The sequence below is a fragment of the Acomys russatus genome, chromosome 7 (assembly GCF_903995435.1).
Source record: "Acomys russatus chromosome 7, mAcoRus1.1, whole genome shotgun sequence".
NCBI lineage: Eukaryota > Metazoa > Chordata > Mammalia > Rodentia > Muridae > Acomys > Acomys russatus.
Window position 1 is genome coordinate 54704072 of NC_067143.1, and position 72089 is coordinate 54776160.

Sequence of the window (72089 nt, forward strand, 5' to 3'; positions counted from 1 at the left end):
TTTTTATCGTTCCCTGATATAATAATCCTGACTGCAGTTTCTTCTCTTTCCACTCCCCACCCCAGTTTCTTCCTACTTCCCATCTCCCCTAGATCTTTCTTTTCCTATGTTCTTTCAGTAAAGAGCAGGCCTTCCAGGGATGTCAACTGAACATAGCATAACAAGATAAGAGGAGGCCCAAACCCTCAAATCAGGGCTGAATGAGGCAACACAGTAAGAGAAAAACAGTCCTAATAGCAAGCCAAAGAGTTAGAGATACTGTACTTCCACTGTTATGAGTCCCACAAAAACACCAAGCTACACAACCAGAACAAATATGCAGAAGGCCTAGGTCAGACCCGTGCACGCTCCATGGTTGTGGTTGCCACTAAGTTCCTGTGAGCCCCTAGGAGCTCTGCTAGTTGATTCTGTGAGTATATCCTCCTGATTGATTCTGTGAGTATATCCACCTGATTGATTCTGTGAGTATACCCTCCTGATTGCCTCAACCCTTCTGGCTCTCACAACTATTCCCCCGCTTCTTCTGCATGGCTTCCTGGGCTTCGAGGGGACTTGAAATTATAGGCCAATAATTCTGTAAGGCCTGAGGAGAGGAGAGCAGATATGTTTTGGAAAGAAATTTTGGGTCAAGATAGGTTCAAAACTGAAGAAACATGAAACCTAAAGACGAACACAGTGACTACTCACCAAAGTATTGGAAACCAGGAAACCGCAACATTCTGAATCGTTCAATATAACATGTTTTCATGAACCCCTCCAAATCAGCAACCTGCCACCTAAGTGATGTTCTCACACATTCAGTGTATTTTATCCTGTCTTCACACTCTCAAAAGTAAAGATAGTTTATTGGATCCTTTACCTCTTACCACCAAGCAATTGCTACAGCACTTGCCAGCCTCCCTTGTAATATAGCAGAATATCAGCTATGAGGAGGGCCCTGGAGCAGGACAGAGACTGAGTCAGTGTGCACTATGAAGCCAATTACAAGAGGAATATGTGGAGTCTCTATCAAGCCTTAACATAATACCTACTAGTACATAGACAAAAAATCAGGGACATTAATGTCACTGACTTGGAAATGGTTAGTGAGTGACCACCGTTAGAGTACAAAGCAAGTGACACTAAATTCTGTACGAACTGAACAAGATATTTTTATAATCCCATCTTGTTTTCAGAATGGAACCTGACCCAGGGGCAGACCTCAGCTCATGCTTGAAAACTGCCACAACACACTTGAGACAGTCTGAGGAAGCTCTGCTCATATGAGTCCCACTTTGCAGTTCTACCTTCTGCCACTCCACTCTTTTCTATCACATTTAACGGCCTGCTCACTCTACTGTGGAGGCAGAGGGTTTTCCCTACTTCTATTATTCACCTTTCCATGTCAGTTCAAATGTCAACATCTACGAAATACACTCCCTCTTTTTTTTTTTCAGGAGCCCAGTTAGAGCTTGGAAAATTCCAAATGTTCACAAATGTACTGTTTCCCTCCTTCCCAACCTCAGCCAGTATCATTAACACTTTGTTTGCCATTACATTTCCTTGCTTATTCTCCCCTGTACATCAATGGACCATGATATTCTTGAAGGACAAAGTGAGTTACTTTTTACTTCTGAAACCTTAAAAACATACACAAATAAAACCTTTTATTTAAGCCTAACTGTTTAATACATGGGTCAGGACCCCATGTGAGTTGACATAATCAAATGTTGGAGATGTGGAGAAATTGACAACAGTAATTACATTTCTGAATGGCCAGTGAACAAAAGCAGCATTCAAAATGAAATAAATGCATGCTATCACACTGCTAATCTCAATGAATACAGTCTTGAACAATTTGGCTCAGTTTTGAGCCTACTGTATGTTTTGGGTTGTATATACCAATATAAAGTTAGTGTATCTTATATTGTATAATACTGGAATTTGAAATACTTCTATCTGAGTTACTGATTTCAGCTTAATGAAAAGTATATAATGAACACTGTCTTGGAGTGTGGATGAAGTCTTCACCAGTGTCTGAAATGACCCTAAGTATACTTCTGCTATTTTATCCTATGTATTTGTAAAGCAATGTTTTCAGCAGTGGCCATTATGAAATAGAAATGTAGCTTAGCTATGAAAATTTAAAGCAGTTTGTAGTCTGCAGTCTGAAATGCTTATTTGGGATTTAATTGTTTATCTGAAAATTTTCATTAGTATTCACATTTGTTTTCATGTTTAATAAGTGGTAAAATTTTATGTTTATGTTTAACACAGAATGTCTTAACATAAAATTTCCATGATTTATTATCAGTAAATTTTGGTTCAATATTATACATGCATGCACAAAACTGTAAAATTTTCTCAGGTGAAAATTATCAGAATAAAATAATTCCAAAACATCTTGTTATAATGAATAAATGAACAGCTCAGTTACTTGAATGGAAACTCTTTATTGGCATTTACAACATATTGTGACATGTATAACAATCCTAGAAATACTGTATAATTATTCACATTTAATCAAAGAAAGGACACAGAATAAACATAAAAACTTGTTTCTCAGCTTACCCAGGACTCTGTATGTACTTTAAACAATTTACCATTAAATTATATTACATGTTTTTTATGTTTAGACATTTTGGATATGTACTAAAATTAAGGTCTATAAAGCAAAAGCAATATGGGAACCATTTTTCTCTTCTGGAATTGAAAACAGGGCCAGAAAACATTGGCTTTAAGAAACTATGTGTGACATAAATGAGGTAACAAATGAACACAACAAAATTTCATATCAGAGAATTTAGCTCAGTAGTAGAGGGCTTGCATAGCATGTTAGAAGCCTTTGATATGATCCCTAGTACCATAGAAAACAATTATAGGAATAATGTCACCAGTCTTACACTTATCATTGTTGGTACCCATCACCAAGCCATGTGCATGACTTACACTTATCATGGTTGGTACCCATCACCAAGCCATGTGCATGACTTACACTTATCATGGTTGGTACCCATCACCAAGCCATGTGCATGACTTACACTTATCATGGTTGGTACCCATCACCAAGCCATGTGCATGACTTGATCCACCAAGTTTGTTGTTTTTGTCTCCTAAGCACTTCACAAGTTCCAATGTCATCAGTTCTGGTCTTTTCCTTTCAGCACTCTGAACATGGCCACCCTGATGGGCTTGGACTTGACACTATAGATGATGGGGTTGAGCACAGGAGGCACCACAAGGTACACATATGCAACAAGGGCATGAACGATGTGGGGCAGGTGCTTACCAAAACGGTGGATCATGGACACACCTATGACTGGAATGTAGAAGACCAGGACAGCTAAGATATGAGAAACACATGTATTGAGGGTCCGGACACGCTCTCTGGGAGAGGCTAGCCCCATCACTGTGTGAAGAATCAAGGAATAGGACATGACAATAAGTAAGGAGTCTATGCCCACTGTGGACAGAACCACATAGAGTCCATACAGAATATTGACAGTGATGTCAGCACATGCCAGCTTCATGACATCAGCATGGAAGCAGAAAGAGTGTGACAGGAGGATCTTGCCAGGACAATAGTTCAGCCGCTTCAGCAAGAAGGGTACTGGAAATAGTGACAGAGTGGCTCTAGCTACAATGGCCACCCCAATCCGGATGATGACATTATTAGTGAGGACAGATGCGTAGCGCAGTGGGTTGGAGATAGCCACAAAGCGGTCAAATGACATGGCCAAGAGCACTGAGGACTCCAACACAGAGAAAGAATGTAGGAAGAACATTTGTATTAGGCAGGTGTGGAAGCTGATCAAACGATAGTCAAACCAGAGCACAGCCAGGGTGGATGGCAGTGTGGACAAGGTAAGGCCTACATCACTCAGGGCCAGCATGGACAGGAAGTAGTACATGGGCTGGTGTAGGCTATGGGTCCTCCTCACAGCCAGGATGATGAGGCAGTTTCCAGTGAGTGCCACAGAGTACATAGAAAAGAAGGGGATGGAGATCCAGCCATGGACAGCCTCTAGCCCTGGGATGCCAGTCATGAGGAAAGACTGTGGCTGGAAGAAGGAGATGTTGAAGAAGGATGAGGAAGGTAGCATCTTTTGAAATAGCCAAGGGCTCTAGGAAGATGTGATCTCTTCGCTATCTGAAGAAACCTAAGTAAAAGAGATGAAGTTGGTAAAAAACAAACAAACAAACAAACAAACAAACAAACAAACAAAAAACAAAACCCAACAACATCTGTTGATATGGGTCCAAGCATGAGGAAGACAGACATGAAGCCTATTTAGAAATATAATGTCTAAAAGAAAAAAAATCCTTTTTAAGGCTTGATTTCTTTTTTAAAAAATTAATTTACACCTCACTTGTAACCTCCTCACTCTTATCTTCCTGTTCCCACCCTCCATCCCTCTTCTGCCCTGTTCCCCTCCCCAAGACCTCTGACTGGTGGGGTCCTCCTCCCTCATTGTCTGACAACAGCCTATCAGATCTCATCTGGATAGCCTGCATCTCCTTCCTCTGTGTTTCCACAGGGCCTCTCAACTGAAGAACAGATAAAGAAACTAAGGTATAATTTACACAATGGAATAAGTACTCAGCTATCAAAAACAAGGAACTCTTGGAATGTGTAGGCAAATGGAGGGGACTAGAAACAGTCATCCTCAGTGAGGTAACCCAGACACAGAAAGACATGCATGGTATATATTCACTTATAAGTGGATATTAGCTCAACATAGATGTCATCTGAGTGACTCTACCCAGTGGGGGATTGGGACAGATACTGAGACTCAAAGATGACTCTTGATTAAGACCTGTGAGTTGTATGGAAGAGATGGGGATGGAAGGAGAGGTGTGTGTGTGTGTGTGTGTGTGTGTGTGTGTGTGTGTGTGTGTGTGTGTGTGTGTGTGTGTGTGAAGCTTCCCAAGGAGGCTATCAAGGGTGGTGGATCTGGACCCAGGGGGTCCTGCACAAACTGATGCACCAACCAAGGACACTGCAAGCTGAGAACCTAGACCCCCTGTTCAGATGTAGCCGATGGGCAGCTCATTCTCCACATGGAGAAGAGGAGGGGAGAGCAGGGGACTGCCTCTGATATGAACTCTGGTTCCAATGATTTGAAATAAAAACTTTTAAAGAAGGAAAATAGGACTGGTAAGATGTCCCAGTGAGTAAGGGTGCTTGTTGAACTTAGCTTGTCCCCAGATCCAAATTGCTGGAAGTAGAGACCCAAATTGCCAACCTGGCTTCTGATCTACACATCTTCTCTGTGGTATACATCCCTCACACTAAGTAAATTAATAAATGCCAAATGCAAAGAAACTATAAATTCAACCAAGCCAGGAAAAAGTAATGGTTAAATATGAGAACCAGTAGTTTCTTCACAATTGAACCCTTCAATGAAGACTTTAAGTATCAGAATGCTAAGATGTTTGCTGTTAACGTCTCTCTTAGAAACGGCTGCCTACGTTTGACAGAAGCAATGGCAATATTTAATGCATGCTACACATTTTAAAAATAGTTTATTTTACTTGTTTTTAGGGTTTTTAAAAAAGATTCATTTACTTATTATTATGTGCATGTACACCTGCAAGACAGAAGAGGGCACCAAACCTCATTATAGATGGTTTTGAGCCATCATATGGTTGCCGGGAATTCAACTCAGGAGCTCTGTAAGAGCAGTCAGTGCTCTTAACCTCTGAGCCATATATTTATCCGACAAAATATGCTACACATTTTATTGCATGTAGAATATTGTTCAAGTAGAAAAGGGAGGAAAAAATGGCAATAAAGATAGTTATTGTTACTTCTAATATGAGCTAAAATTATAGGATAAATATTTTTAGATTAGTCTAGGCTGGTAGATTTTTGTAGGTAAGAAAGAAAAGATATCTAAAACAAAACAATTTATTCCAAGCAGTGTCTTTGTGAAGCTGAGCCAGGAATAACAGAACAAATTCGTGGACAGAAAGCAAAGCCAAACAAAACGGACACAGCGGTGAGGTGTACCCGGGCAGCTAGAACTGGTCTCCGAACACCACGGTGACCTGGAAGGAGTCATATGTACTTTGAAAACTGTCTGGTTTTGGAATTTATGGCTAAAATGAAACAAATGATTCTGGACATTGTTCAATACTAGACACCATGGAACTAGTAAAAAGAGTTGAGGTCATTTCATAAGGACAAAAGCAAGTCAGCCATTTGCCATCGAGGGTGAATAGCCATCGGGGAGACTGAGAGCTGTAATGTATTGAATCACAATAAATATGTCCTTTCTAGGCTCCTTTACTAGTGATGCTGTTGCTTACTCTGTGATTTGCTGTGTCATAAAACAAAAGCAATGATTCCTCCTTCAAGATCTTTCATGACAATAGAACTAGAGAGCTGGGCTTTTTTTTTTCTCTTTTGTACAAAGAGTGAAATGATGGGAAACCATCAAAACCCAATAAAATAAGAGAAAATAATTTTTTTTTTTGCAAAACTTAGTTACTGATTTAGAGAAAAAAGAGCAAGAAGTCAGGCTTGCTAAGACACCAGCAGACACAGAAAAACTCCAATTAAGGATGAACAAAGTGACAGCTAAAATTTCTCCCACAAATAAATTATAAGAAAGCAGAAAAAGAGCAAATGACATCTATTTCTTTTAACTCTCTTTTCAAAGCCTATAGAATTTTAAAGGAACATGTTTTATATAATCATCTAAATAGAATATGTGTCTGTGTTAAGATTTTTGTCTTGAGGAAACCAAATGAGACATATAAGCAAAGAATGTATTTTTTAAAGCAGATTTTGGGGGATGTAAACCAATGTCGTTACATATTTATGCGGATACTCTACCTTAGTGTGATTATAACAGTGCAACTATGCTTTAATGCATGTAGATAATTTAAAATATAAATTGATTCCAAAATCACTGGAGGCCGAGGAGTGGCCACGGGCTGGTAACTATGCAACTGGAGGCAGCCTTGAAGATCTCTATGGTATCTTTCCTCAGCTTTGAGTTATTTATGAACTTTCATTATACACATTAGAAAAACAGATACTTCTCTGTAATTATAAATAAAAATATTTAAATGTGGAGATTTATGTAAAATATTCATCTTACTTTTTCCAAAATTTCACTTAATTGGTGGTACACGATTACGTCATCACAATGACAGAAGAGCCGGATGGAACAAAAGGATCATGAAAAGCTATCGCTTATGGTAAAAATAGATGAAAGTAAGAAACTGACACAGGTGGTTTCATTTTTTGAAACAGTTCGCTAGATTGAAGAAGTTAGTGTTGATTGAAAGAAAGGCAAGAAGATTGACAATAGAGTGCGTGCATCGGAGCAATTGCAGTCTCTGTCTCAGGTACGCCCTACTTGGGTGAGAGAGTCCTAGCAGTTAGCTTGACTCCGCACCAACCGCTATGCGTGCCAGGGGCTGCCCCAGCTGGAAGAGTGTAAGCAGGAATGTCTATGGAAAAATGCCAGTGCTGACAAGGGCAGTCTAGAGGATGGACGAGTGCTCAGATGGGAAGAGAACCAGGTACATGTCTCATTAACTCCCTCTCTTCAGATAATCCTAGATGTACAGTGTGAGTTTCAAGTTCACATCTGAACTATGAACTCCAGAACTTTGGCTAATCAGTCTTCCAGTTTCTACTGTTTCTAGTTCTAGGCAACTTCTCTTTCCTTAGTACCAACCCCACCCCAACTCATACCACCATCTGAGGTTGAGATGCAGCAGCCACCGATGTGGGCAGTGAAGAGCGAGCCTGGGTACTCACCCTCGCTGTTATTTCAGGATGTTCTGTCCATAATGGGAGAACTGAGATTTACTTCTGGGCACAGGGACTTGTGGCAGCAACATCTGTCTCCAGGGAAGATGAGAGTCACATAGGTGTTGTCCCACTCAGGTCCCTGGGGAGTGGGAAAGTTTGCTTTGAAATCCAGACAAAAGGAACCGAGGATCACAGACTTCATAGTGGACTCATCAAATTCGAGTTGTCTTCAGAGACTAGTAGCATCCATGGCCCATCTGAATTTGAAATTCTTCTAATAAAATTCCTGAAGCATCCTTTGGGGCGGTGCACAGGGTGAGTCCTGCAGGATTTCCATTCTTCGCATAGAGTAGGGATAAGAGCAATGAGTTTGGAGCCCAGTGGTGGCCAGCCCCAGTATAAGGGTTTGGGAGAGTGTTAGAGGACGCAGGCATGGACAGATTTCTAAACAGCCTAGACTGTGCTGAGTTCTCACTTCTCATTCTGACCCTCCTGTTTTAGCACTGACCTAAACAATCCAACAAGTGCAGTAATGATAAAATCTGTACAAGCAAAAATAATGGCTTACAAGCCAGACTTGGATTCAAGTGCTTCTCTCTATTTCTTACCACATATGAGCTCCCTCCCTAGTCTGTCTCAGTCGTCAGAGAACTCCACATCAGAATTACCCCAAGGCCTTTGGTAAATCCCATGGGTGCTATGAACTATGTCATGTTAGGAATATCAGACTCATTCAGTCCTTAAAACTTTAATCCTCACAAACAATAACAAAGCAAGTTAAAAGATTGGGTAAGAGCCTTGACTAAACCTTTCCCAGAAGATATCTACAAATGCACAGTGAGTACATAACAAGATGCCTAGTATCATTAATCATCAGGAAAATGAACCCACAGTGAGATGACACTTCACATTTGTTAGTTATTATAAAAATAATAAAAAGATAAGCTAAGGGCATGGAAAATGTCAATGAAGATTCAGGGAGAAAGGGATTGTTGTATATATTGGTGCAAGTGTAAGATGATGCTATCATTCCAGAAAATGGCATGGAGATTTCTCCAAAAATTAAAAAATGCAATTGTTGTATGATCCTCCAATTCCAACAATGGGCATAGAGCTAAAGGAAATGAATTCAGTTATTGAAGAGTTCCCTGTATGGTCATGTTCTTCATGTGACTATTAACAAGAGCCATGACATTATATGTGTTCACCAACAGATAAATGTATTACAAAAATGTAACACACACACACTCTCTCTCTCTCTCTCTCTCTCTCTCTCTCTCTCTCTCTCTCTCTCTCTCTGTCTGTCTCTCATATCTGTCTCTCTGTATCTCTTTGGAATATTATTCATTCTTAAAGTGAGAAAATATATCCGTAGGCAATATGAGTAAGCACAGAATATAATGCTAATAGAAATACACAAAACATAGAAAAACACACTGCATGATCTGATTTATATGTGTAATATAAAACTGTGAAACTCACAGAGGTGGTTGAATCGGCAACCAAATAGCAAGTTCACTCCTCTAAGACACTGAGGGTGGAGAGGGGAGAGTTGTGGAAAGGGTACAAAATTCAGGTTATGTAGGCTCAGTAAACTGTATAAATCCCATCGTACAATATGGTGAGCATAGTTAATTATAGTGTATTGCACACTTGAAATTGTTGGAGAACAGAACTTAGGGTTCTTCATCACAAAACAGAAACTATGTGAGATGGTGGGTGTGTTGGTGTTGATTGGCTTCCGCCAGCTGTTTTACAATGGATACCTATGTCACAACATGGCGTTCTCTCCATAAATACTCTTTTATCTGCCTTATCTCTTGATTTATTTTTAAGCTACTTAAAATCTCTTTGATTTTCTTTCTTATTCCAGCCACTGCTCTGGGCATCAGTTCGGAGCAGGCTCTGGTCACCTTAACTCATTCTTACTACCGTCCTATCCCCTGTCTCCTGTGCTCCCACCTGGCTTCTCCTGTGACGATACAGCAGGAGTGGCCTATGTGGCCCACGGAGATTCACTGGATGCTCAGGCATAGGGGTACTTACCGACCCTCAGAGCCAATGTTTAGTGGGATCCAGGAGGCAAAACTATTCCCTTTCACTCACAAAGAGGTATATTCTGTGACAAGTTTTAGAGAGTCCCGTAAGACCCTGTAATTCCTGTCTAAGGAGTGAAACCTCCATACTATATTTTATTTAGTTCTTTCTTTTCTATGCTACAGTCTTGCTGTGGTTCATCCTTAGTCACTGGAATGGATTGATGCCTGTAATGTGTCAGCTTTGGGCTCTGGGAAATGAATGGCCCGTGCTCTGGCAATGAGGCCTTTCTCAGTGTTAGAATTATATCATTATTTCACACCTCTATAGTACCCCTCTGCTTTTCTCCATTTTTTACCCTGTAACTTTAATCTGGCCTCAGCTTAAATATCACCTTATTATCTGTTCAATAATGTCTCTCCACCCTCCAAAGTGCTTCCTCTTTCCTTGGTGCGGTTGCTGAACTTTTGAAAGTCTGTTACGGACTATTAGATTATGGTCTCAGTGTTCATAGCTTTCATTTTGTACCTATATTTACATGGTTCATTTGGTTCATTTTCACATTTCTTGTTTCAGGTCATGGGGTGCTGTATAAATGATTTCTGAATATTTATCTTTGAATGACATTAAAAATGTATACAAAGCGCATTATATATGCTTTAAATGTAATGAAACACATTCTTATGTATAATTAGTACACACTATTTTTTAAAAAATAAAAAAATGGGATATGAATACTGGGTATGAACTATGCATAAGCTGCAGGAATTATTGTCAGAAAGAATTCCAAATATGTGTCAGGAACCTGGTAAAATTTGGCTGTAAATATACAAGAAGTGTAAATCTTTTCTCCAGTAATAATAAAAGCAGCCTAGTGATCTCCGTTTTCAGTAATAAACACATTATGTCCTCTCATTTCTAATCAAGCCCATCCAGCATATATAATACAGCTCAGGAGATGGGAATTACATAATGTCATGGAGAGGGACGAGCTTCTCTGTTCTAAGGCAAACTTGTGCTATGGCTCTCAAGGGGGACTGGCTACCTAAATGAGTACCCTGCACTATCAGGCCAACATAAACATGGCTGGGAACAGGGCAGTGCTTTTATGGTTATCTGTCCCTGGAGACTCTGTTTGCTGGGAAAGATACTGTCACTATAGTCTCTGTTTGCTTGAGAGTCCCAGCTTCAGCGGCCTCTCACAGAAGAAACAGCCTGGAGCCACATGCCAGCTGATTAGGCTTCCGAAACACAGAAGCCCTTCCAGGTAATGGGAACAGAAAGACACACACTCTCCCAGGACCCTGATTTGTGTGGCTAAGCTGTCGCAGTGGCCATTCCCCTCCTTTTAATTTGCCATCTTCTGAAATGCAACCGCATTTTCCTGGGACAGCTTTAAAAGTTGGCCTGCTATGCCATCTGCAGTGACTGCATCAACCACTTCAAGGCAGTCTCTGTATCACTGAACCCCCCCCTCCCCACCTCCCCCACTGTGCTCTCTTCCATTTCCCATCCTCTAGCCTAGTGCTTGTGTGGTAAGGAGGAGGGAACTGGGAAAAGAGGGAAGAAAGGAGAAATGAGATCCATCAGAGAGATGGAAAATTTGCAAGTCCATTAAATTATTTTATTTTATAATTTGTTCATACACATGTTTTTTGCCTGTGCCCTGAATACATGATGGTTTCCTGTAGAGGCCAGGAAAGAGTATTGGATTCTCTGGAAATGGAACTACAGACAGTTTTGAGTTGTTGTGTAGGTGCCGATAATTGGACCTGGTTCCTCTGGAAGAACAGCCAGCGCTCTTAACTGCTGGGCCACCTCTCATACCCTCAGTAAGTCCATTTTTTAAGATCTAAGCTTTCAGGCTAATGTCACCTAAGTGTGGGACAATCAGAGGCAGAGACAGGAGGTTGGCTAGGTACATATTCCTTTAACTTGCTGCTGCTTCCGTGTGCATCCTTATTCTTATTCCTTTACCTCATTGCTATGAAACAAATTTTTTACCTGCTCCCATTGGGATGTGACAAGGGTTTGCTGGGAGCATACTGAATACTGAATAGGGTGTTAAGTCTTGATTGAGGGTTATCACACATAATTGTCACAAAAGCTCCCCAAGATGAGTGTGATCATTAACTCTGGAAAAAAAGAAAGGAGCCAATGCAAAAAGTGATTTGACTAGAGGAGTCGCACAGCAGCAGCTGTCCTTCCTCTCGGGCCCGGCTTCCATTTAGAGAGCCTTTGAATGTTTCCTGTGGCGGAAAATTCTGTCTCTGGGAGCAGTTTTGAATTTTTGGAAAGAGCCATAATTGGTAGGAGAAGAGTGTAGGAGATTAGGTTGAGAAAATGCCATGTTTGGGCAAAGAACAGGTGCCTCTCATGTAGGTCAGAGTGCAACTTCCATGCAGTGTCCTGTGGTGGTATTGTGGGACCTCAGGAATTCTTTAAGTCTTGTTAATACTTGAAAGGCAGAAGGAATGTAGAAATTATTCTGTTCAATCACAATCATTCAATGAAGCGAATACATAAATTAGGGAAGATCATTCATTGTCAGAATGGAAAACATAGATCAGAGTCCCCAAATTCCAACCCATGGCTCTCTAGTACCTTTGCACGGGGCTCAGTACAGGCTATGCTTGTGTCTTTCACCATATTCCTTTTGGCCATCAGAACGTAATATGAGTAGAAGAATATAAAGTTCTTTCTGTTCTCTGTCTCTGTCTCTGTCTTTCTCTGTCTCTGTCTCTCTCTGTCTCTGTCTCCGTTTCTCTATGTCTCTATCTCTCTGTCTCTGTCTCTCTGTCTCTATCTCCCTCCCCCTGTCTCTCACTAATACAATGTCTCATATAATCCATGGCTTCACATTCACTATGTAATTGAGGATGACCTTGGTCTCTGGGTGCTTCATCCTGCACCTTCAAAGTGCTGGGATTACACAGCCATTCCCCCTTGTCCAGTTCTTCAAAAGCCCATGACTAGCACCATCCTAATGGACATTTACAAGCATCACAGTGGTACATTCTTTTTTTTTTTTTTTTTTTTTTTTTTTTGGTTTTTCGAGACAGGGTTTCTCTGTGTAGCCTTGGCCATCCTAGACTCACTTTGTAGACCAGGCTGGCCTCGAACTCACAGCGATCCGCCTGCCTCTGCCTCCCGAGCGCTGGGATTAAAGGCGTGCACCACCACGCCCGGGACAGTGGTACATTTTATGTTAAATGCTCTAGCCACAAAAGGAAAAGAACAAGAGGATCAGGGAGAAAACTCTTGGGGGTGATGGATACATTTGTTGTGATGACAATGTCTAGAGTGTGAACTGACATCAAGATGCACACATTATTGTATCTCTTTGTGTTTTAACCATACATAAATGAATTAGATAATAAAAAGGTGTCTTATATCATCGGCAGATATGCTTGTCACCTCTGGAAAACAGATGAGGGAAGGGAACCTCACTGAGAATGAGCTAACCCAGTAACCTCAGGTTAGATTGGCATCACATTCTGTTAAGCTCTTTCCTTCCAGAAGAAGAATGGAACCCCTGAGAACCAATGGGCCCATACTGTGTCTGATCCACACTGAGGTCTGGAAGGCAGCTGCTGCCCTACTTACATGCTTCTGATAGAAAAGCAGAGGTCTGAGAGGGGAAATGGCTCAGCTAAAACACTTCCAGAAGAAGTCATCTCTCTGGACCCTTCATCACATACATAGGTTAATCCATGCCTGCCTTTTCAGTTCTCAAGTGCAGTGCAGGGAAGTGTAGATGAGGAGACAGGAACTTCAGAAGGCTCTGACGTCAAGTCCACAGGATTCCACCTTATTTATTTATTTACTGTGTGACTTGGGGAAGTTTGTATACTAAGTCCTTATCTTATACTTGGAAAAATGGTCCTCTTAATTGTTCTTAGAGTATATAACTAAGGTATTATCCTAACAAAGGATCATAGTAAGTCCCCAGTAAGTGCTACTTTTAAATACAGTATAAAACCCCAACTCACAGATTCCTTAAACTTTTACCTTCTTTTTTTACTTAGTCCTAGGTGTCCCACATCACACCTTGATCCATTTCTTATTCACCTGTACATGTGACAGACACTTTCATTCATTCAATTTCCCATTTCTACTAGGCACTTTTTGGTGACTTTCTATGTTAGAGATTTCTTCAAAAGACACACTGAAAACACCAGGGTCAGCCTTCAATAAAATAAGAGTTATTGGGCAAGTATCTTTTTAAAAAAATTTTAATTTTTACATTTTTATTTTTTACATATACATTTATATTATTACACATATATACAATAAACTATGTACAGCAAGAAGAAGCAAGAAACAGTCACAAATTATATAAATGTTCCTTCATACTGTTTTTGGCTTTCTTTTTTTTTTTCTTTTTTTAAATTTCTTTTTCTTTTTCTTTTTTCTTTTTTTTTTGTTTTTGGCATTCTATTTGACAGCCTTGAAGAGAGCATCTTTCCTATCTGGGTGCACCTAAAATTCTGAATGTAAATCAATATCAATCATATCTCATCTTTATCAACTTAAAACATCTATGTAGACTTAAACACATCTTAACCTAAAACAACTCTTTTGACAACAGGCTAGGGTAACCCCTGGCAACATCCAGCCTACCTCAAAGAAAATGATGAGCATCAGTAAACCTCCATATGGAGATGGCTTCAAATGTGAAAAATCTTAGTTTTAGATAATGATTAGGAATATCAGTGAAGAGGTTCTAACTTGATTTTTTCCTTTATTTATTTATTAATTTATTCTTGTTACATCTCAATGGTTATCCCATCCCTTGTATCCCCCCATTCTTCCTTCCCTCCCATTTTTCCCTTACTCCCCTCCCCTATGACTGTGCCTGAGGGGCACTTCCTTCCCCTTTATATGCTCATAGGGTATCAAATCTCTTCTTGGTTACCTGCTGTCCTTCCTCTGAGTGCCACCAGGTCTCCTTCTCCAGGGGACATGGTCAAATATGAGGCACCAGAGTATGTGTGAAAGTCATACCCCACTCTCCACTCAACTGTGGAGAATGTTCTGACCATTGGCTAGATCTGGGTAGGGGTTTGAAGTGTCCTTGGCTGGTGCCATAGGTTGAGTAGGACCCCTGGGCCCAAATCTGCCTATCATAATGTTCTACTTGTAGGTTTCTAGGACCCTCTGGATCCTTCTAATTTGCTATTCTCCGATGCTTCTCTCATCTAGAGTCCCAATAGGATGTCCTCCCATCTGTCCCAGTTTCCTGGTAAGTGAAGGCTTTCATGGGACATGCCCCTTGGGCTAGTATGCAGATATAAGTGAGTATATACCATTTGAGTCTTTCTGCTTCTGGGTTAACTCACTCATTATGATCATTTCTAGCTCAATCCATTTGGACAAGCATCTTAATCTATCCCTTGGCTAGGTAAATCCTCAAGGTATATTTTAAAGGGGAGTCAAATTCCCCATATCCATAGTCGTGACCTTGATGATAACTACATGGAGTGTTCTGCCTCCGCTGCCACTCTCTTTGCTCTTTCTTCTTGCTTCCTATATCCACACCCGACTCTACTTCTTTTGAATCTGTTTTTCAGGTTGCTCTTTGAAGACCCAGCTTAAGATACCAAGTATTTCTTATGTAAGACACTGCCTTATGTTTATGTGATTCTCATAAGCTTGTAGGTTGTGCTGAAGACCAACAGCTAATGACTATCTGAGCGTACCTGTAGGCACACAAAGCTAACTTTACCAACTTGTGCTAACTGAGGAGAACATAGCAAAAAGGATCCAGTGCTTCAAAGGGAGACAGGAAATTGCATTTATAGTGTGTGGGTGGCTCTTATCTGTTATTCACATGATGGTTTTAAAGGCAGAGGTTGTTCAGGGGTCACATCCTTAGAATATGTGCGTCCACACATTAGAGAGCAGTCTGGTAAGTCATGGCCTGAAGATACTTGTTTTAAAAAAATTGGGATGCCTATTAAAATTGGCCTGCTACAGTTATTTTCAGCATACTTCCATATACTGCTTATGTATACTTAGAGTATAGTTTATATGACAACACTTTCCATAGTTTTGCTTTCAGTTTTTGGCTTTCCCTTTACATTGAGGGGAACACTTTCTCTATCATCTTTTCATCTCTCTTTTAGGTAAGAGTCTCTAGTTGGGGACTGGAGAGAGCTCAGCAGTCAAGAGCATTGGCTACTTTTCCAGAGGCCTGGGGTTCAATAACTGACACACACATGTATCCTATCTGTAACTCCTGCTTCAGGGAATCAGGTGTTTTGGAGGGCACTGCATGTATGTGGTTCCTAGACATATATGAAGGCAAACTATCTATACATATAAAATAAAAAAATGAAAAAAAAAAAAAAAAAACACCCTCAGAGATGATAATGGATGAATAGACAAAAAGAAAGACTGATAGACATAGGAATAATGGAAATGGAATTTATATTAGAGAATTGGCTTGCGTGATTATGGGGCCTGTCAATCCAAAAATCTGCAGGGTGGGCTTTAGACTAGACGTCCAAGGAAGATTTGGCATCACAGTTCAGGTCCTAAACTGCATATGCTACAGAATTCCTTTTTGCCCAGGGGAGGTTAGTCTTTGTTCTGTTCAGCCCTCATCTGATTAAGCCTTCTCCATATTTCAGAGGACAGTCTGTACCCCCTGCCATTCCACTGATTTAAATGTTAATATCACTAAAAAACACATTACCATAGATATATCTGGAGAAATGTATGCGCAACTATCTGGAGGCCACGTCTCCGGCGAGCTTATGTAAAATATGAGTCATAGCAATGTCAAATGACTCTCCTTCATGCACACGATTATTTTATTACTCCAATCAGAAAGATCTTGTTAAACTAATGCATGATATTCATCAAAAGAACAACGTTTGCTAGTTATTTTTTGTTTCTGCTTTTGCCTTTGGAAATAAAGCCTATTATAAAACTACAGGTAGAAAAAGCACCAGGAAAGCGTATAACTTACCTGAGGTGTACAATGAGAGAAAGGTCCTGCTGTCCCTGATGTTGCCTCAGCCTTAGTCAACTGGCCAGTTACAATCCTTCTAAGATTGTACAACCATTGTCCTTCAAGAGAGCTCTGAAAGGCTGTAACACGGGCCTCTGATAACTACAGCACACCACTGGACTGTGAGTATTTTGGTGGTTCAGATCCAATATCATCCTTTTGGAGCTATTTAAAAGACTTATTTTCTTTAACCTAATATATCGAAACTTAATTTTTTTCTACCACATTAATCATATATAATTGACAACAAAATATTATACAGCATTTTAAATTATTTTTTTAATTGGGGCAGATACATATTGCATAAATTTCATCATTTTAAAGCATTAAGTATACATTGAATGCATTGTTATTCTGTAGCTATCACTACTCTTTTTTGGAATCTTTTTGTCATTCATTCAATACAAAGGGAATATTCTACATGAGATAAGCTTAGTCAACATCTTTACAGTTGTGAATCCATAACTGGCAGGCCCTCTGCACTGATGATAAAGAAGGCTGCGGGATCTCTTATATCTCCCAGTGTTACTTTATAGGACTCTATCAACAACAACAACAACAACAACAACAAAACAGCAAAAATAACACTGAACATTTTAAGATAAATTATTATGTTGTTTGATAGTCAACACTCAGACAATATCATACATTATACATTCAAAAGATTTGACAGATACAGGACACAATGCAAAGAAGATACAATCAAGGATTTGTAAGAGACTAAAAATTGAAACCTCTTCCTTTCATGTGGGAAGAAGCAGGTCAAGAAGAACAGTTTGTTGCCTTCAACTAGGACAGGTTAATCACTTAGCACAAACACAAAGACATCCATGTTAGCACACAGCAGGGAGGAAACACGGTTTCTAACAGGCAGAGGAAATGGATGGCAGATGTTAAACAGGAAGTAATATAACATGGTAGTAAAGCAAATGCATTCAATTATCAAATTTAATTTAAAATCTTGGCACAGCACATTCAAGAAAGTTTCTTTGCTCATTAAAGCCTCTGTTACATATTGTAGTGGGCAAAAGTGGTACCTTCCCTGGAAAAAGAATGAGATCACAGAAAGGCTGCCTGAAACATGTTATGTATACACGATACATTCATAAGCATTACTACTTAGGGCATAGATATGCTCCGGAGCTATGAATAATAAATAAACTTGAAGTGAATGAGAAAACCCTTGCCTACCATAGCTTTAAATTCTACATTTCAGAAGTTAAACCTAACAGCTAAACAATAGCTTCATGACAAAGTAAAGGGGAATAAAACAAAATGTTTAGTAATTTGAACATAGTTTATCCAAGACACAAATCTAGTAAGTTAGTTTAAATCACAAATCACAGTTTTGAAAAATTTAATATTATCAACATGTCTCATTTTATAGCTGAACCTTTAAACCACACAATATTCATTGATGTAGATTATTTCACATTATAGCCACAATGAAGAGAAACCATAATTTAGTTCACTATCCCATTCAGGGAAAAGCACTAATGTGCTTCTGGATAACTGGAATTAAGCAGGTGTGATGAAATGACTACATTAAGCTATGTGGGGCAAGGGCGATATAATGGCAAAGGTCACGTGTTTCCTCCAGCTTCAATGTCCTTGTCACAGCTGATCTTGAACATAGCCAACACCCGTGTTCTGATCTGTTTGGTCTTAGCACCATAGATGATGGGATTGATCACAGGAGGCAGCAAAAGGTAGACATCCCCCATTAGAACATGCACAATGGGGTCTAGGCTATTTCCAAAACGGTGCACCACGGACAGGCCAATAAGTGGTACATAGAAAGCCAGGACCACACCAATGTGTGACACGCAGGTCCCAAATGCCTTGGCTCTCTCTGACTTGGAAGGCAGTTGCAGAACTGTTCGTATAATCAGAAAATAGGACAAGGAGATGAACATGACGTCCACACCCATGACCAGCAGGATGGCAGTTAGACCATAGACTACATTGGGCAACGTGTCCGTGTAGGCCAATTTCATCACATCCTGGTGGACACAATACGAGTGGGAGAGCACATTGGAGTGACAGAAGGCCAGCCGCTTGATCAGCAGTGGGAGCGGGAAAAAGAATAGGGATCCCCGGACCAAAGCCACCATGCCAATTTGGACTGTTACTGTATTGTTGAGCACAGCAGCATGACGCAGTGGGTGGCAGATAGCCACGTAACGGTCAAAAGCCATGGCCAGCAGGATGGTAGATTCAATTGCTGAGAGAGCATGAATGAAGAACATCTGGGCAAGACAGGCATCAAAAGTAATCTCCCGGGAGTCAAACCAAAAGAGGGCGAGGATCTTGGGCATGGTGGACGTGGACAAAGCCAGATCAATAGCTGCCAGCATGCAGAGGAAAAGGTACATGGGTGCGTGCAGGCTCCGCTCCGTCCTCACGATGAAGACCACAATGCAGTTTCCAAGCAATGCTACAGCGTACATGGAAAGCAGGGGGAAGCCAAACCAAAAGTGAGCTTCCTCGAGTCCTGGAATCCCAATAAGCACGAAGGTGGCATGCGTGAAGTTGCAGGAGCTCATCGCTGACACCAAGTGGGGAGGACCGGAGAGGGTGAGGCCACACTGACAGCCTGCAAGGATATGGAGAGGAATCAGAGAGTCCCCCGGAACTTGGCGGCATGACCTCTCTCTCTCTTCTCACTCTACCTCCAACCACACCCAAGCTCCTTCCTAAATTTCAAGACTTTCTTTTCCACTGGAAGAAATGTGAATGCTCAAAATTCCTTCATTACTATTATGATAGTACATTTAAAAATGGAAAATAAGGCCTTGGGAAAAAAACACATATCTCCAAAATGTGGTTTCCTTCAGCTTTCCTCAGACTCCCTTTTTGTCCCTATCCTATTGTTTGGATACTAGGTACTCCTCTTCTCATAAACCTACCCTGTCAACTCTCTTTTCAGATAATGATGCCTTCCTTCCCTCTTTCTCCCTGGCTCTTCTCCTCTGTTGCCTTCCCTCCTTCACTCTCACCCTTCTTTATTTCCTTTCTTCCTTCACATTTTCCTCTCTCCCCTTTCTCTTTTTATATTTATTAATTCAAATTTCAGAAATATTTACTTGTGTGACCTATTAAGCAAATGCTATTTGTGAGATGCAGATTTGCGGACCACTCCTTTTGACCTTACATGGCTTGCCTCCCGTAGGAGATGGATAAGGAACAAACACATTACAGTACTGTGATGAAAGCCAGCAAAGGGATTCAGGCACTGCAGGGAATGACAAAGACAGAGGAGCCTTCCTAGAAAAGATGGTCTTTACATTTCAGTCTTGAAACATGAGCAGTCTCAGGCAGACAGAAGACAAAATAAAGGCTCTTCAAAGGTAGGGGGGAATAGAAAATATTTTTCACATATTCAGGATTCTGGGTCCTGGTTCTAAAGTATGCAAAGAGAGAGGGAGAAACACACTAGCAACTTAAAAAGGAGGAGCAAAATAACTGAAATGAAAGCAAAAGCTAATGTAAGACTCAAAGACAATCTTATAAGACAAAAACCCAAAACAAACACAAACAAATACCCTCACAAAACTCATCTGGACTCATAAACTCATAAAACCAAAAGTGCTAGCTCTCTCTAAAATCATCTTTTGCAGATGGAGATGCTGAGAAGATTCATCACCTCCGACAGATACTAGCTACCAGAGATGTCCCATATGACAGTATATGGCAGCTTTTCCCATTGTTCCTGGCCAGCAGCCATCTTTATGCCTGGAAGTCCCCTCCAAGGTTATTTCTCTTGTCCCAAAGAGAGCTTTGGGGGATGGTGTGTATGTGTGTGTGTGTGTGTGTGTGTGTGTGTGTGTGTGTGTGTGTGTGTGTAAAAACCCTAATTTGGTGGAGGTACTACTGATTTTTACTATGGTATTCTGAGAGTTTTCCTTGGAACCTGTGCTAGTAAATCATTCATACCAAGGATTTATTTCTTTTTATTTTCTGTAGCCTAATGTTGCTTTGTTTAAACTCCACATCCTACCAAAGCACCTGAGCTCTCACATCAAACTCTTTCTCGGTCAAGCTCTCTAATGTCCTGTTTTCAGAGCTGGTTAACTTCAGGAGTGACTGGCTTGGCTGTGAGCATTAAGGGGCTTTGATGCCTAGAAGCAAATGGTGCAGGTGTCTTTGTTGACAGTATCCAGGGTATCCAGATTAATTTGTTTATCTCTCCCAGGATTATTTTCCCCTTTCTAACCACGGTCTTTAATAACACTTGCTGATGCCCTTCAACTTCACCTTAATGGAGAGAGTTGAGAGAACAAAAAAGTGGAAAATTTTAAACTAGATTCATGAGCAAGGATTCAGTTTAAGGATTCAAAGGTTATAAAACCCATATCACTGAACTTGATTTTCTCTATCTTCAGGGTCTGTGCAGGTCACAGAACAGCTTCTCCTCACTGATAGACATTGAATTCCAAACCTTGCCACCTGCTTCTGTCAGTGAGATGCAAGATAGCTTCTGCTCATCCATCTTTGTGTCTATTATAAACAGCTTGTGGGAGAGAATGCAAATGTCCCAGCAAAGGATTCTGTGTGTTGTGGGGCAGAGCTAAGCATCCTTCCCTGGAGAAAGATTATATTATTTGACCACTGAATCTAAGAGAAATGGGGACAAACATGAGCAGAAGGCAGACTGGATGTGTACCAAGAGGGCTTTTGTGTCACGGACATATTTGAGGGTCTCGTTCACCGTCAGACACTTTCCTAATGCACCACCCTGCCGAACGCCTGTCCAGCCTTGGTGGTCCTTAAAGCATAGAAACAGTTTCTGTTCTGCTTTGTGTTGTTTTAAAGGAGCTAAAACTAATTTTTTAAAGGTTACATGACCTTAAAAAGTCTACAAAACACTAATATAAGCAGTAAAATAGCAAGGCTGTGTCATATGGTAGCAGTCTACAGAGCTCAACATGTCCCCAATGATAATAATGAGTTATCAGAAAATGGTCTTCCAAAAACCCTTTTATTCACAATAGCATCAAGGGTAATGCATTTAACCAAAACAGCAAGAAAACACATACATTATGATCCACAAACCATTCCTGAGAGAAATTAAGTACAATATTTAACAAATGGAATGATGCACAGTGCTTGTGGATAAAAACACAAAACAGGGTTAAGATCACAGTTTTTCTCTATTTACTGTAATTGCTATTGAAGTTTCTTTAGACTGTTTAAACATTAGTTTTTTGAAGTTTAGCGTGCAAAGTCAAAGGTTTTACTATGACATTTTTATAGAAATGTGTTATTGTACACTGTTTTTATTCAGCTACTTACCATGCTTGTCCTCTTTATACCCTCCCAAATTTCCTCCTGATTCATGTCATATAAACTGCATAACCCCTTTTCTATCTTTCATATTTTAAAGCCTCCTTCCTTTGATGGTCCCTATTTTACTTTCAACACACACACACACACACACACACACACACACACACACACACACACACACACACACATTTAGAATCTGCCAAAAGTAATATTTGTCATTCTGAATCTAGTATACTTTGCTTAATGTAATGCTCTCTAGTTCTATTCATTTTCCTGTAATTTATCTCATTCTTTATAGTTGAACACAATTCTGTTACGTACCACCTGTTTTTCCAGAGAACATCAGCTAAGGCTCTGGGGCTTGTCTTATAATGAAGCTTGTGGGGTCTTCAAGGTCCCTCAGTGTGGCAGGATCCTTGGGCTCCAGACTTTTGGTAAGAGAGCACTCACCTGAGGATGGTGCAGTTACAGTCAAGGAGAGCAGCTGGATCCGGCTTTCACTTTCTGGAGCAGGTCTCTTTATGATGCTACTCAGTAGGCTCAGGGAACAGGCTGTGGGAATACCAGCTGGTGCTCTAGGGATCTGGCAGACAGAGGAGTCAAATGCTCATGTTCACACGTGTGCTGCTCTCCCAGGCTCTCTGCTTTTCCTGTCTAGGGAAACAATCTCAAAGGGCCAAGGTCTCTGTCACCATCCGCCAATGACACATGTGAGCCCCCTGATGACAAACATGTGTACCCACTGCTCTTCTGAGATGATCTAATTTCCACAGGCAGCCACAAGGTTAGTGTTGCCTCTTTATTTGATCTTCTAGGCACGGCAGACAAAGTGTGTGAATAGTCACTATCATTGAACTCTTGGAGTTCACGTCAGCCTTAAAACCCAAGTAGGCACACTAAAATGTAGCCCCTTAACTCAAACTAGGTTCATCCATGTCTCCATAACTCTCCTCCATTTCTCTTGCTGTTTAAGCATAGCCCCTGACATGATGAAGTCATTTATTATGCCTGTGACATAAGTAAAAACGGCCTTTTGGTCTATATCATACAGTGATACTGTTAGATAGAGAATCTCGTGAATTATTTACCCACTCACATTCAACAAGTGTTTGCCAAGAGTCTGTAATTTCATAAGCAAATTAGAGAGGGTTAGGAAGTAAATTTTTAATGACGTAGGCAGAAACTAAATCAAATCAACATATAAACTAAATAGGATGCTAGATAGCCATAAGGAGAAAACAACGAAAAGAATAAGGAACATATTACTATCAGGCGGAGGGATCTGAAACCTCAAGTGAGGCTTCCCTGTGGAGATGCTTGGAGAGAGAAGTGAGGGATACGCCCATAGAAATTTCTGGAGAAGATTGTTTCAGGAAGAAGAGCCAGAGATGGCAAATAAGTTTCTCAAGGAACAAGTGAGTCCAGGGCTCAGGAGCAAGGCAGGCAGTGTACTTGACTGGAGAGAAGAGGAGGAGAGAATGTAGAATAAAGGAAGATTCTGCAAACTGCCCAGATAGGAACTTACAGCACTTATAGCTAAAGCACAATATTCTCCAAGTAGTGATATTCCTAAGCTCTCTGATATATTTCTTTCCTCCAGTGACATGTGCCTTCCTTCATACCCAGCAAGGTATGCCTTTATCTTTTCTTGATATTTATTTTGCCTTGTCTCCTATTCTTTCTATGATTGCCTCACAGATCAGCCTTATCTTGCTATTGACATTCTAAGAACAGAAGTATATTTGTCTTGTTAATTAGGTATCAAGACTTATTGTATACCTATATTCAGGAATGTGTTCATTCACCTACTGCATAAAATTATGCTCTCTCTGTACTGATTTTATGTAGGCATCATATTGAGCCTAGGGGATAAAGAAATGAATGTAGTCAAGTCATTACCCCAAAGTGCCAAAATAACACCTACACACTCTTGATATGGTATAGAATAACAGCAAATATCAATGATTTTAATGAAAACTTGAATAGGAACATTATTTTAATCATAGGTGGGGCCAAGAAAGAGTTTTTCTTAATTATTCAATTTAATGTTTACTGGTATTTGGGTATTTGTCTGTATATTTGTGTGCCTTGTGTCTGCAGACCCCAGAAAAGGGCATCAGGTCCCCCTGGAACTAGAGTTACAGATGGTTGTAAGCTGTCATGTGTGTGCTGGGAATTAAGCCTTAGTCCTTTGCAAGAGCATCCAGTGTTCTTACCTGTTGAGCCATCTCTCCATCTCCCTCTCCAGGAAGCAGATTTAAAAAAAATAATTTTAATTTTGTTCATATTAGTTACAAAGTTACAGAGCAAAGAAAACGTCAAGAATCTTAATAGACCTAATCAACTTGCAGCTTGATTAAAGAGTTTTCTTTTGTTTGTTTGTTTGTTTGACATGAAGTGAACTTTATTTTTTAATTATAAAACTAAGAAAATGTTAAAACATATAGAATGCATAGATACATCAGAAACTGCCACAATCAAACCAAGCCAAACCTCCCACAATTCCATTGGCATTTTTATTTTGTTTCTTCAGTAAGAGGCACTATGGAATAATATCAGTGTATATGTACAAAAGAAAACAAAAAGGGGGAAAAAAAGACCACTAAAGTTGGAATAGAGCTGTAAACCACAGGAAGATGTGTTATATGGCAAGTGAATATACTTTAAACCCAGTCAGGAAAATACTGTTATACCAAAGTATAACAGGGCCAGGCTTCATGGCACAGGTCTACAAGCTCAGCTTCTTGTGTGGCCCAGGCAGAAAGAACTCAAGATCAAAGCCTGCCTGGCTTACAGGAAGAAGATTTTTAAGCAGAGATAAATCAAAGCAGATTTATCTGAGTAGTGTTGCTGAAGCAACACAAAAAGAAAAGAGAAACTAAGAAGGCAGACAGATGTGAGTTAAAGATAAATCATGGACTCAAGACTTCCTTTTGTTGGACACAGGAGGAGAATGGACTTCATAACTACATATGTGTATTAAAATTCATTTCTAGACGTTGATGGAAGGATGCATACCAGGAAGGTAAGAGTAGATGTGTTTATAAATTTGATCTTAAGTTGTATACTTTTTCCTTATCTCCCATAGTTAATTCTTCAACCCATCTTGTCTAATTTTCCTTCTAAACATAATATCCATGTGACTGCTATTACTCTGGTTTATAGGAAACTCTCTGACTCATTGTAGAGAGCTGACTTGGTTAGGGCACGACATTTGCTTTGTAAATTACCCACTCTCAGTGCCAAGTTGCCCCATAATTTATAATTATGGAGGCTTATTAGTTTCCAGGGTTGTAGGACAGTAGGATTGTCCACAAATTAGTGTGTAGGTGTAAGCAGGGAGGAAGATCTCTAGAAGTGCCATGAAAATCAGAGTGTCTGGTTTTTGAGATTGAGATTCCTTATTTTAGCCATTAAAATTATTTCTCATTAGGATAGGGAAATAGAATAAATAGATATGGATGGAAGGGGAGGATGGAATGGAAGGATCAAACATAGAGGAGGAGGAGAGAGGAGTGCGGGAGGGAATATAGAAGATAAAGCTAAAACTAAGGTGCATTTGAGGGGTAGTATGGAAGCCTAACATAGCAGAAACTTCCTGGAACATGTGTATGAGGGGGATCTGAATGAAATAACCGAATAATGAGGGGATAGAATCCCAGCTGACCATAATGAGTAAAAGATAATAAAAAAGAAAAATATTTATTGAATATTTTGAGATTAATATAATTACATCACTTTTCCATTCTTTCTCTCTTCAAAGCCTCCTCTATACCCCTTCTTGCTCTCTTTCAAATGTATGGCATCCTTTTTCATTAATTGTTACATATGTATATGTATATTACTCAATGCAAAATCCAACTAGCCCAGTCTGTACTCTGTTATTTGCTATGTATGTTTTTTTTTTAAGGCTGACTATTTGGTATTGGCTAACCGATTGGTGTTCTCTTCTTTAATTTTAAGACTAGATACTGCCATCTTTTGCTCCCAACTCAAGTCACTCTTACTCCGTGTGTCATTGCTTTTGTTATTCAGCAAACCAAACATAATCTAACATATAAGCCCATATTCTTTGACCTTTCTGTCTTTTTCTTCTTGTTTTTTTCTGCAGTTATTTTGGAATTTTATCTTTGACTTATTATAGGTTATTATTGTATAAGAAGCGTGATCTGTGAGGTTTGGAGAATAGAAAAAATGGGAATAAACAGAAATTGGCAATTTATTCAAAATATAAATAATCCATGCAAATGGATCCCTATTTTTTTTTTTTTGCTGTTAACTCATGTTTATTAAGGAACATACAAGGTGAGTTTTGTGTTGGAAAGGATAGAGAGAAATAAAGCTGAATGAAATTAGGGTAAGGTGGCACTTAGCCAAATGATCAAAGGACGACATGCTTAACATCCTTCAAAGTGAGAAGCTTCATGAATAAATATCTCATAAGCTGTGAGAAGGTCATTATGTTCTTGTGTGCCATATACATTCTTATACATTTTTAAGATCTGCTTTATTTGTTCATCAGGTCAACTGAGGTTAAAAGATATTATGGATCTATGTATGGTGGCACACCCCTGTAATCCCAGCTACTTATGAGGCTAAGGTAGTTCAGTGTTACCATGGAGAATTCTGTGAGGCTATTTCAAAACCAAACTAAAACAAAGCCATCTATAAGAAAGAAACTCTAAAGATACAAGGAGCCAGACACTTTTAATAGAAGAATTCTAAACAGGACAGAGGTAAATAAGATGTCATTTCTGGTCTTGAGAAATGAACTCAGAGCCTGTTGTGGGAAAAAAAAAACAACTGTTGTAATAGAATCTGAAGAGGATCATCATGACAAATAAGCTCAAGGTGATGCTGGTGCATCTAGGCAAGGTAACAGGCATAATAAGGGGGTCAGGTAGCCTCCAAATAAGTCACTTCTCTTTTAAGTGGGAGGGTGATGAGAGTGAATGCTCCTATAAGTGGAGGTAACAGCTTTTTCAAGGGCTTGAACTGACAGAGGATGAAATAGAATAGAAGAAATGTAAGTTTCTCATTGGACTTTTAGTGTTACGCAGGAGATAAAGGATTCTGAAAAGGTAAATGGAGTCAGGATACAAAGCAAAACAACACAAACTACCCCATCTCCAGTATATAAAGGATTCAGGGTTGAAAGTGCTAGGAATTAAAGAGAGAGCAGGTAAGGATGAGGGTAAGTACTTCCAGGAACTGAGGGAGATAATATTGTTATGATTATCATTCTTATAATTTTAGGGGCTTTGCAATAAAGTATACTTGAGTGAGAGCGTGAATGAAGAGAGGATGTAAGCTAAGCAGTGAACCTCAGGGGGAAGAGCATCATAGGGAGAAAAAATGGTGAGTGTGAAGTGCTTGACGATATAAGAAAATATTTGGAGGCTAATGTAGATTTACTAGGGTGAATCAAAGCACAGTAGGGACTTCAATCGTGGTGGAGACTCAGAGCCTATAGAGGCCCTTATGTGCTACTACAGTCACAGGATATTCCCTCTTGTCCATACAAGAGCCCATGAGAGTTTGCTAAACAGGGAGTGATAAGATCTGACAGGTATACTAGAGCATTCACTCTTAACTGTAAAATGCATGAAGACTCTCCAGAAATATATTCACAGATGACTTCAGGTTCAAGGTGATGGCTAGCATCATGATGGTAGCAGTGGAAGCAATGGAAGTGGCTGGAGTCTGGATTTGTGGATACACAGTTGAGTGTGGGACAGGAGTAACAGCAAGGCATACATATTTACTGCAAGTATCCCATCTCAGCAATTTGGAAAACAGAATTTCTGGCTATGGAAGCCTATAATTAGCATTCCTTTTTTTATTGGTGGGACAATTAAGATTATCTAAGACAATTATGAAACATCTGGGTGCAAACATTGATACAGATTGGATGAGTGTTGACTATCAAGCTAATATGTGGTTGTTCAGCATAGACAGTATTTAATTTCATATGATATGAGATGATCATAAAGAGAACACAATAGGAAGAAGAGCCTGAGAATTAAATTCTGGGATATTTCAACACATGGAAACCAAGACTGGCAATAATTAAGAGAAAGGATAATGCTCCTTCCTGAAGCCATAGGTTGTAAAGCACCTCAGTGCTAGGTATAGGATGCCTCCTCTCTAGTTGTTGGTAAGGGATGTCCCAGAGACCTCAAAATAATGCAGGCTACAATCACTGCTCTTAGTTGCCCATCAGAACTTGATGGTAAGACCTTATTTCTAAAGATATCACACTCTTTGGTAATAGGACTTGGAGAAATAAAGCTGGTACTGACTTGGAATTCTCCCCAGTGCTGTCTGGCTCTCATAGTGCCAGAAGGTGCGATCCAGGATGCCGGGGAACAAAAGTCACTGATGGCCTTACCCAGTTGTGAGGATTGCAAGCTCCAATAATGATAGAGCTCGCAAGATATACTCTTGGGTGATATTGTGGTAAAGTGTTTTGCAGGTAACCAACAGCTTTATGATCTGATTTAAAGCTGACTCCACAGGCTTTACTATGTCAGATGTAAATCTAGCCAACAACCCATGCTTGGGCATATCATAGGCCATAGGATTAAACTACTATTATTATTTTCCCAAATGGACATAGTATCAAATTACCTTCTAAATACACATCTCTATACAGGTAGGATCTCTTGGCCCTTATCAGGGAAGTTTCTTTGAACAGTGGATGCCAGGCAGTTTGGAAATGCTACCTACTTTTCTACAAAAGGATGATTTAATATGTAATTAATATGAAAGCGTAACTGCTATGATAAAATAAAAATGAAAGTGCTGTTAACAAGGATAGAAACACCAGCTTAGAACAAACAGTAATGAGGAAGATGAATTCTAGACATAAGGCTATATATTACTTCTAATTTATACATCAGTGTCTTCTCATCTGTGAAATAAAGGGTCTGAAATAACTGGCATTCTAGATGTATTCTAGCACGAACTGCCAACATGGCCTGAAGCAGGCCATCTAGCTCTAGGCTTATGATTCTATATTTCTTTAGAATGGAGAACTTTCAGCACAGCTTTACGTATCTGCTTGGTCTTCACACTGTAGATGATGGGGTTCATGACAGGAGGGATCAGCAGGTAGGTGTTAGCAATCATGGTATGTACATAGGGTGGAGCTCGTTTCCCAAATCTGTGAACAAAGGACAAACTGATCAATGGAATATAGAATATAGCTACAGCCCCGATGTGGGAGATACACGTGCTGAAGGCTTTCTTCCTCTCTTCTGGGGAAGCAATGCTGAGGACAGTCCTAATGATAAGGACATAAGAAAGGAGGATGAGGACAGAGTCCACACCAACAGTAGAAATCATGGCAGTCAGTCCAACTGCACTGTTGATCCTGGTGTCTGTGCATGAGAGCTTCATGACATCGGGGTGGAAGCAGTAGGAATGATGGAGCACATGGCTGCTGCAGAAAGTTAGTCTCTTAAGAAGTGCAACCATTGGAGTCAGCATTACAGTCCCTCTGACGACAATTGCCACTCCAATTTGAGCTATTCTGGAATCAGTTAAAATAGTAGCATATCTAAGAGGGTTGGAGATGGCCACATAACGATCAAAAGCCATAGCCAACAGCACTGAGGATTCCATGACAGTGAAGAGTTAATGAAGAACATCTGTGACAAGCAGGCATTGAAGCTGATCTCTCTGGCATTGAACCAGAATATCCCCATCATGGTGGCCAGGGTGGATATGGACAGCCCGAGGTCAGTGGTGGACAGCATAGACAGGAAATAATACATGGGCTCGTGGAGGCTGGGCTGAGTGACAATGGCGAAGAGAATCAGGCTGTTCCCTGAGAGGGCAGTTGCATAGAGAAAGCAAAATGGGATGGAGATCCAGGTGTGGAAGGCTTCCATGCCAGGCACACCAGTGAGCAGGAAAATGACGGAAGACGTTGTGCTGTTCTGGAAAGTTTATATGCTAGATTAAAAGTACAGAACATATCTAAAATAAAAAACTATATTTCCTTGTGTAATCTATTTATAAATATTTTTCTGTAACATACATTTGACCAAACACGCGCATCTGTAAAATATATGAAAAAGAGGAGTGACACCTTTAAATTGATAAAAATTTATATGATTTCAATTACTGCAGCAATATTTCTGTATTCTTGAAATAAAATTGTCTCAGCCTACATCTTTTCTTCTCTGAGGCTCTTTGCTGCTAGCTGCATTTGTGTTGTGTGGTCTACCTTTTCACACTTCCAGCTGCAGATGACACAGAGTCACTAGCATCCACTTATAACATGCTACCATATTCAACTATTTCTGTTCTAAAGGCTTTAAATGACTAGTTTTTCATAATAGAGTATCTGCAATTTCTTCTTTTTTTGTGGAAACATATTGCCTGGGAGATATAATGAAATGTTTCTGTCTCATTTTGCAGATAAAGATAAATCTTCATTGAAAAAGATCACATCTTCCTCTTTCTCTAAGTAGAAAATTTAGACTAGGTTGACCACTATGTATGAATTAGAAATGGGGCTTTGGGGAAAAACAGATCAGGGCTGTGATTGGAGAGGATTCAACAAGAAGTAGACATTTTTGGTCAGGTTTTTTGGTAGAAAAGGAATACAGTGACAGACATCAAGCATAGGATGTGAAGGGGCATAGTAGGGCACCTAAATGTTTCCAGAATATACACATTCTTCCCCCCCAGTCACTCACATAAAGTTCCACTTTAAGGGTCATCCTAGGAAACTTACTAAAAATAAATATTTGAAATTATTAGAATATTAGGGAGAAGAGGCAAAAGTTATTTGAATTGAGTATATTTTGAGACTCTGATATTTTCAGTCATGAGTGTCCTCAGGGGAGTGATAAAATTAATGTCAGAAATGCATAATCATTAAAATGAAAAGGATGAAGTATTGGCACTGATGTGTTACATTCTTCTAAACAGCTGTAAGAGGATATTTTAGCCACTGTACCACCTGAAAACGATAAAAAAGATTGAGGCAGTAGAGATACACTAATTAGCTTGACTTGATCATTCCAAAAGATGTACATTTAAGGAAAACACCACATTGTATTTTATAAATATACACAATTATACTGTTCATTTAAATAGAATTATTTAAAAAATATCAAACAAGAATTTTAAAAATCAAAGAGAGCCAAGAAAGGAAGAAGAAGATTATCAGAATGTGGCTGTTCAGTAGGTTTGCAGAACAGGAAAAGGACTTATAGGAAAGGCAGTGGAATGTTTTTGTGCATTATCTACACTGAGATAAAGGATGCTAAAACTTTTAGAAAGCCTTAGTTAAGACCGTTGAGCAAGAATCCTCTTGTAATACATCCCCCCTTGATCTTGCCTCTCAGTCTCAGGGATATTTCTCAAGTAACAGTCTTTTGTTCCCTATTAGAAACTAAATGATAACACAAAATGTCCCTGGAAGAAAAGTTCATAGCTAAGGGAGGGAGACATGTCAGGGAGGGCTTTTCAGTAACTCCAGTGTGTCGCTGCACAGCAGTGAACCATGATAAGGAATAATGGGATGCAGCATCACAATGTGTCAGCTCATTCTGCCAACCATGCCTGTTCTTCACCGTGGAACATCTGAGTGGACTTTTTTTTTTGTCCTTAAGTTCTAGGAAGTTTTTACAAAAAGATGACTTTAAAATTAAACTATTTGAATAATTTCTCTTTCATTCTGATTTCTTAGTAACTTATTTAGCAGTGATTTAATTTACTCATGGACAGTTGTCATCTCTCTTGATAACTTCCTCCTTCTCTTTCTTGATGAACAAAGATAAAAGAAAGCAGACTGTACAGTACAGTTTGACCTCATCCATGTTTGCTCTGGCAGCAGAGAACTCAGAGTGCCTGCTTTTAGCTGCACCATTTGTCACTCTTAAGCCAACACTTCTTATAATTTCTCTTCATCCATGCTAGACTGAGAGAGGACTGTGCAATTTTTTTTTTAAAGCCAGGGGCTCTTTATAAGCTGCTGAGCATTTATCCTAAACTTTTAGGCCAGTTCAGCAGTAGATGAATATAGGACATTCACAGAGTCTTGTTAGCTCCTAAGGCATGAAGCAAGTCTGAGACGGTTTTGTGCCCAAGAAAGACAAAGAAGTTGTCGTAGACTGCGTACCCCACATTTGGAAGTCTTTAACATCACTGTTACCCCTCTTACCCCCTTCTTCCACCAGATTCCCTCCCTTCCTCCATCTACTTCAGGCGTCTATTTTATTTTCTCTTTTGAGTGAGATCTAGGCATTTTCCCTTAGACCCAACTTGGCTTCTTTGGGTCTGTGGTCTATGGCACATTTATCTTATTCTTTATGGCTAATAAGGGTGACTCTAGCTGAGACTCCTAGCAGTCGTGGATATGGAACCTGAACTGTCTGTAGCCGGTGGAGGGAGGGGGGGCACATCAACCTACCCATAAAACCTTTGAGCCAAACTTTGTCTTGCCTACAAGAAGTGTAGGGATAAAGATGAAGCAGAGATTGAGGGAATGGGAAACCAATAACTAGCCCAACTTAAGACCTCCCCTATGGGAGAGAACCAACCTCTGACACAACTAATGATACTCTGCTATGCTTGTAGGCAGAAGCCTAGTATAAGTGCTTTCTGAGAGACTTTATCCACAACTGATTGAAACAGATGCAGAGATTCACAGCCAAACGATGGCCTGAGCTCAGGGAGTTTTTTTTTTTTTTTTTTTTTTTGGAAAAGTGGGAGGAAGGATTGAGGGAGCTAGAGGGGTTAAGGACACCACAAGAAAATCTACAGAGTAAACTAATCTGGGTCCATGGGTGCTCACAGAGACTGAATCACCAACCAAAGAGCTTGTATGGGCTGGACCCTTACACATATGTAGCAGATGTACAGCTTGGTTATCATGTGGGTCCACTACAATGGGAGTAGAACCTGTCTCTGAATCTGTTGCCTGCATTTGGATCCCTTTTTCCTAGCAGGAATGCCTTGTCTGGCCTCAGTGGGAGTGTGCTTAGTCCTTCTACAACTTGAGGTGCTAGGGTGAGTTGGTACCCCTTGGGGACCTCCACTTCTCTGAGAAGAAGAAAAAGGGGGGAATGGAGGGAGAGGTGATTGAGGGTGGGATTGGGAGTGGAGAATGGATGTGGCTGGGATTAGACTGTAAAATAAATAAACAAGTAAACAAACAAATAGATCCATGAAAAAATAAGTTTAAAAAGCAATCACTCACTGGCTCATTAACACTCAAAATTGACCAATTTTGAATATGAATGGCACATCAGATACTGCATAGGCACAATGAGAACCACAGGCTCATAGATGAAGAAATGGGCTGCTAATTGTAGAGTACACCAACGTAGGGGATAGCTAAGAAATAAAACAGAGAAAGTATAGGGCCAAGTATCTGTGCTATGAGTGTGTGAATGAGTCTGTGTTAAGTATTGAGAGGAATTAATTCTAGGAAATACCAATGAAGCACATAAATTGTCACTAAACTTTGATGGGAAGATGTGAATTTATAAGAGTGAAAACAGGACAAGTGTGCCCATGACATAGATAACATGAGAGGTGACAGGAGTAACAGATAACTATTAGAAAATCCTCACAGAATGGATCCTTAGTGTGAGTATCCCTTAGCTGAGACAAATGAGTGGTTGAGCGCACAAGAATCTTGAATTTCTCGGAAAGGATAATGTCCTAGATTTTGCATTGTAAAGCATCAAGAGCCAGGATCTTCAAATATTTTATGAATAAGTAAACAGGCCATTCTTTATCTCTTCTAATTTAACTCCAGCAAAATTCCTTTCCTTTTTTAGCATTTTGCTGAGCAACATTGGTTCCTATGCACAAGTTTCACCTCGACTCAGTAGTGAAAGCTTTCCACAATCTAATGTAGACAGTTTCAACATAGTCATACCAACTAGGCTCCATTGTTATCTGTCATTAATGACCACAGTGCTTAGACGGTAGAGGCATCAGTCATAAACCCCATCACTTCTTCAGTTTCCTCTTGTATAGTTTATAGTGAGAAAAGGAAAGAAGAGTGTGAGGAATAATCTGTGTTTGATTATTATTCTCCCTTCACCCTAGGTAACAAGTAGGAGAGTTCCCCACTCAGAACTCTCAGAAAATCCTTCAGCTCAGGGACTAATGAATTTTTAAAATATTCTATATAAGTTCCAGATATGTTTTTCTCTCCTTAACCTCAAAATCTGACTACCTGTTCCTTGATGCTTTGTCTTTCAATTGCCTCAATGATGGTCATTCTGATAGATTAACCCTCCCCTCTGTTTATCACAAACTACTGTCCTCTGACTTATACATTGTGGTATAGAAAGCACGACTTTCCCTATTCCTTCTTATAGTCTGTGTCCTCTCCTCACGATGACCTAGGGTTTATGGGTTTAACCTATGACCATGGGTTTAAATAACACACATCCACCTGACTCATACGTCTACCCTCTTAATCATAACATCTCCTACTTCCGTATTTCAAAAGTTAGAAGAATGATTGCAACAGTGAAATGTTGAGCAGGGCGGGGTGGTAAAAACCTGCCATTGAGAAAATCCTAAGCCACAGTCTGGAGAACAATTAGAAGCTCTTTGCTTTCAGTGCTAATGAAAACAGAGTAAGAGACCTCTTTCTGCAAGGCATTGCCTCATTCCTCAGACACTACAATCTTCATAGGAGCCCAACAGAACTCCTTTTCTGCCCCGTTTCAGACATGACTCTCCCCCGTTTCTTTCACTTATCTGCCAATGGTATTAAGTCTAGCAATCGTCTACTTACAATTGTACATCTCCCCTCTCTCCTTCCCATCTCATCTCTGACCGTCTTTCCATTCACATATTCATTTATTTGTTTTATAACTGATTCTAGTTCTCAAATGCCTGCTTGCCAGCTGGTACTTGAGGCTATATTTCATCACATCATTTTGTTACACTAAAGAATTTACCTGCACATATTAAAGAATAACAGTACACGAAAATTTCCTGAAATCACTCTGTATCTTTTTTTCTCTCACCGAACCAAGATTTTATATGTAACCCAATCTGGCCTGTAATTCAAGATCGTGCTGTTTTGGCCCCCTAAGTGGTGAGATTACAAGTATTCGTCATTGTTTCTGCCTTCTTAAAACTGCTCTTCCGTACACCGTCAGATATGTCAGACTCACCTTTTCCAGGTCATATGCAATCTCATTCTTTCCTGTGTGAACTTTCCTATTCAGACTATGCCCTTTTTACATTGCAGTATTGTGAGCTGTAGCCTGAGCCTGCCTTTAGCTGCTGATTTACACCATGTGGCAGCATCAGTATTCTCCAAGCTGGTGCTGATGGCCTGTAGTGTGTGTTGGGCCAGGGCTGGATCTGTGCTTGAACACTAGTTTGGAGGACTTGTACAGCAGTGCAAATTGTTCCTATTAATAGATCACATTGATCAGATAAGCAAGCATTATTGTGCTCCGCCCTGAAGTTCCTACTGTACCAACATGTAGCAAGCATTAGTGGATTCACTTTATAGTCACTTTCTTAGTGAAAAACATCATCATTATCATCATCGTCAACAACAACAAAACCAACCAACCAAATGTGAGAAAGGTTAATAACATACTCAATGTGACAGGTAGCTTGTTAGTACCACAACCAGTATTCTGAACCCAGATTTTTTAAAATTCCAATGTTCATACTCTTAAAATTGTCTTATTACACTGAAACATATGAGCCACGTAAGCTTTTAAAAATCCAGCTTACTCATTTATAGGGCTAGACAGAAACTATCTAATAGAGCTCTGGTATGCAAAAAATGTTCATAACATTCTTTCACATTTTACTTTTATTTGTAAATGAAATATGATCATTTACATTTTGCGACAGGGTTTCCTGTACCACACGTTGACTCTGAGCTTAATATGCCGCCAAGGGTCACCTTGAGCTTTCAATCCTTCTACCTCCATACCCCAGTGCCGATATTGTAAGCACGTACTACTATGATCAGCTGCAAGCTTTAACTTTTGTGTGAGTCACTGGATTTAGAAATGAGATTAACTTATCATGATAAATGCATCAGCACACCAGTTAAAGCATTTAACTTAAAGCAGGTTGTCCACCCCATCCCCCACCCTACCCCGCTGCTCCCCCAGCAGACAGAACATTCTCTGCAGGCTTCCTGGGAATCCTGAATTCAAAACTTGCCATTCTCTTCAGCCCTTTACCTCATTATCTTATCTAATTCTGCACACCACAGTGCAGTCAGTTCTTTCCCATTGCTGAGACAGTACAGCTCACCCAGAGGCAACAAAGCTTTACTCACAGAGCCCATGCAGCAGTAATGAGTCCCTCTCAGGCTAGCTCAGAAGGTGGAGGAAGTTCCAGATTCCAGGGGAGGGCTGAGGCTTATTCAGCTTGTTTGGAGCTAAGCACAGAGCCAAGGGAGAGGGACCAGTTCCCAGTGGCAGAGCTAATTCACTGTGCTTCCTGGGTGTGGACGCTCCCAGAGGACTCCACTGGCCTGATAGAAGCTTTTTATATCTCTTACAGAATGTGATTATGGCTGCATGCTTTATGGGCTGATGTAAAGTTTTGTCCTTGTGATATTTCATTAGAGGTTAAAAAAAAAATAACAGCTTTAATGAGATATAGTACACATGCTATAAAATTGATCCATTTACAGAGGAGAATTCAATAGTTTTTAGAAAAATCACAGAATTATGCAGTAACCACAACTACAATACAATTTATGGAACTTTCACCACCTCAAAAATATTGTAACCATTATAAGGCCATTTGAGGAAGATTAAAAAATGAAATATCATCTCCTTAAAAACATCTCCTGTTATGAGAATAAGTTATACTTGACCCTATAATGTTTTAACCCATTGGAACCTGGCGTTATTCATGGAGCACTGGATCATAAGCTTATTGGGAATGCCTTGGTGCAATAGCAACCTCTTAAGATTAGGAAATAACTTATACATCCATACATATATTTGGCAAATATTTCATAATGACACCATATGTTCTAACTAGTCTGTAAAGGCTAGAGATCAACAAAGAGAAGAATACAATATAGGCCCTACTGATGACACCTTTAATTTAGAAGAGAGACAGGTGAACATGCTGATTAGGGACAAAGTTATCTCAGAAGCAGGTCATTGGTAAACACAGTAGTGAAACACCTCAGCCCATAATTTAGGTAAACAGAAAATAAATACCATTTTGTTTACTTTTCCTTTATTTTATCTACTTTCTGTTTTGATATCTGAACTGGCAAGGTGGGGGGGGGGGGAGCATCTGTACTGTGTTCAAATTATGAGAATATTATGTTAAGGAATCAGGGCAGGTAGGTGATGAGCTAGTGATGTCATCTAAAGTGAGCTGACTACTGCCCTCCACAGTCTTTAGTAAGCATTATTCACAGATTGGTTATATACGTGGCTTCTTTAGTTGCTCCTGAAGTTCCATTATTTCGAGTTCATTTTTGGATTTATATATCTTGGAGTTATTTTTGACTTCCATCCTTACATCCTGTATCAATTACATTGACAAATTCTATCAATATTTGAAAATGTTGGTAGAATTTGGTTATTACTCATCATCTCTACAAGTGCATCCTTTACCAAGTCTCATTTCATTCTTGCTAGCAATAATGTCAGCAGCCTCTTCACCCTTTCCTTTTCTTGCCTTCCACCAAATATTTTCACTACCAAAACGCATTGTCTTGGGATACTTTATTTTTATAAGGCTATAAAAAAATAATATTAACTATATTGTTTTGCTGGGTATTATGTCTCCGATACTGTGCTGAGGGTTTGTGGGTAGAATAATGTCCCCCAAAGATGCCATATCTTAATGTCTAGAAGCTGAATTGATATTTTACATGTCAAAGGGAGCTTTGCAGATGTGATGAAAGTTAAGAGCTTTGAGATGAAGTTGCTTGGGTTGACTCAGTGTATTTACATACGTCCTATAAATGGAGAACTAAAGAGATGGCTGTGTGCAAAGGGCTTGTCACCTTCTTTACTGCCTTTGGAGACCATAGAGAGTCCATAAGCCAAGAACTGTGGACAGACTTGAGGAGTAGACAAAATGTCCTACAATTGTTTCAAAATTACCTTACAAGGTAGTCCTTCCCTACCTCCCTCCCTCTCTTTCTCTCTGAGACAGGGTCTAACTGTGTAGCTCTAACTGGCCTGGAATTTTCTATGTAGACCACGTTATCTTCAAACTCATAGAGATTCTACTGTCTCTGCCTCCTGAGTGCTGGGGTTAAAGGTGTGTGTCATTCTGCCTGGCTGAAGAAGCAGGCTTCTTTATGACATTTTCAGGTACACTTAGTCTTTGTGTGTTCCACTCTCCCTCCTCTCCCCGCTCGTCCCCCTTCTGCTCACATGCCATTAGATCTTCTCATCCCAGTCGTCCCTCTTCTGCTCTCATGTGTTTTATTACCTTCTCTAAGATTTTCCCTTAAAGCTATTTTTCCCCTTCTCTTTGTGTCTCTTTGTTGTTTCCCAAGTTCTATATACACTTGCCCCAAATTAAATGCAAATACATAAAATTAGAAGCTGACATCTGCTTGTTAAACAGAATGTATTATATTTGTCTTTCTGAGCCAAGGTTAGCTCACTTAAAATTCTTAATTTTATTTTTCCTGAATAAAAGCATGCTATCACTCTAGCACTCACTACCCTCGGTATCTATCTATCTATCTATCTATCTATCTATCTATCTATCTATCTATCATCTATTTATCTATTTACCTATTATCTTATCTATCTATCTATCTATCTATCTATCTATCTATCTATCTATCTATCTATCCATCTATCAATCACCTACCATCTATCGTGTCACATTTTCATCATCCATCAGTTGATGCATGGCCAGGCCAATTCCGTTTCCTTGCTATTATGAATAAAGCAGCAATAAGCATGAGCATGACAACATCTTTGGTAGGAGGTAGAGTCCTTTAGGAACATACTCAGGGTTGGCATAACTCAGTTATATGGCAATTCCAGTTTTAGTTTTCTTAGAATCCTCCATATTCAGTTCTGTAGTGTTTCATCCCATACCCTTTATGAAAGCATAACCCTTGCTGAACCCTTGATTTTAGTGTGGTGAGACCCACCCATGATTAACCTATGCCGCACACACCATAGATAGTAAATTTGGTGGAACAATCCAATTTTAGTTTGATTTACCAGTTTCTAAGAATTAAACCATTTAAATAACCTCTTTAGTTCTTTCAGATTGGCCAGGGCTCTTAGTATCTTCCAGTGAGTCTTAGAAAAATCTTGAGAAAATTATGTTTGTGTTTTCCACGGCTGAAATTTCTCTCCTAGAACAACAGACTTATAACAATCATAGTGTCTGGTACACATATCTAACACCAGTGTCGCAGAACAACAGACATACAACTATCATAGTGTGTAGTACATACATGTGACACCAGTGTGCAGATTGGCAAAGGATATGTACATACTTTGGTACACAGACTTCAAAATAGGGCTCGTCTCTTTGTCTTATTTTATATTAGTTTAACAAAACTGTCAATGGTAATTTTATTAAGATTTTGAAAAAGGATCACAAGGTTCATCAATAAAATGATAAGAAAGCATTTTATTAATATATTAACATCAATGTTGTTGAACAAGGGAAGCATAAAAGTCTGTGAAAACTTTGGGCTTCATATTTTAGTTCTTAAATTTGGTAACTTGAACCGGAAGTCAGAGATCAATATGAGAAAAAAATGTTCTGTCTGGATATGAAATAAACCTATTTACTTCGTGTCAACATTTTACTGCAGTAAGATATTCTTTCCTATCAAATCAGTGAATGTTTTGCAAAAACTTACAATGAAAGATATTTTGTTGCTGTGCTACAGTGAGCTAAGCATTGTTTTACAATGTTTGCATAAACTGTAAGAGAGGGGATTTTCTAGCTTTTATTATTGTTTTAAATTGTCCATATATTCCATTTCTAAAACTTTATTGAAAGAAAAATACCAAAAAAAAATGCAGGCTTTATTTTATGTACAGGAACATCGATAGCAGTATTATTTACAATGGTTAAAATATAAATAAAAATTTCAATATATGGACTATATAAAGTATTTATAGCTAGTCCTCTTCCACCTTTAAACTTTATGCATGTAACTGCTCAGATGGATGACTGTGATAGATCAGGAGATAAGGATCATATTCCAAAGTTCCAAGGGCAAGTTGACCAATCCAAATTTAATGTATTCAAACTGGAGAAGCAACACGACAGCAGCAATGAAAACTGGTTACTGAAAGAAAAGCGTCTCCACTTAGCCTACCATTTACAGAAACGTAACAGCTCTACATCACTTCCTAGCTCCACTGTCTGAGAGCAGCACAATCCACCTATTTCCTGTATCTGGACATGTTGAATGATTAGAGGATTTCCTACCTTATTGTTCTAGCTAGCAGTGATCATGCAAATAGTATACATAGACACATAGCCCCGTGGGGCTCCTGAACCCTCTCTGGGTCCGTCCATCCCCCAACTCTTGCATACCACTCTCAGTGCTCAGCCCAGAGTCCAGCTGGGTGTCCCAGTACCTGTCCTGGTCTCCCACTGGGAGGAGTCTCTCAGAGGACACCTATGTTGGGCTAATATCCACTTATAAGTGATGCATGTCTTTCTGGGTCTGGGTTACCTCACTCAGGATGATCTTTTCTAGTTTCATTTGTTTGCCTGCAAATTTAAAGATTTCCTTGTTTTAAAAGCCGAGTAGTATTCCATTGTGATAATGTACCATCAAGGCCAGCGGATCTGTAGCCATGGGGCCTGCACAAACCGATGCACCAACTAAGGACAATGCATACAAATAACCTAGACCCCCTGGTCAGATATAGCCAATGGACAGATCGTTCTCCAAGGTTTTGGGGGAGCAGAGACTGCCTCTGCCATGAACTGCATTGCCTCTTATTTGAGCACTTCCCTGTGGTGGGGAGGCCCTGTGGGAACACAGAGGAAGGGGATGCAGGCTATCCAGATGAGACCTGATAGGCTGTGGTCAGATGGTGGGGGAGGAGGGCCCCATTTGTCAGAGGTCTAGGGGAAGGGAATAGGGTGGAGGAGGGAAGGAGGGAGCCTGGGAATGGGAAGATACAAGTGAGGGGATAATAATAGGGATGTAAGATGGATAAATTATAATAAACAAACAAAAAAGAAAAATAATCTACTGTTCCTTTTCCCTATGACTGTCTAGTGTCTATTTCTAATATTTACTCTCTGTTCTTACCTAGTTTCACTTATTCAAGTAGCAAAGTTTATTTCTTATTACACAATGTGCTTAGCCTGTATTAGGCCCCGAATCCTCTCCCTAATGGTGTCTAAAATATACTGGCCCCGCAGCATGTTTAAGACTGAAATGACCCCAATTGTATAAAAGTGAACAGAACAGATACCACCCTAGTGTTTCTAAGGAAAGAGACTGAGGGTTTACAAGGCCACAATTCCAAAAATTCTAGGATGACAAAGAGTTTGAAAACAGTCATGCACAGACCATATTTGTCTTTTATATGGTGGTGGCTTTATTCCTTGGAATCGTGCACTTCCTGAGAATACATACTATATCTTTCACGTCAAAAGTCAGGAACATAGTATCTAGCATATAATAGGCAATGAATAATAATTTACTAAATTGGTATATTGAGAGCTACAGGCAAAAAGTAATAACAACACAATGATTGAATAACATGTTTTGAGTGAATTGAGTATGCCATGTGTTAAAACCTTCTTATGGATGAGTATTAAAACACCTTATTTATTTTACAAAATAAACTTACAAAGCAGATATAATTATTTTCCTGTGTTAAAATATAAAATTAGAATTTAAGCTATCCTGCTATCCCATAGTCACATAGTCACTTGATAGATGAATTTCAGATACAGGCTATCTGGTTTCAAATATCTTGAGTTAATAACTTAATAGAGTGTTCATGACATAATTTTTGACCATGAGTATTCTTTCAGTATTTTTGTTCAAGAGTATCATATACTTTGGTTGTATTAACTCATTGTCCTCTTCTGGTCTCTGTCTTCCTTGTAATGGTCTTCCTTCATTTCTCAAATAGTTTCCCTCCAATTTCTTTATTTTTATGTTCTATCTATCTATCTATCTATCTATCTATCTATCTATCTATCTATCATCTATCCATCCATCCATCTATCCATCCATCCATCCATCTCTTGCCTATCTATCTATCATCTATCCATCCATCCATCCATCCATCCATCCATCCATCCATCCATCTCTTGTCTGTCTATCTATCTATCTATCTATCTATCTATCTATCTATCATCTATCCATCCATCCATCCATCCATCCATCCATCCATCTCTTGTCTGTCTATCTATCTATCTATCTATCTATCACCTATCCATCCATCCATCCATCCATCCATCCATCCATCCACCCATTTCTTGCCTATCTGTCTATTGTCTATTTATCACCCACCATCTTTTGATATAATTTTATCCATGTATCTCATTTTTGGGCCTATTACTTTTCTTGACAAGATAAACTTCAATTCCATCTTTTTTTTTTTTTTTTCCGGCAAACGACATCATCTCATTCCTCATTAGGGCAGAGTAAAACTCCTTAGTGCATACATACATGCAACATTTTCTGTTTCTATTTTTCTGTTAATGCACACCCAAGTCGGTTTCATAATTGGCTTTTGTGCTTAGTGCTGTGATAATCGTGAAAGAATAGGTGTCTCTGCAGTATGTGTACTTAGGTTTACATGAGTGTGTCCAGAAGTGATGCTGTTACCTGGATCACGTGGTAGCTCTATTTTTTTTTTGAGGACTTTATACTGATTTCCATAATTGATTGTACCTATTTCTGTTACCACTGGCAGTGTATAAAGTTTAATTTCCTCACACGTATTTATTGTTGTTTGATTTTAAGTGACAGTCATTCTGATAGTGAGTTGGAATCTCAGTTAAGTTCTGATTTACACTTTCCCATGGGTAAGAATGTTAAGGAGTTTTTATGTACTGGCCATGTTCAAAATATTCAAGTCTTGGGACAGGGCTGTTTAAATAGAGGCTTATCTTGTCAAAACCGACACTAATCACTGTGTCCTTTGTCTGAGTATCTACTCATGTTATCGTTTTTTTTTTTTTAACGGAATAATTTCAATCTTTGCAATTTGTACTGAAATATATCTTGGCATTCTGATAACTGTGTCCCGTATCCTAGAACTGTGCTCGGAGAGCAGGATTAGCTTCTTCAGCAGGGCAGTATGATTTGCACATTCATGTCCGTTAACAGTCCAGGCATCTCCTTTAACTTCAGTGTCTTGGAAGCAATTATTTGAACTGTGCATTTTTCCCATGGAGTGTCATACATTTCTTGGCATATTGATCAAAAGCTGGGAAAATGCCTGCCCATCTGTTGAAGTGCTTTCTAGGGAAACAACGTTTCTGTTAGTCAAGATAATGCCCAAAAAGGAGAGCATATTTGCTTAGGTTTGGCAATGAACTGGATATATAAAGAACATGTTTTTATTTATTTTTTTTTTAGTCTTTTCCAGGGATCTAGACAAAACAGGGATGTGAAGAAGGTCACTTAGGATATCTGTTCTGTAGCGACTTTAATGGAGATATACTTTTGAATAGTAGGTATATTTGCAAAGTAATATTATTTGTCTATAAGGTTACTGGAGTCCCAAGCTGTTTTTAAATGTTAAAGGCTTTATTATTAACACGAAACTGAAAAGCCACATTTAAGCAAGAGGCATTTGTTGTCGTATAAGGCGTTCTTCATAATGGTAATTATCCTAAATAACAGTTTAAGGCAAGTTGTCAGATCATCTTTTATAAACCGGCAAGTGATGCACAAGGGACTCACAGAATTTTTTGCCATCTTCTTTCAAGTAAGTTGTTAGTTACTGTGGCTTTGTGCACATGGTTCACAATTCCTAAGGGATACAGGATACGCAAGGAAAGGTTTGAACTCTGAATCTAGTAACTGTACTTGGCTTCAGTGACCATAGATACTCAGAAGCTCCTCTTCCATATGGGTTCTCGGACTCATGATGGTTGTGAAACAGGTGAGTGACAGCTGAACAGACTCATGGTCAGACCATTGAACTAATTCTCCTAGGCTTCGGCTCTATACAGAGCTCTGTCCTGTAGCTCCTTGGGGCTGATGTAGCTCTTGAATGAGCCAGAAATTATAACTTATTTACAGGATCTTTGAAAAAGTAAGAATAAAGTTAGGCTAAACCCAAATAATATCAATTTGTCATTTGGATCACAAAGGGTTAGCAGAACACAGCTGTGCAGAGTTCTCTCCTAGGAATTCATTTTGCTGCTGGGCAAAAGGGCTCTCATCAGACAGCGTCTAGTTTCCTCATAAAACCTCCTCTTCTTAAGCCTTATAGTGTTCCTGTTGCAAGAGTTTTCTCTTTTTGGGTTCTCCTAGAGAAACGGATCCATTCTGGAGCCAGTGTGAGAAGGCAGGGCTGGGACTGGTCCTCTAGAAAAGAACCTCTAGGCCTGTAAGTTTTGTAGTTAATGCTCTCCTCTCCTCTCCTCTTCTCTCCTCTCCTCTCCTCTTCTCTTCTCTCCTCTCCTCTCCTCTCCTCTTCTCTCCTCTCCTCTCCCCCTCCTCTCCTCTCCCCCTCCTCTCCTCTCCCCCTCCTCTCCTCTCCTCTCCTCTCCTCTCCCCCTCCTCTCCTCTCCCCCTCCTCTCCTCTCCCCCTCCTCTCCTCTCCTCTCCTCTCCTCTCCTCTCCTCTCCTCTCTTCCTCTCCTCTCCTTTGCTCTCCCCTCCTCTGCTCTCCTTTTTCTCTCTCTCAGATGAGTCTTTAAAGGCCAGGCAACATGGCCAATGGCACCCTTTCCTAGACTCACTTTGCAAATTCTGTGCACGATGTTACTGTTTGAGAACACTGAAGAATTTAGGAATCCATCAGGCAGTTTATATTCTTCAGACTGTTTATAAAAACTTCTATAGTTTAGAGGTATTGATTAATATAAACCCAGCAATACTTAGCAACATATAAAGTATAACAGCTTAATATGTTATGCCAACTTAAAAATGTAACATTCAAAATAGTTGCTATAAATATAGGTTGTAATTGTAAACAGTTGTTAATTTATCTCATAACTAAGACTGTAAAAATGAAATTATGATTTTTCTGGACAATGGATGGAACTGGAAAATGTTCACTAAGTGAAATAGCTTTCTGGTGGTCAGCCCCATGGCCAGGTTCCACAGAGAAGATAAGGAGTTGGTGAGTGGTGAGTGAGGAGTCAGGCACAGGGGTCATGGTAAACTTGTATCCTGACTGGCAGTCAGAGTTGTTCTTTTTTGTTTTATAGAGAGAACTCAGTAGGCAGGGATAGATGCATATTGTTCCAAAACACAGATCATACTATTTTTTTTTTGTCCTCAGACATGTATTTTAACTTCTTCCTGGTCATAAGTTTAGTCATCATTGATAAACTGTGACAAGACAGAATTATTTTTTACAGCAATTTTCCCTCAACGACTCCACAACCCAACTTTTAAGAATCTTTCGGTTTCAAGGGCACTAGACAGAAAGAAAATCTTCAAGGCAGCCTGGGCAGATTGTCATGCTCCAGGCAATGTATTACCAACATTTAAGGGTCAGAGTGTTAATCATCATTAGGCCCAGGAAAAATCTTAAGGGCAAAGCTGCTGTAGTTATTATTAAATTTCTGGCATAATGCAATGTTTATATTTTATATATTTGTAGAATTTATTTATATGTCTAATCTTGGTATTCTTTCGTTCCTCGGTCATACGACACTACAGTTGTCCTGCACGAGCTAACTTTTCTCAGAAAGGAGGTCTTAATACTTCATTTTTATATCACTAGTGCACATCATTTTTTGTCCATCAGTAGTAAAAAGGGGCTTTTTAAATTTGATGGTATCTAACTTTTCTAACCCACCAAATCTTGTTTACCATTTAATTTTCTTTGTTCTGACTATCTTGTTCCTGAGTAAGTACATGGGCACATGCCCTTGGAGTCAGAGCTCATAAGGAAATTTGTGGAGTCTTTATTTGAATCACAACCTCCAGGGCATAAGGAAGATCTTCATGTAGGCCAGATAAGGACATCTCCTTAAAAGCAGGAGGAGTGGTGTGCTCAGGACTTTCCTGGGGAGGGGTAGAAGCAGTGCTCCTGGGAGAAGGCATAACTATTCATATGAAATTTCCTACTGGTCCAACACCCCAAGTTGTACAATATTGAAAAAAAAAGCCTCAGGCATGCAATACATGGAGACCAAGACCAAAACTGAAGGACAGCTTGACGGTGATTGCACCATATGGCTCAGGTTTGCTGGATCTTTGTCAAGCAGCTTTACTGGCTTTATGACTTTTGCTGTTCCCATTCGAAATGGCTGTGCCAGCAGCCTAATTTAGAAAGAGAATGCCATATGTTCTTTGTCATATGGGTGTCTAGCCTCCAACTTTTTAAAAAAATACATTTTATTGATTTATTCATATTACATCTCAATTGTTATCCCATCCCTTGTATCCTCCCATTCCCCTTCCCTCCCATTTTCCCCTTACTCCCCTCCCCTATGACTGTGACTGAGGGGGACCTCCTCCCCCTGTACATGCTCATAGGGTATCCTTCCTCTGAGTGCCCCCAGGTCTCCCCATCCAGGGGACGTGGTCAAATATGGGGCACCAGAGTTCATGTGAAAGTCAGACCCCACTCTCCACTCAACTGTGGAGAATGTCCTGTCCATTGGCTAGATCTGGATAGGGGTTCAAACTGCACATTTTATCCTTGGCTGGTGCCATAGTTTGAGCAAGACCCTTGGGCCCAGATCTGCCCATCATAATGTTCTTCTTGTAGGTTTCTAGGATGCTCTGGATCCTTCTATTTTCCCATTCTCCCATGCTTCTCACACGTAGAGTCCCAATAGGATGTCCTCCCCTCTGTCCCACTTTCCTGGTAAGTGAAGACTTTCATGGGACATATCCCTTGGGCTAGTGTCCAGATATAAGTGAGTATATACCATTTGACTCTTTCTGCTTCTGGGTTAATTCACTTATTATGATCATTTCTAGTTCAATCCATTTGTCCACAAAATTTTGGGAATTCCTTGTTTTTAATAGCTGAGTAGTATCCCATAGTGTAAATGTACCACAGTTTCTTTATCCATTCTTCTACTGAGGGACACTTAGGCTGTTTCCATGTTCTGGATATTATGAATAAGGCTGCTATGAACATGGTTGTGCAAATGTTCTTGTTGTGTGCTGGCGCATGTTCTGTGTATATTCCAAGGAGTGGAATAGCTGGGTCTTGAGGAAGCCCTATTCCCAGTTTTCTGAGATAGCACCAGATAGATTTCCAAAGTCTAGCCTCTAACTTTTAAGCATGAATATACAGATGGAAGCAAATATAGGTTAAGGACAAACTTGAAAAGATCCGATGTGACTGGATGAAAAAGAGACTTTAAGGGACAAAGAGGAGAATATAATGGGGCCAAGTAAAAATGGGGAGACTCAGAACAAAAGGGCACAGTAAGGAAAGGGGCTAGGGTGGTCAGGCAAGAGGGCATCAACTAAAACGAAAACTATGTGCAAAAACCCCATACAGATGTCTATTACTTAAGGCTTAAAATTTAAATGTTTATGGAGATTATTGTGCACATTTGTGATATATAATATATGTTTATCATATGAATTTCTGTAAATATTTAAAATATATAAAATATATATATTCGCTATGACAAATAGTAAATATAGGATGAGAAGTTTGGAACCACAAAGGGACGAATTCAGTCCCTAGGTCTTCCATCAGCTTGTTGGGTGAATGTGGAAACGTAGCCTGGTTCCTTTCAGCCTCGATTTCCTTGTTGTAGTCTTCTCTTTACTGTAGGATGGATTTGTAGTGCTCAGTGACACTGCTCTGACAGTGATGTATGCTAGGCTTCATGGTGAGGACTGTTGACTTGATGCTTTTGGTGGTCTAGTTATAGGAATATTTAACTCACAGTCCTTGTCTTGGGGAGATTTTCAGTGTGGAGGAGAAATATTGTTATGTCCAACGATAGCTATTTGAGAAATTAAGTGAGGGCTCCATGGTTAAGAGCACCTAGTGTTCTTGCAAAGGACCTGGTTTTGGTTTCCAGCACCCGCAGCAGCTCACAACCACCGGTAACTCCAGTTCCAGGGGATCCAATGACCTGTGTGCTCCATGAGCATCTGTGCATGTGTGGTGCATAGAAATTCACACAGGTATTCATATATACACATAAGCAAAAATAGGTAAGATTTAAAAAGAATAGCTATTTGATGCATTTGTTATAGGAATCATACATTTTTCAAAAGTTATTTATTTTCCCTTCCATGTTTGATAATAGATCCCTTTGTGTTATCCTTGATTATAACACTCCAAGGAGGGCACACTAGAAAAAAGAAGAGTTTAGATTAAGTGAAGCAAATTGCTTGGAATTCAGGAATTATTTATAGTATTATCTAAGTTTGGAATGATAGCTTATACCTGTGAACTTGGCACTAGGAAGGTAGTTGTAGAAGGATCAAGAGATGACATTGTCCTGGCCTACTAAAATGTTCAACAATCAAACAAACAAACAAACAAACAAACAGCAAGCACAAACTCCTTCAGAAGCATTATCACCATTGTTGCTAGAAAGAAATGTACCTTGAATGCTTATACAATTCGTTGGAGTTTTTCACTTTTTAATTATATTTATGTGCTTTTAGTGTCTGAGCAAAATATTGCCATTTTTCCTGTCCCCAGACCCTGGTAACTACCATTCACACTTTGTTTCTATGAATTTAAGTAATATACCCCACTTCAAAGAAGATTCATGCAGTATTTATCCCTCTGTGGCTGGTTCATTTCACCAAACATGATGTCTCTCTACAGTGCAGAGTGTTTCAGAACTTTATTACTTTTTAAAGCCCATGGTATATACTTTATTTTCTTTATTCATTTATCTGTCGATGGGCATTTGGATGACTCTATATTTGGCTATTTATGAATAATGTTGCAAGGAACATAGGTATGTAGATGTCTCTTCAACATCCACTTTTTTTTTTTTTGATGTTTACTGAGAAGTGGGTTTACTCAATCTGACCGAAGTTATATTTTAGTTTTATAGTAAAATTCTATTATATTTCCCATAAGAGTCCACAATTTTCACACTTCTCCCAAATGGTGTACAAAGGTCACAACTTTTTTTTTGTCTTCTTGTCACTTTTGTTTTACAAACCAGGTCTTTAGTTTATGCTGTATTGTTGAGGATAACCTTGAACTTCTGACCTTTTCAGCCCCCACTTGCTAAATTCTGGGATTACAGGTATGTATTACCCATACTCTCGAATAGTAGCTGTCTTCATGGTTGGTGTGCCGTCTTATGAACATCAATTCTAAGTGAGGTCTCTTAATCATTTACTGTAAGGAGAGGAGGTGTGAAATTGGGAGGGATCATGGATGAGTTAGAAGGGTGAAGGGATCATGGATGAGTTATAAGGGTGAGAATGTGAGCTGGGAGGGACATAAATACTCATGCACGAAGTTCTCAAAAATAATAAAATAAATGTTTCTCCATTAATTAACTTATTTACTCACTTTACATTCTGATCACAGCCTACTCCCCCTTTCTCCTCTCCCCATTCCACCCTCTCCTTCTTTTCAAAGAAGAGGAGCTCTCCCCTATGGGTACCAGCCTGCCATAGCACATCAAGTGTCAGCACATCCTCTTCCACTGAGGGCAGACAAGGCAGCCCAGCTAGCGCAAAGGGATCTAAAGGTAGGCAACAGAGTCAGAGAAAGCCCCCCCTCTCCAATTGTTAGGGGACCCACATGAAAAACAAGCTGCACATATGTTACATATGTGTAAGGGGCCTAGGTCCAGCCAATGCTTGCTCTTTGATTGGTGGCTCAGTCTCTGCGAGCCCCCATCAGCCCAGGTTAGTTGACTCTGTAGGTCTTCAGAGTAAACCCCTCCAGCTCCCTCAGTCCTTCCACTCTTCCACAAAATTTCCCAAGCTCAACCTATTGTTTGGCTGTGGGTCTCTCCATCTGTTTCCATCAGCTGCTGGATGAAACCCCTCAGAAGACAGTTGTGCTAGGTTCCTGTGTACAAGCATAGCAGCGTATCATTAATAGTGGCAGAAGTTGGCTTTCTTCCATGGGGCGGGTCTCAAAGTTAGGCCAGTCTCTGTTTGGCCATTCCCTCCATCTCTGAACCATCCTTATCCCTACACATCTTATAGGCATGACAAATTTTGCTTCCAAGGTTTTGTGGGTGGGTTGGTGTCCCCGCACACTCCACTAGAGTCCTGTTTACCTTTAGGAGATGGTCACTTCAGGCTCCATGTCTCCCATTGCTAGGAGTCTCAGGTAGGGTCACCCCATAGACTTGCAGAAGCTTCCCTCATTCCAAGTCTCTGTCTCATTCCAGAGATGCCCCCCAATTTCTGTTCTCTCTCCCAGTCCTCTCCCCCATGCTCTCTCCACATCTAGTTCCCCTTCCCACCCCTTCTCCCACCCAGTTCCCTCCCTCTATCTGCTTCCAATGCCTATTTTATTTCCCCTTCTCAGTGAGATTCAAGCATCCTTTCCCGGATCCTCCTTGTTACTTAGCTCTTAGGGTCTGTGGATTGTAGCATGATTATCCTGTACATTATGGCTAATATCCACTTATAAGTGAGTATATACCATGTGTGTCTTTCTGGGTCTGGGTTACCTCACTCAGGATGATATTCTCTAGTTCCATCCTCTTTTCCTGAAAATTTCATGATGACCTTGTTTTTAATAGTTGAGTAATATTTCATTGTGTAAATATACCATATTTTTAAAAAATTTTATTTATTTATTTTATGTATATGAGTGCTCTAGTTGCATATACACCTGCGTGCTGGAAGAGGTCATCTGCTCACATTGTAGATGTTTGTGAGTCACCATGTGGTTGCTGGGAATTGAACTCAGGACCTCTGGAAGAGCAGGCAGTGCTATTAACTGCTGAGCCATCTCTTCAGCCCTATTCCACATTTTCATTATCCATCCTTCCATTGAGGAACATCTAGTTTGTTTCCAGTTTCCAGCTATTACAAATAAAACATACTATGAACATACTTGAGCAAGCATCTTTGTGGTAAGGTGGAGCATCTTTTGGTTATATGTCCAGGAGTGGTATAGCTGGGTCTTGGGGTAGAACTATTTCTAATTTTCTGAAAATAAATTTTTTAAAAAGTGATAAAAACCCCAGAATTAAACAAAAGAACAAGAGAACTGAGATTTTAATTCTTCATTATTAAAACAATGTGAACACAATAATAAGATCCTTAAAAACTCTCTACTTTTTCCAAGAAAAAAGTAGTTCTCATTACTGAGTCTAAGTGAGGTCTTAGTCTTACTTTCAAATTGGTCCGAATTTAATCCCATTTAAAAACACTCTAATAAGTTTACATACATTTATTTCCAAATTAAGGTCTCTTTCTCACACATAGAGAAGGAGAGGGAAAGGGAGGGGGATGTTGAACTGAGAGGTAAAGCCACTCAAAACAAAATCTCTGGCTTTCAGAGCTGCTGACCTTAGCTGAAAGGTAGGACTGACATTTTTGTCTACAACTCGTGGAAGAACTGAGACAAGGGCCTACCACTGCATCCTGGGGAAAGCAATTACTGCCCAGCTCTCAGTGTTTTTGACATTTGCCAAAGTGATGAATGCAGCTGGCATTACCAGACTGGTGGGCGAAAAGGTCAGATAATAAATCTAAAAGAAGAGAGTCTGAGAGCAGAGCACCAGGAAAGTTTAGGAGAGCTTAAGAAATGAAACAACACAAAAGAAACCCATTCTAATGCAAAGTCATGGCCACCAAGGTGAAAACAACATAAGGACATTTGTAGGCTTTATTGCCACGACACATGTGATTTTAAATCATATTCATCACATGTGTGGACACACGATAAACACACGCATCAATGAATGGAAAGGGCAGATATTAATATTAAAATCAAACATGCCAAAGAGAAAGCTATGGTGTTAGAAAGCTTGAGATGCAAATAAATTAGTTCCTCCAGACTTACGTATCAACAGAGAAAGGATAACATTATTATTCCTCTGAAAAGTAGAAAACCAACATTTGCTAAAGTAATTCTGCTCCAGTGATTTTCCACAAGCTTCCAATGAGTTGTTAGTTCTTAGTGAGCTTATCTTCAAATCATCTTTCTGCAGGCAGAATTTTCCTTAAACATAATTAGGTTTGCAATTACTACCTGTGTAGACAAACATTTTCCTTCTACCACCCAGGGTGGTTTATTTGTGTAGACTTATTGGTTCTTTTCTAGGATTTAGATTGTTTTACACTGACAGTTGTAATATATTTATTCAATCATGATTATTTAAAAAAAGCCTTAACATTTTCTTACTCTCTGATTTTCACTAGGAGATAGTGGATTGACAAACTAATGGCTCCTAGAATTCCTGCTTCAGAAATTGAGAAGTGGTGAAAATCAGGGTAAATTAATTTATTGTTGCCCAGTGATATCCTGTCAGTCATGTCCAACATCACAGAACTGCTTGATACTTTATTTGCTTGTTTTTCTGGGAGAGAGGGCTTCTCTGTGTAGCTCTGGCTGTCCTGGAACTCACTCTGTAGACTAGGCTGGCTTTCAACGCACAGAGATCTGCCTGCCTCTGCCTCCCAAGTGCTGGGATTAAAAGTGTGCACCACCACTGCCCAGCTGGAAGGTACTTTTATTACCTAGTTAACACTTTAATATATACATATATATATACACACATATATTTAAATTTTTGTTTATTTTACGTACATTGGTATTCTGCCTCCATGTATGAATGTGTGAGGGAGTCAGATTCCCTGGAACTAGAATTAGAGGCAGTGTGCACTGCCATGTGGGTGCTGAGAACCTGGTCCTTTGAAAGAGTAGTCAGTGTTCTTAAGTGTTTGATCCATCTCTCCAGCATCCTTATTATATTTTTGTACTTTGCAATTTGTGTGTGTGTGTGTGTGTGTGCTCTATGCATGTGTATACATGAACATCTACCAAAGCTGTGGAAGGAGGTCAAATGACAACTGGAAATGACAACTCACTGAAGTCCTTGGCATTGAGGACACTTGCCTTTCCCACTGAAACTGTCTTGCCAGCTCTCATTACCTAACTTAGTCCCTCTCTTCTTTTAATGTAAGTATATAGACACCCATACATAATGCAATAGAGATCTTACGAAAGCCTGGGCCTCTTCACAGATGTTAGTGCTGTTTCTTCCCCCAGGTAACCTGTGTTCAGTTTGATATCTACTAATACAGTGAATGGCTATGCTTCTCCACTGAAGATGGGAGGAGGGGCAGGAACTAGTTCTTTAGAGTTCCCAAATTGCATGGTATATACCAGAAATTGGAAGAGTTTCTGTTTTCTTTTTTTCTTTTTAATTTTTTTTATTAATTTATTCTTGTTACGTCTCAATGGTTATCCCATCCCTTGTATCCTCCTATTCTTCCCTTCCTCCCATTTTTCCCATTATTCCCCTCCCCTATGACTGTTCCTGAGGGGGATTTCCTCCCCCTGTATATGCTCATAGGGTATCAAGTCTCTTCTTGGTAACCTGCTGTCCTTCCTCTGAGTGCCACCAGGTTTCCCCGTCCAGGGGACATGGTCAAATGTGAGGCACCAGAGTACGTGAGAAAGTCATATCCCACTCTCCACTCAACTGTGGAGAATGTTCGAGTTTCTGTTTTCTATCATTATAGGATGTGTGTCTTTCCCCCAAGGGCATCTGCTTCCTTCAGTCACTATGTCATCCTTCAACCAGAGCACTGCCCATCCACCAGTCTTCTTCCTCACTGGCATTCCTGGTCTTGAGGCCTCTCACACCTGGATTTCCATCCCTTTCTGCTGTCTATACGCCATTGCCATCTCTGGGAACAGCATGATCCTCTTTGTCATCATCACTGAGTCAAGCCTCCACGAACCTATGTACTACTTCCTGTCCATGTTGTCCTTCACAGACCTGGGGCTGTGCCTTTCCACATTGGTAACTGTGTTGGGTATCTTCTGGTTTAGTGTTCGAGAAATCAGCTTCGATGCCTGCATTGGCCAAATGTTCTTCATCCATGGCTTCACATTCATGGAATCTTCAGTCCTCCTGGTGATGGCCTTTGACCGCTTTATTGCCATCTGTAACCCACTGAGGTATGCTATGATCTTAACCAATTCTCGAATCATTGCAGTGGGCTTTGCAATTGTAATAAGGGGGACCACAGCTCTTGTTCCTTTACTCCTGCTTCTTAAGCGTCTGTCTTTTTGTCACAGTCACGTGCTCCATCATTCCTACTGCTTCCATCCTGACGTGATGAAGCTTTCATGCTCAGACACCAAGATCAACAGTGCCTTTGGCTTGGCTATTGTCATCTCTACTGCAGGATTGGACTCTGTTCTGATCCTTCTTTCCTACGTTCTAATCATCCACTCTGTGCTTTGCATTGCGTCCAAGGAGGAACGGAAAAAAGCGTTTGGCACCTGTGTCTCCCATCTCAGTGCTGTTGCCATCTTCTACATCCCCATGATCAGTTTGTCATTGGTGCATAGGTTTGGGAAACATGCCCCTCCATTTGTGCACACGCTAATTGCCAATGTTTACCTGCTTATTCCTCCTGTAATGAATCCCATAATCTATAGTGTGAAAACCAAACAAATTCGCAAGGCTATGCTTAAAGTATTCTTCATCAAGGCATCTTAGGGAAGTTTTAGAGTCCTTCTTAAAAAGAGAATCAATCTTCCCTGAATCTCTGTTTTATTACTGACTTGTGTGATTTAACACTTTTGCTTGAAAAGAGCCTGTTAATAATACACTTTTCTTTATTCTGATGATCTTGTAATTATCTGCCTACAGAGTTTTAGACTGTCTATTCCCCAATGACAGAGATATCATGTTGTACAGTTATTACCCTATTATTATTGCTGTACCTGGTATGATATGGTTAAAGTACGTTTATGGTCATTGATAAATTGATTTTAGTCATCTAGATTGTAAAATTATTAATGGTTCCTATAATTCAGATCCTAAAATATATTTCAATAATTGTATAATTTACATAATACTATTAAATGATTAGAATTGCCAATCAAATGTTCATACTTGCATAAAGTGAAATAGTAGAATCACTAAAGAATCTGTAAGGAAAAAGTAATTGAAATGAGTAAATTTCTAGTTCTTTAAAGAAGCTTTGAGATCTCTTTGTTAAATGCAAGACCTAGTGATGTATTTTCTAAAATGTATCAGTAGGGAACCTTCCCTGATTTGTGCACTATCCAATGCAGTCATGCATTGAAATTGGAGTTTTATCACATAATTATGAAACTACCCCAGCATAATCTGAAATTTAAAAATAATATAATAGAGACAAAACGCTAACTAGAATAATTTTATTATTATGCTATACACTAATGACAATGACAATACAGTGCATATCATCATATGCACTGAGTACATATGCTGAATTATCATTCTGTACCCCGTGTTATCCTAATTAAAAATAATTAATGAAAACTAAGTATTTGAGATAAAGCACTAATTTTTTTTCACATCTAGTTTCTGAGGGAGAAAAATCTGTGTTCTGTTCTCTGAATCACTCTAATGAAAAACTGTGGAATATGTTAAATCCTTAAAGTGTTTTTTAAAAAAATTAATAAAGATTATTTGGTCTATGTGGGGGAGTAATGATGGCAACATCTTTCTCAAGTTCACTGGAAAATGGACTCACAGAAGCTATGTTTCCCTGCACAAAGCCTACATAGAATCAAGGAACTAAACATTCCAGCATGAATGGGGAGGAGACGTTTACGAAGATGCTTTTAAAACAAGAGTCTCCAGCACTGGAAGAAAGAATTATAGCATCAGATTCTGCATAGAAACTAAAGGAGCTCTCAGTGGAGCCCAGGGCAAAGAAATCATAAAGCAGAATGAGCCTGTGGGGAGATTCATCCACTGGGACCCACACATACCCATCTAGGTTTTCCGATGAAGACATTTCACAAGGCCCGAGCGAGCAGAAGACCTCAGCTCCTTCGTCCCTCTGAAAGAAAGGCAGAGTCTGTGTACTTGTAAGCAAAGCCGTTGCACCCAGGAAAACAATGGACTTTGCCTCTGCTTTTCCTCATAGGGATCACAAGGCTTCATTAGCCTTATGGGGGTCTAATTGGCTCCTAAGGAGACCTAGAAAAATCAGAAGTCTGTAACTTTGGGCCATCGATTCTATCTAAGTGGGCTTAGTAATGATCCAGTAAATCATCTTAAATCATCTTGCTGTATAGAGTGGCTTAAAGTACTATTACAAATCCGAGTTTCCAGGTAGTTTTGGAACATTCGAAACTCCCATCCAAACTCTCCTGCCACCCCTACCCTATATGCACTGCTCCCATTATCGTCTTTATACACACTGGCTATAGTATACCTCCCATATCCTGTTGGCTCGTTGTACATGGTTTACAAATGCTGCCAGTTTTAACCCCCACATGCTATTGTTTTTTTTAAATTTTTTATTAATTTATTCTTGTTACATCTCAATGTTTATCCCATCCCTTGTATCCTCCCATTCTTCTCTCCCTCCCATTTTCCCCTCCCCTATGACTGTTCCTGAGGGGGATTACCTCCTCCTGTATATGCTCATAGGGTATCAAGTCTCTTCTTGGTAACCTGCTATCCTTCCTCTGAGTGCCACCAGGTCTCCCCCTCCAGGGGACATGGTCAAACCAACATGCTATTGTTGATCTACCAAACTTCATAACAGAGGAGGAATGTTATGTACTCATTTGGAGAAACTAGTCTTGTTGATGAAGAAGTTTCATGGGACCTAGGATTGCATGGAACTCTAACAATTTGCTGCATTGTTAGCCAGAGGAAGGTCAACTCAAAGTAGGTTCAGCATAGGACCTTTAATACTGTGTTATAATTTAGATGGGATTTCATCATCTTAATGTAAGTAGGTCAGTATTAGACACACACACACACACAGACAACACACACACACACACACACACACACACACACACACACAGAGAGAGAGAGAGAGAGAGAGAGAGGGAGAGAGTTTTTAGAGACTATGAATATACTCCATGAATCATATTTAAAATTTCGGATAGAGGGAATGGAGATAATATATCTCAGTTGATAGCATACACCCAAGCCTTGGATTGAGGTGTGGTTGCAAAATTGGATGAAATGGCATACCCTTGCAATCCTAGTACTCTAGAGTTGGGGGCAGGAAGATCAGAAATGTAAGGTTATTCTTGGCTATACAGAGAGTTTTATGCCTGCAGGCAATATCTGAGGCTCTGTCTCACTTTGTGGGAGGGACCTGGGGAGATAGCTCAGTGAGTAAGCGCGGTTTCTCTGCAAGCATGTGGACTGGAGTTTGAATCTCCAGTACTCATATAAAAAGCCAGCACTGTGGGGGAAGACATAGGGAGTTTGTTGAGGCTTGTTAGCTGCCAGTCTTGCCCTGGGATCAGTGAGAGACCTTGTTTGAAGAGAATAAGATGAAGAGTGACAGAGAATCCATGTGAAGTTCTCCTACGTCAAATGTATGTGCATAGGCAGGCCCACCTCTACAAATATGTGAACACACACACACACACAGACACACAGACACACACACAGACACACACACACAGACACACACACACAGACACCTTTATTTTTCCAAGCAGTGCAACCAGAATGCAAACTTTTGAAGCACAAGAGAGAGAAAATGTGGAAGGCCATATAATGAGGTCCCGGGGTAAGTTCAGCATCACTGGTCAGTTCTTTAAGTGTGTGAATTGGATAAATGTTACACTTATACTATTCATTTGTTGTAATATAATGAAAGGCATTAATGAATAGTGATGAAAGCCTGGAGAGATAAGAGAACATAAGTGTTACAGAGGCCAAATTTGTAGAAAAGCCCAATTCTACAGGGTCCAGTGGCTTTGGCCTCTGTCGACACCTGCACTAGCATATAGAACCCTACACCCTTCCTACAGATACCTTCCACATAATTAAAAATAAGATACATCTTTTGAAAAGAATAAAATGATTAAGAAGCAACTGTCCATCTACCACTAGATTACATTATTCTGAAAGGCATATTTTCAGATAACTTATCATCAAACAATAGAATGACCATTAGCCTGTGTGTATGAATCTAAAAGAATATATATAATTCCAGAAGAAGTGTGCTCTTATGATTCACTCTAGTGAAGGTGATGTCACTGTTTCCATAAACAGAAATTTATGTTGAGTTTATCAATAACTCTATGGATCAGACAGTGAGTCTACAGAGTGAGTCTCATTCAGAAAATAGAGAATTACATCATTTAAGTAAAGTACATCAGTGGGAGGAGGTTTGCCCTGTTGGGTGGCTGGTCAAGGAAGGGAAACCTCAGATTGAGCCTTTCAGAGTTTAAACAAAATTTGTTTGCCGGTTTGAGAAAACTGTTTATTTTTAGCGATGAGATACTGAGTTTGACTTCATTTTGAAGGCAAGTGAAAAGTGCTACAGAGCAGGAGTATGCAGGTATGTTTGCATAGATCCCACTGGCATCATTGGGGAGAAAGTATGGACATTGGGAACACAAGGAAAAGAAACTTCTTGCAGTAATATGCCTGTACTTCCTGCAAAACTGATCCAGGTGTTATATAAAGTGGTGGTCACAGACCAAGAAAAAAAAGATCCTCAATAAATGGATACTATACGTATGTAAATACACATATATGCACATAACACAATTAGTGAAAAAGGAGGCTCTGAATTTGAAAGACAGCAAGGAGGGGTACATGAGAGGAGGTGGGGGGAACAAAGGGAAAGGTGAGGAGATATAATTATGTTATAATCTCAAAAATAAAAAGAAGTAACAAAAGAATGGAGAGTTGGTGGCTCAGTTAATTGTGGTGTATAGAATTTTAATGGGCCCTAAAGTTTACCACTCATCCCAAGTTATTTGTTCTGTATAAGAAACAATCCCTTTGGTCTTCTTGGTGTGAGGAAGGCACGCCAGTGGACTGGCTTACCTCTCTATTGATTGTAGCACTTTATACTACAGAAGAGTTTTATGGATGCAGATAAGGTTGCTTTACATCAAGTTAATCTAAATAAAGATTAGCTGAGCCCTGTGACTTAATCATAGGAGCTTTTGGAGGCCAGGTGAAGCTGCAGAGGGTTTACGTTTTGGATTTGGAGAGGGACAACGCCATGTTGTGAGAGGACCTCATGCATGCGACTGAAAGTGGTGTCAAGGATGCACCAGACTCCTCCCTCATCACCAGCAAGAAACTGGAGACCTCAAATTTGTACCATAAAGGTTTGATTCTGATCTCAGAGGAGGGCTATGGGCTCTAGGTGAAGACAGTCTGGGAGTGGAATTTCAAGCTCTGCTTTGTGAGACCCTGGGTTGAGAACCCTGTTTTGCTGTGCTCTAGCAGAGAATGTAAGGGGTGTGCCTTGTTTCAAACCATGGAAGCCTTAGTACTTTTAAATGTGGCTGGACAGGCATCAGGCAGCAGAATGTTACCTGTCAGTTAATGCCAGATGCTCAGTTTCCTCTGCGTGCATGAACTATGGTTGCAGAAAATGAAGGCAGACAGGCAGAATGCTGTGAACGGTAAAGGAGAGAAGTTACAAGGAACAGGGGAAAGAGTGATACTGTCATAGACTTTTCTAAAAGCCAATCTGGTAGAAGCATTTTGTCAGTTGAAATTCTCTCTTGCCAGATGACCCTACTTGTGATCAATTTGACAAGATAAGTATTCAGCACATACTGTAGTCATGAGTTAACTGACTGTAGTTATGGTTCCTTGTACTGTACTTGCACAAGATAGGCCCACTCAACAGTCAATCATGGGTGGGGGAAGGTCTAATGAACCCTAGATCCTGCTATTGAACTGTTGCCTACTGATGGTCTCTGGGAAAGGGGGAGTCATCGTCTTCAGTTATTTGCTTCAGTGGATGGTGGCAATCCCACGGCCACACAGAGGGCTCTGGCCAAATGCAGAGGGACATAAACCATAGAAAAAGACATGACTACAGGAATGATGGTAGCAGGGAATAGGAGGAGAGGCAGGTGTGTCAGGAGCCATAGGACCTTGCCTGACCTGCCCCAGTGGCTGAGAGGCCCTGCTGGCTAAAAGCCACAGCTGCCTGCGTACTTAAAATAATTATTCTGCCTGGCTACCACAAAAATCCAGCCTGACATTAAAAAAAAGAACATTCAGTATATCAATACTTCTGTATAGTTACCCCACTCCACACCTGCTGTCCTTGGGCCTGGCCCAAAAGATTTTATAACTTTCTACTGCATTCCTTCTCACCCCCGCCATTTCAAAAGCTTATTATAAATTTAAATACCCCCTTACAATAAATGGCCCTCAATGAGCAAAATTTTCCTAGGCTCGTGCTTTTCTTTCGTCCATTCTTTATTCACGAGTCGCAACCCTCCTCGCCACCCCACAAATAACTAAACCCGCGGGTCAAAAACACAGGTGGGCAGGGGAAGGAAGGAGATAAGAAATTTTAGAGAGGTGAAAGGACAATCACGACGTTTTATATATCTATATCTGCATCTGCGTCTATATCTGTACATGTATTAAATTGTCAAAGAACATGTTTGATGGGTTAAATTAATTAATAAAAAAGAAAATTTACCACGCAAAAAAAAAAAAACCCCAACAAAACAAACAAGCAAACAAACAAACAAAACAAAAAACAGGGGAACAGACGCAAGAGACAGGTATTTTAAAATTGAATTTAAGCTGCTGAGGAAATAGGCATCGTTGTATAGATTTTAGTTATGGTATATTTTCTTCGCTTTTTATTCCCCTCCCCGCACCCCACCCCGTGCTGGAAAAGGACTCAGAGCTTCACATCTACCAGGTAAATGCTCTCCTGCTGGGCCAGATCTATCCTTACCCTTTGGCCTTTATATTGCCTTTCAGCACTCTACCCCAGCTCCTGGGGAAATCTGTCACCTGCAGACTTCAGAGATCACCTGCACTCCTGTACTAACCCCACCACACACCCGTAAGACCCCACCAGTCATCAAAAACTCAATTATGCCTGTTTGCTGTAGCTGCAATGGCTTGCCCTCCAAGTCTTGAAACTCACAGAAAGAATTAGAAAGGTTAATCGTGGATTAAAAAGTTTAAGTGGGGAAGAGACTCATGGGCCGGTATGAACCAGGCATATTTAGATAATATTCCTATTTATTTCTCAGTTGCCTCAGGGAAGTTGGGGAGTAGAGACATGTAGGCAATGACATAGAAAAAAGAAGAGAGAAATGGTTTCATAATTTTAAACTTTAGTTTGTTATTTAATTGCAAACACTCCTGTCAGTGCAACTCTGTGGAGATTTCCACAGACATTCGCTAGCCTAACTGTCACAGAGTCCCTGTGGATTACATGTAACAACAGATGGGGAAACTGGGTATGGTGCAGTTCAGTCACTCGTTCCATGGCAAATGTCAGAACATTTGAATCAACGCAAAACTTACGATATTAAATTAGAAGAAATTTGGCTTGCAATGCAGTATAAAAATTCAAAATACAAGCTGGATGTGGTGGCGCACGCCTTTAATCCCAGCATTCGGGAGGCAGAGGCAGGCGGATCACTGTGAGTTTGAAGCCAGCCTGATGAACAAATTGAGTCCAGGACAGCAAGGCTACACAGAGAAACCGTGTCTCAAAACAAAACAAAACAAAACAAAACAAAACAAAACAAAACAAAACAAAAATTCAAAATACAAAATTTCCTAAAATTTGTATTGAGTATTCTCCATACTCCTCCATTTTGCTACTGAGAGTCATAATTTCTCACACATACAATATGTTTAAAATTGCTTAAGTACAGCTGATTTTTAACATTGTGAATGGGCCACCTCAGATTCATTGCATATACTGTATGCTATTTGTATGAAATTCCATATTTCAAATTTCAATATTTTTAAATTGACTGCCAATTTTTTTTAGGAAAAAAGTAGGCAAATGTCTCTGGATAATTAATCAAATGTGTGAATATAAACAACATGGAATGTCCATATTGTTTTTATAATACTACTTGCATTATTTTTATAAAAAGATGGCATTTTCATACAGGTATACAGATGATCCACTAGTCACACCCTTTAAAAATATATAGCCATATTTGTTCCTTCTTATGTTTTCATATGCTTCTAAAAATAATTACACATGGGAGAGAAATGTGAATTATGCTTTTCTGAGTCTGACTTAACTCAGTATATTGTTTTGTATATTGTATCATTCTTATGTAATTATTCGTATATGACTTGTTACTTTAAGAAAATATCCTCAGTTGTTTTTTCAGTCATTCTACTCCATTTGTTACACACAACATTAATAGCTATTGTCTTTCAGAGAGATTTACTACTGAAGCTACTCACTGTGTTCTGAGCACACAACAAATAAATATATACTATTATTATAGGACACTCAGCTGAAGACCATTGTGAAAGAGGGGACAGATAGCAAGAGCCAGTGAAACAGAACTTTCTATGAGGCTGTACCTTTTAAAAATGACTGGAAAGTTTCACCCACAAAAAATACTTCAATGACACGGCTGCCTAAAGAAGACCTGAAGAAGTATAGCACCAACAGACACATTACTGGGAGGGAAATGACATGCTAACATGGCCTCATCAGTAGACACAGAACTACAGGCAAATAAAGAATTCTGAGACTGTGAGAAATAGTTTTTATCGATGATGAGTCTGCCAGTTGTTTATCCAGCACCAAATGGTCAAGCCCTGAAGTCATGTTCATACAAGTAACAATGAATGAGTGCACTGGCTGTATTTATATATTTAGATATACACATACCTGTAGGCAACATAGCAATTAAAGAAAAAGAGGTCTTGATTTTGACAGGGAGTAAGAGGATGGACACGTGGAGGGAATTGGAGGAAGAAATACGAAGAGGAAATGATACAATAGCGTCTTAATATAATAAAGAAATATCATAGAATAAATGACTTGGTTGTGGGTAAAGAAGTGAAAAGTTTCAACAAAATTATAGAATCTAATGTAGTACAAGAGAAAGATGCATTTACCACTTGGGTGGAGCATCAGGGTGTGGGAGTGAGGAGTGAGGAGTGAGGAGTGAGGAGTGAGGAGTGAGGAGTGAGGAGTGAGGTGACAGGTAGAGAAGCTGTTCTTACTTAGGGACATTGTTTTGGCCATGGGTGAAAGAATTAGAATACCAGCCTCTTCACTGAAAGTATAAAGACACATGAAATGAAGCAGATGTGAAGGAAACCAGAAAACACAAGGTGCCCATGGGAAGCGTCTCCCTCAGGGGCTGCATTAGCTCCTCAAGGAGTTTTCTAATGAGATTTCAGACCTGAGGCATGGCTCCCTATATATGCACTTCCCCAGCTCCTCAGCCTGCATCTGCAGAGGAAGGCACAAGAAACACATTTGTGTGATTTGTAAGTAAAATTCCTGTATTCAGGGAACCCATAGCTTCTTCTCTTTCCGCTTCTTGAAAAACTTGAAAGGTATCAGTAATTCCAAAGGTGTCCTTTATCTCTAATGAACACTGGAATGCTTCTTTCGGAAACATAGGATTTTCGGGTGTTCTGTTCTGCATAAGGGGGCTTTAGTTGTTGTAGGGTCTTTCTTTCCTGCTCCTTTAAAGAGCTTTTGTCATTCCAGTTTCTGGTGAGTAGTGTTTCAACAGTGCTAGTTACAGTCAGTGCCAATGTCACTGCTATTCACGGCTACCATCATGTGTATTGACCGTTGTCCAGTGACTATTATGTCCTACACACTGGAGAGCTTGTTAGGCTAATTACAAATGGTTTTGCTTTTGTTTTCTAACCTCTGGTTTTGAAGTCTGAAGTTCACAGAAGTAGCCTCTGCTATGAAGGGCTCATTTGAAGAGCTCATTGTGTGGGTGGCAGGGCAGCACTGCAGCCCAGGTTTACTTGACACCATTCCCATGTTAACATGGCCAATATCCAGAGAAGAGACTCAAAGCAACTGAGCACTAAACTTGCAGCATGCTCTGAGGGAGGAATGGAATGGGATCATCATATAAGATTAGTGTTGACAAGTGGGACTGAATATTCGTGTTTATCCTCCTGGTTGGGGCAGAGCATCCTGTCTCACCCCAAACATCCAATTGTAACACACAGACACAGCCCTGTGTGCAGCCCTGTGTGTCTGGACGTTCCATGTGCAGAAGCTGTAAGGAAATTGAGGCACACTCACGCTAATAATTTATCTGGCAACTTAGTAAAATGCAGACTATTTGAACCTCGTCAGATGTAGACTATGCAGTTGTAAGAAATTTGGCCTGGTCGAGTAATAAACTTATAACATCAAACTTCCCATAATACGTATATAAAACATGGTGGCTTAAAATGAAGATTTGGAAAAATTTCACAGTTTTTTTTTTTTTTGATATTCCAAATAGTCAGTCTTTGAATGATCAAACTTGTCATTGCAGGACATTTAGCTGAAGATACCAAAGTTTGAATATGTCAACTTTGCAGAACAGCACAACGTCTCCCATCATTTTCCTGCTCACTGGTGTGCCTGGCATGGAAGCCTTCCACACCTGGATCTCCATCCCATTTTGCTTTCTCTATGCAACTGCCCTCTCAGGGAACAGCCTGATTCTCTTCGCCATTGTCACTCAGCCCAGCCTCCACGAGCCCATGTATTATTTCCTGTCTATGCTGTCCACCACTGACCTCGGGCTGTCCATATCCACCCTGGCCACCATGATGGGGATATTCTGGTTCAATGCCAGAGAGATCAGCTTCAATGCCTGCTTGTCACAGATGTTCTTCATTAAACTCTTCACTGTCATGGAATCCTCAGTGCTGTTGGCTATGGCTTTTGATCGTTATGTGGCCATCTCCAACCCTCTTAGATATGCTACTATTTTAACTGATTCCAGAATAGCTCAAATTGGAGTGGCAATTGTCATCAGAGGGACTGTAATACTGACACCAATGGTTGCGCTTCTTAAGAGATTGTCCTACTGCAGCAGCCATGTGCTCCACCACTCCTACTGCTTCCACCCCGATGTCATGAAGCTCTCATGCACAGACACCAGGATCAACAGTGCCGTTGGGCTCACTGCCCTGATCTCCACTGCTGGAGTGGACTCTGTCCTCATCCTCCTTTCCTATGTACTGATCATTAGGACTGTCCTCAGCATTGCTTCCCCGGAAGAGAGGAAGAAAGCCTTCAGCACGTGTATCTCCCACCTCGGGGCTGTGGCTGTGTTCTACTTTCCACTCATCAGTCTGTCCTTTGTCCACAGATTTGGGAAACGAGCTCCTCCCTATGTCCATACTCTGATTGCCAATGCCTACCTGCTGATCCCTCCTGTCATGAACCCCATCATCTACAGTGTGAAGACCAAGCAGATACGCAAGGCTGTGCGGAAAGTTCTCCGTTCCGGCATGGCAAAGAGCTAGATGCTTGCTTCATGTTTTCTTCCTTTTTTTCACTCTGTGGATGAGGAAAGTTACCTGTAAGGGGGTTACAATACTGGGAGCCATTGTGTTGAGAGATATCAAAGTAATAGATTCAAGTGCAAGAAGAATGTATGAACCAAAAGGGACTAATGTAAATGGCAGATATTCAAATATATGAGAGTTCCCTAAAATGTCATTATAGTAGTGTCATTTCCTTATTTAGAATGAATGATTTCAATGATATTGATAACCTATCCCAATAAAGATTTCCTATGTTGATTTATCACATCATTCTTATTGTAAAAGGGAATGTGTCTGCATATTGATTTACATGTCTTCCTTATTGAGGGAAACAACATCACTTCCATTCATCAGTGGAAATAAAATATATGTTGTCATTCTAAATTATCAAATGTTATCACCTAAATGTAGCATAAAATCTGGCCTTGTCCATTATCACTTAATTTTACAAATATCTCTTATTCTCAAAACTCTTATTGAACAGGCAATGTTGCCATCAGGGACTTAACAGTTTGCTCAAACATTCATATCTTCATCAATTCAGAGAAGGTCTTTAGTGAATGCTGCCTATGAAAATAACTTTTAATTTTCACTCCTGTGTATAGTTTCAATCCACAGCATACACTAGGTGTGGAGGCATACCCATGCACTGGTCATATTGTTTAGTTGGAGGCAAAAAGCCCAAAAGTTTAGGCTATTTTGGTCATTCTGAGATATCAAAGAAAGTTAATTTTTTTTGGAGCTGATCTTTGCCCAAGACAAAGACAGATTGATTTAGTAGTATGCATAGTATTAAATGAATGAAGAAACAAATGTAGAAATGTTTTAATATGCATTTTTTACTTGGTTTGGGTATTAGGGGAATGTGTTGCTTGTTAATGAGTATACCTCTCAGGGTTTTGATCGGAAGATAGAAATCATACCCTTGATGACCACAGGGATTGCTGAATTCAACACACTGGACAGCAGGCATCTGAAGGCAAAAATACACAGGGAATGGAAATAATAAAAAAATAGTAATTGTGGGTTATTTTGTATCTGGTTGCTTTAGGAACAAAGTAAAGATTGTAGAATCGTTAAGATTGTTTGATAATAATTTGCCCCAGATCTAAAGCCACATTCTTGAATTTTATGTTATTGGTAGGTCCATCCAGGTACTCAGGGACTTAGACAATGGGTCATCTAGAGTCAATACCTAACATTACAAGAAGGAATATTTCCTTGTTATAGTTCATTTGTCAGAAGTGAAAGAGGATTACTCATGGATGTGACCTTGAGTTGTTGAAAGCCACTTTTCCTTTCCTCTTCTTAAATACCTAGAGAAAAGCCTTAATATAAAAGAAGTTATTGAAGTAAAGTCATATTAAAACCTTTAATCCTTGAGTATACATCATAGCATAGTTTAGAAACCACATTCATGCTTATTATATCCCTTTCTATTCATAGCATCCATATGGAGAGAGAAACCTATGAGATCACTTCTATATTTTTTTGTTTTTATTGAAAGAACTTTTTCATATAATATATTTTAATCATGGTTTCCTCTCCCTCAACTCTTTTCATATCCTTCCCCTCCTCACCCACCAAACTCCATGCCTTCTTTCTCTATCTCTTTAGAAAACAGACAAACAAAAATTCAAACAACCAGAGCAAAACAAAACAAAACAAAACAGAAATCACCACACACACACACACACATGCACACACGCTTACACTCACAAACACACAAAAACAAAATACAATGTCTGAAACCATAACATATGAGTAAAATATCTGTAATACAAACAAAATGTCCTCAAGCAAAGCAATGAGACAAACGTCTATGGAAATACCATTGAGTTCATTTTTTTTGTTGGCCATCTCCTGGTGGATATGATGTCTACCTTGATGTGTGGCTACTATACCCAGAGAGACTGCATTTCAGCAAACTCACTTTTTATTTTCAAGGAGATATCATTTGGAGAGAGCATTCAGACTAGAGATGGAGGCTCATATCCACATCGCTTTTTGTGCTGTGATCCCTTCTGGTTTGAACCAGTGCAGGCCCTGTGCATTGACGGTCTCTGTAAGTTCATGCTTGCACAGTCCCTGTTTTGTCTGGAAGACATTGTGTCCTTGGTGGCATCCGTTCACCTCTGGCTCTTAATTTTTTTTTCTGTCTCTTCTCCTGTGTAGCTTTGTAAACACTGAGGGAAGGAGGGTTTTGATGAAAACATTCACTTAAGATGAACTGTTGCAAAGTTTCTTACCCTCTGCACACTATCCAGCTGTGTGTCTCTGTGTTAATTATTGTCTACTGCAGTGGGGACCTTCTCCAATATTGGCTGAGTGAGACACTGACCTATGAATATGGCGTAATGTCATTAAAATCATTTTATTACTATGTTTTCTTAGCAGAACAATAGCATTTGATTTCCCCATAGGCCCATGGCCTACCTACTCGCAGGTTTTTAGACATTCTTGTACTTTGCAAAATAAATTTAGTTTAAAAATAAGTTTTGATTTAAAAAAGAAGTTTGGAGATATTTCCCTAATCATTAGTATTTTTGTATCAGTGAAGAGAGCTTTGTACACTAAGAAGCCAGTGTACAATTAGTGCTTATCACTCAGATTTCAGTCTCTCTCTCTCCCTTTCTCTCTCTTTCTCTCTCTCTCTGTGTAATATTTTCCAAAAATTTTAGAGTTATATCAAGACAACGCTACTACATTTAATTGCCATATTGTGTTTAGATTCTGCTGGCTAAGAGTTCTCTAGACCCTCTTGCTTTGCTATGAATGCATAGGCTTTGGTTTGCTTATTTTTTAATTATTTGTTTTATTTTTTGATATTGTAATATAATTATATCATTCGTCCTTCTCTTACCTCCCTCCAGGTTCTCCTATATACATCTTTTTGTCTTCTTTCATATTCATGTCCACTGTTTTTTTTAATTCATTTTCATTACATACATATACACTCATAGATACAAAAACATGAACTTCTCAATGTTACTTGTATGTATGTTTTTCAAGGATGGCCATTAGGTATTGGTTTTTAAAAGAGGGTCTTAGGTACTGCAGTGTAGTCTCAGATTTGGTATGTAGCTAAGGATTACCTTGAACTCTGAATCTTCTGCCTCCACTGCTCAAGGACTGTGACTTCAGAAGTGTGTCATCATAGCCAGCCATTTTGAGGAGTACCATAAGGTCTTCTGTACAATGTCTCTCCTTTGGGATTTGTAAAATGTCTTCCTGTTTGACGATTTATATACTGAAATCTCCCTCCCTGTTCATTGATTTTCAGTTTGCAAGGAAGATTTCTAATTTTCACTCCCATGCAACTCTCTTGGTATTAGACACAGACCACCCTTCAGTGCCATCTTCTGTTACAAGCACTAACAATGCTTATATTTAAATATTTGTTGAATAAGTAGAAGCACTCATGAGTCCAATCAAAATAAATATGTTAAAAGCAATGATTCTTTTATAAATAAAAACTAAAGTCAGTAAGTTTAAGGCAAGAACCAATATCAAGAAATTTCTTCAGTCCCAAAGTTTTTTTTTAAACTTGGGTGTGTACATCCACAGAAACAAGAGGGAAAGCCATCTGTAAGTTAATTAAATATCAACCAACCTTTCTGAAATGGAAAATCAAGAAACCTGTGCAGATGATGCTGATCCACTGATTTTCCTCATCAGCTTCCAATGAGGTGATTTCTTCTTGTTGAGGTCATTTTTAAGTCATCCTCCTGTAGACAGAATTTCCCTTAAACAGAATCAGGTTCTCAACCACTACCTGCAAAAGTGACATTTCCCCTTTTACCACTTGATTAGACCTATTGGCATGATTAGTTTCTTCTTAATGTTTAGTTTTTCTATTCAATAGTTACTATGTATTTATTCAACCACAAGCACTTATGTTATAATATTTACATTTACTTTTACATCTTATTGTCCTATTTTTATTTACAAAAGAACTTGCAATTAATAATGACCTGTCCTGAGGTGGTGAACACACTTTTAATTCCAGCACTCAGGAGGCAGAGGGAGGCTGATCTCTGTGAGTTCAAGGCCAGCCTGGTCTACAAAGTGAGTCCAGGACAGCCAAAGCCACACAGAGAAACTCTGTGTTTCCCAGCCCCCAAAATGACCTTTAGGATTTTAGGTCTCAGAAGCTGAGAATTAGTGAAAGGCAATCAAATTACCTTGTGTGCTGGCTTATTGTTGCTGAGGGATATCCTGTATGCTCTGCTAACTATCATAGACTGGATTATATTTCCCGTTGTTTATTTACTTTCTTCTGTTAAGTTAGTTCATGTACCACTCAAACCTAGATATAATACAACGTACATCTTCTGAAAACAAGAGTCTCTTGACAGAGGTCACTTTTGTTTCTTTTCCTCGTTTATCTGACATCACACAGCAGAAAAGCCAGGAAAATGCCATGCCTTTCCATTGAAGAACAGGGTCAGGATCTTATTCATTAGTGATTCTAAATTGTGAGGTAGGTAGTAGAGGTTCTCTACTGGTAAGTGTTGTTTGCCTTTTCCCCAAAGGCATCTGCTTTCTTCAGTTACTATGCCATCCTTCAACCAGAGCACTGTTTGCCCACCATCCATTTTTCAGCATCATGGGCATTCCTGGTCCTGAGACCTTTCACACCTGGACTTCCATCTCTCCCTGCTGTCTATATGCCAACATTATCTCTAGGAATGGCATGGTCCTCTTTGTCATCATCCCTGAGTCAAGCCTCCATGAACCTATGCACTATTTCCTATCCATGCTGTCCAGAGACCCGGGTCTCTGTCTTTCCATGTTAGTTATCATGTTGGCAGTCATGTGATTTGATGTTTGAGAACTTAGCCTTTAAAAAATGATATTTTTTTGAAAATTAGTATATTTGTACAATGCATTTTGATCATATCCATCTAGCACTACCTTCTTGCACCATCTTTTAGTGTCCCATTTATTCTTAACTTCAGGAAGAATCTAACAGATGGCTGATGAGAAAGAAAGCTGAGAAAGGTAACTTCTGGACAAGACATACTGTTTCACACACCAGCTCATAGGAACTATAGCTATCTTCACAAAGCTTGCACAATGTTAAGCAAGTCAAACTTAAAATATGAATGGGAAAAGGGATACCTGCATGGGTCAAATGTTAATATTCATGTCTTCATATTCATGGACTCTAAGTTCTCTTAGTGATAGTCTTTGACCATATCACTGTCATCTGCCACTCACTGAGGTATGCTATGATCAGAACCAGTTCATGGATAATCACAGTGGGCATTGTACATGTCATCACAAGGACCACAGCTCTTGTTCCTTTTACTCTTGCTCTTCAGGCATCTGTCTTTTTGCTGTGGTCACATGTTCCATCAGTCTTATGTTCTGATCATCCATTCTGTGCTCTGTGTTGCATCCAGGGATGGATGGGAACAGATCGTTGGTGTTTGCTTGTCCCGTATTCAGTGCTGTTGCCATCTTCTCCATCTACATAGTATTCTCTGTCTGGTACAGAGATTTTGGGTGCATAATGCTCCCTCTCTGTACATTTTCATTGCTGGTCATTGCCTCTCATTCTTTATGTAGTGTAACTTATACTTTATGCCATGATAGATTTGAATATCAGAGGCTGTGGTAAGATTTTCCTTCCTAAGCTATTTTAGGAAACTTTTATATTCATGATCTTTAGATGTTCCCTGACTCAAATTTGCTCAATCACTAGAGTAAATAGTATACTATAGATTTTAAACTTTGCAAATTTATATTTTCTTTCTGTTTTTGTGACTTAGTAATTTGCTGGGTTTTTTTCATCATAGATTGTGAATTCCTTTTTATAAATAAAATTTAAAATATATTTTATTAGTTCACTCCTTACAGATAAGATAAAGGCCTTGTCTAACACATTACGTGACAAGAACAAAAGTACAGACGTGTAGGTCAGAGGCCATAGGGGAGGACCCACTACTATTATTCTGTTAAAGGGACACAGTATTAAACTGACTCCTAGTGATGTGTTGTTATTCCCATGATTACTGATGTGTCTCTCAACCTTCATCAGAGAAGATTCTGTTTACAGTAGCTGATGAGAAACACAGACACATGTTGGCACGGTGCAGAGATCAAGAGACCCTAGAGTGATCAGCTAAGCCTGTGGGCTCCTTTTAGAGAAACTTCTTGTGCAGTTGGTTCTTTCTGTTGACTCTAATCCTGTATACTATAGAGCTATGATCTTTCAGCACGGAAAAATTAAATCACTCTTTGGAGTCACAGGCGTCTTCCTGACTCCAGAATATAATATAATAGTCTTCTGAAGTTTCATATAATTAGATCCTGGGTAAAGTCTAACCTTAATAATTTTAAGAGGAATTGTTTATTATTACAAACATAAATAATTTACGGTTGAATTGAAAATAAGCACAACAAATAAATTGTAATATGAGTAGAAGAATACATTTCTAATTGCTAAAGGTTACTGAGGTGAATATTTGCATAAATG

General features: G+C 39.6%; 5 protein-coding genes and 1 pseudogene across 5 annotated transcripts; 3 read left to right on the plus strand and 3 right to left on the minus strand.

Annotated features, from left to right (window-relative positions):
* Positions 1 to 3119: 3119 nt before the first annotated feature.
* On the minus strand, positions 3120 to 4082 carry LOC127191980 (olfactory receptor 51I2-like). The gene has a single exon (XM_051149333.1). The coding sequence runs from the start codon at positions 4080 to 4082 to the stop codon at positions 3120 to 3122; it is 963 nt and encodes a 320-aa protein (XP_051005290.1).
* A 13750-nt stretch (positions 4083 to 17832) lies between these two features.
* LOC127192162 (olfactory receptor 51E2) lies at positions 17833 to 23034 on the minus strand. Its single transcript, XM_051149483.1, has 2 exons — positions 22545 to 23034; positions 17833 to 19401 (listed from the first exon to the last, which is right to left on the minus strand). Exon 2 carries the CDS (start codon positions 19349 to 19351, stop codon positions 18389 to 18391), a length of 963 nt encoding a protein of 320 aa, XP_051005440.1. The 5' UTR covers positions 19352 to 19401; positions 22545 to 23034; the 3' UTR covers positions 17833 to 18388.
* Positions 23035 to 29097: 6063 nt separating this feature from the next.
* LOC127192163 (olfactory receptor 51F2) lies at positions 29098 to 36402 on the minus strand. The gene is given in 3 exon segments (XM_051149484.1): positions 29098 to 29734; positions 29737 to 30037; positions 36394 to 36402. Coding segments are annotated over 3 exon segments (936 nt in total). The 3' UTR covers positions 29098 to 29108.
* A 17497-nt stretch (positions 36403 to 53899) lies between these two features.
* Positions 53900 to 54844, plus strand: LOC127192166 (olfactory receptor 51F2-like). Its single transcript, XM_051149485.1, has one exon. It carries the CDS (start codon positions 53900 to 53902, stop codon positions 54842 to 54844), a length of 945 nt encoding a protein of 314 aa, XP_051005442.1.
* Positions 54845 to 64633: 9789 nt separating this feature from the next.
* Positions 64634 to 65584, plus strand: LOC127192167 (olfactory receptor 51F2-like). The gene has a single exon (XM_051149486.1). It carries the CDS (start codon positions 64634 to 64636, stop codon positions 65582 to 65584), a length of 951 nt encoding a protein of 316 aa, XP_051005443.1.
* Positions 65585 to 70162: 4578 nt separating this feature from the next.
* LOC127191981 (olfactory receptor 51F1-like) lies at positions 70163 to 71731 on the plus strand (annotated as a pseudogene).
* The last annotated feature ends 358 nt before the right edge of the window (positions 71732 to 72089 follow it).

Coding starts and splice junctions, on each gene's coding strand:
- LOC127192162 (XM_051149483.1), bottom strand. CDS start 19,351: ATGAGCTCCTGCAACTTCACGCATGCCACCTTCGTGCTTATTGGGATT.
- LOC127191980 (XM_051149333.1), bottom strand. CDS start 4,082: ATGCTACCTTCCTCATCCTTCTTCAACATCTCCTTCTTCCAGCCACAG.
- LOC127192166 (XM_051149485.1), top strand. CDS start 53,900: ATGTCATCCTTCAACCAGAGCACTGCCCATCCACCAGTCTTCTTCCTC.
- LOC127192167 (XM_051149486.1), top strand. CDS start 64,634: ATGTCAACTTTGCAGAACAGCACAACGTCTCCCATCATTTTCCTGCTC.